This window comes from Sciurus vulgaris (assembly GCF_902686455.1).
Source record: "Sciurus vulgaris genome assembly, chromosome: 7".
NCBI classification, from domain to species: Eukaryota; Metazoa; Chordata; class Mammalia; order Rodentia; family Sciuridae; genus Sciurus; species Sciurus vulgaris.
The window spans coordinates 82111418-82183506 of NC_136467.1; positions in this window are offsets into that span (position 1 = coordinate 82111418).

Below are 72089 nucleotides of genomic sequence, written 5' to 3' on the forward strand. Positions count from 1 at the left end.
TAATATGAAATAGTGGCTTTCCCATACTAGACATTTATTTCACAAATAATTAAGAAGAACTTGTTATATGTAGATGTCACTCTAGAGTTCACACATGTGCACATGGTTCTTACAGTCATGGATCATCTATGGCTCAAACAAGTAGAAATGTACAATAGCCCGAGAGTACAGGTTAAATGGGGAACCCCTGCTCCAAGTGAGAGAGGTTGGGGCAGGATTGTAAGGAGGTGAGATCTGAAGGAGGAGATGGGGTTAGGCCTGCTTCTTTGCTTCTTGGCTTTGGGAAAGTTACTTAGATTAAGTAAGCCTTAATTTTCTCGTCTCAAAATGGAAAACGTTAGTGTGAGAATTAAATCATGTTATGCTTATGAATGACTTAATACAAAACCTTCCATATAGTCAACAACATTTTTAGGAATATTAGCTCCCCAAACTCTCGGAATTTTTCATTATTGCATTAATAGTCAATGTTTTAAATGAGCTCAAATTACTAAGCCCTATTTTCTAACCACTTTACTGATGTCTGCAAAAATTTGTTGTCAGAAATATTCAAAATAATATTTTGAATAATAATATCTGATTGTTTAGAAAATAGTATCAATATTAAGTTGAATTATATAAATTGTATGAAATTGCCATTTTTGTGAGTCAAAAGTTGTTCAAAATTAGCAAATAACATGGTTTAACTTAAATATTAAGCCATAATTACTCTCACTATGAAGACTATTTTATAAATATTTGCACAAACCTTGGGCAAGGGATAATAAATATATTGGCACATCTTAGTTTTTATATAATTTTTATATGAGGTCAGATATTTCCTTTTACTAATTTTTCTTTAGACTTTGGAGGCTAGCATTAGGAATTGTTTCACTTCAAAGTATGACCAAACTAACAAATCCCTTGTGACAAGACAATGTTAAGCAGCCTACAGTTTTCTTACAAATGTGAATTTTACTGGTAAAGCCATGATTTTTGAAAGAAAATTAGAGACAGCCTAAGCATAGAGAAATTGCCTTACAATTTCCCTGTTAGTGAGTATTTAAGAGAAATTATTCCCCCCCCTCTCTATTCTAAGCTGAACAAGTTCATCTATCTTTTTGACTCCAGGTATGAAAAAGGAATTTCCATATAAAAGTCTTCAGGGTTTTACATTCTATTCTTATGAGAATAAGAATGTGGATATATATACATATATATACACACACATATATATATGTAATGACATGATCAATGCCACATCTCTGCAAATGTAAAAGTTAAGGACTTCATAACCATAAGAAAAAATCACTAATGTCATTAGTTCTGCTCACCATCAGTCTGAAACATATGTAAATCTTTCCTATTATAGTTCACTGAAATATTTCAATGCAAATACAATCTACTGAATAATTGAGCAACCATAGGAGAGAAAATATTGCTCCGAAAAGATGCCAGTTGTGATTTAGTCCCTCATGCTGCCAGTTTCAGAAGTGTTTCTATCACTTAACTCATATCAACATGTGTCTTGTATATTTACATGTTTGAGTCTGCTGATTTCCTTGGAGAAAAGGGTTTTATAAAAGCAAAAGCATGTTGGATTATGCAATAAACATTAAATTTACTTATAGCCTTGATTTTAGAAAAACATAAGCACTATCATTTCTCAACTGAAATAATAAAGATGGGTAAGTTAGTTTCCATGTTGTACCTTTATCAAAGTATCACTCTAGAATAAAACCTGGCTCAGATTGGCAGTGCACAAGTCAAACAGAACTAATGACTGAATATAACGTGCAGTGATGTACAGTCCTTCTGTGCACTAATATAAACATTTATCAAATTCTAGCTATCAGATGAGTATAGGCTGGGAACATACAAAGATAATAAACTTTCAGAGAAGTCTTCATGTAGGCATCAACATGTGTCATGGAATAATCAGATCTCACTATGTGCAGTAGTTCTGTGAAGTTACTGGGAACCCAGAATTAGCAAATACTAAATAACCACTCCTAAGCAGAAAATAAAAGCGTTCCTGTGAGCCTCTGGTCATAGCATTTTCACCAACCAACTGCATTTTATGTGTATTTCTGTTTGAAGACATCATATTTAATATATGTTGTTTATTCAGTACATTTAACACACAGGCGACAGTACTGTAACTCATATGTGAAGTATCTAACATAAATACATTCTCTATAGGACCTGTTATAGTCTCCAAAACACATCAAGTTCTTTATTGCTTTGGGGTCTCAGAAAACACAACATATTATTTTTCCTTCCAGAAGGAAGTTTTCCAAGTTCTGCTTGGCTGCCTCTTCCTTATCTATGCTTTTACTAACATAGTATCCTTTCAAAGTGTCCTTCTCTGACTACCCAGTGTGATATGACACTATTACTTATATCCCTTTAATTTTAATTCCCTTATAATACTTATTGTATCAAAGGATTCTTATCTACACTGCTTATACCTATAGCATCACAAACTTAGACATGTGGGAGTCCTTCTTATAAAGACTTCAGACAGGCACACAGTCAAATTAAAAATACTTAAAATATGTTTAAATAACATAATGAAAACCTCAACTATATTTTCCATATATGTCAAAAAGTTGTAACAATCATTTTATCTGATATAAGAATCTATAAAGTTTTTAAATATTTAAAAATCAATGTGGGCAAAATTATGAATTTGTAAATTTGGCAAATTTGTTAATCTGGAAAATTTTTCAATTTCCCAAATTTTGAAATTTTAAACAATAAGAGACAATTCGTCACATACAAGCAATCTTCCTTAAGATCCACAGCTGATTTAATCAGAAACCATGCAAGCCAGAAAGAAATGAGATTGAATATATATTTATAGTGCTACAACCCAAAACAACTATCAAATAAGAAATTTAGACCCAGTAAATCTATCACTCAAAAATGAAAAAGAAATTAAGACATTGCCAGATAAACAAAAATTGAGAGACTCTATAACTAGCATATCTGACCTACAAGAAATTCTAAAGAAAGTTCTTCAGACTGAAATGAAAGAACATTAGGCAATAACTCATCTTCACATGAAAATTAAAGAACACTGGAAAAGGTAACTAACTATATAGCTAAACATAGAACAGTATAAATATATATTCCTTTTTTAACTCTTTCAATCTGATATAGAAGAAAACTACATAAAGCAGCAATTTTAATAGAGGTAGATGGTCCCACCATATAAAAAGACGTAATTTATGGCAATAATAATATAGAGACGTGGCACACTATAATACAAGCAAAGTTTTTATACACATTGAAATTAATTTGGTATTAATCTGAGCCGTACTGATGTAAATTAAGGTATAAATTATAATCTGCAAAGTAACCACTAAGAAAATAATATAGAACTACTGTAAAAGAAATATCAAGCAAATTAGAAATAATATTTAATAAAATAAGACTGAAAAAAGAAAATGAGGAACAAAAAAGACATTGAAAACAAAATCTAGCATGTCACCATGGGGGTGAATGGCAAAGAGTATGGGGAAAAAAGGAATACTGGCAGTTAACAGGCCAAGGAATGCACAAATGATGGTGTTAGATGTTTCCCCCAGTGTTAACACGGCAGAGATGGATCAGAGGCCTCAGGAGGAGGTGAAAGTCCAGCAGCTGAAGTCATTGCTGGGTGGCAGAATGGCAGGAGGAGATGACACCTCAAGAAGGAAGGGAGAATATTGTAGCCCCAACGGTGGGATGGACAGGTACCAACGTTCTGGACTGGAGCACTGAAGGGAGGCAAGGAAGACATCCACTCTGAGTACAGCCTGTGTGCTATGAGAGTGAAATCAGCTTCTGAAACAAGCAACTGGAAAGCAGAGTCCTCCGGGGTGAAGTTGGTGAGGTGAGTTTCAGCTAAAGCTCAAGTCATAGAGATAAATACAAGAAAACCACTGATGGACCTATTTAATTATCTTTCAGCACTATTCCTCCAATGTTTCCTTTTCCACATGCAGCAGTAACATTGAGTTCTCTAAGTAAAAGCCTCTAAGCAGCACATTGTACATAGTTTTACATGAACTTTGAAGAAACACAAACACTGAAATAGTGTGAACTTGACTCACTCGCATAGTGTTCCAGGTAAAAAAACAAAACAAAACAAAAAGCTCTGTTTCTAAACAGATGATGATACTCTGGAGCATGCCTATATTAAGACACTAGCTATTACAGTTAGAACAAAACAGAACTATTTAGCAACAAGTAGATATTAGGTATTTAAAGATAATAGTGCAAAATATAACTGAAAAAGGGAATCAACAGAAAAAAAGTAGTTTGGTACATTGAGAAATCATGCAGAGGAAAGTGTGGTTAAATAAACAAAACTGAAGATGTTAACAATCATATTCTATTATTAACTTTTGAAAGCTAATCTGCTGAAATAAGCTTACAAAGCTAAAATCATGGGGAAAAAAAAAGTAAGGGTATTCAAATGGAAGGTCTCTGCTGCACCTTTTGCTTACTGAGGCATTTAAATGTTGTCTGCTTCAATATTTGTTCTTGGCAATTTCTAACCACAAATAACATCAAATCAGAAATAGTTTTATTATTCTCCTAACGAATTATTCAGATTTCAGAATAATCCTACACCCCGGTATGTTTTATTCTAATGTTAAAACAATTACCTTCTCTTCATTCTGGTGTGATTGCTGCATAATTAAAATCACAGAATAGGAAAATGCCATTTAGTGGGCATGCAAATTTCCTAGTGTTTTAATTTCCTTGGAACTCAGTTTTCTCATGCATAAAATGCAAAAAAGTAATATTATGGTAAAGGATTATGATAAAGTTAAACTATATAATATATATCAAATATTTTGCAAAGTGCTCAGCACATACCAAAAAATCAAATAAATATAGTTGATCTTATTTTAACAAATGTTTTATTTATTTTTTATTCCATTGCACATGGCTAAAAACAGCATTCTTTTTTGTCACTTCAACCTATGTGTAGACCAGTACCCCCAAAGCAACACTTGAGACCAAATATCAAAGCACAAAACTTAAAGCAGTTACATACTAATTTGCAGAATTTTTTTTCTAATAGAGAGTGCCACTAATTTTGGTGGTAGAAAAGATAACCATAATGGATATGATTTATCATCTTGTAGAACATTAAGCAGTTTTCTATCTGAACCAGCAATTTTATTCTAAGGTTTCTTTCTTAAGTTTCTTGGCAATATTTAGTAACTCAAATGCTCATTGAAATGATCATCCTATCTTAATAGTTCCCATTTTAATATATAAGTTGAAAAAATATTTGACACATCTTAATTGTATACTTATGTGAGAGTCATAATTTTGTCTTCTTGAAAATATGCTTCAACATAGCTAGTTTTAATTATTTAAATGTTTCCTCTTGGTTGCCCAATATATGTAAAAAAGTTCTACTTATTACAACAGATTTAGATATTGTCTAAGGACTTCCTGCTGTGATTGACACTGATTCAATATTTGTAGTCACACAGCTTCTAATACTTCTTTTTTTAAATCTTACTTTATGAAATTTAGTTCCTCTCTGACTGACCCTTATAATATTTAAGGAATAAAGTGATTTTATTTCTTGTTTGTTCAAATTAAAACTATCATTTCATCATTTTCCGAAATGAAATTAACACCAGACCCTACCTTTCAGATAATCATGTTTTCATTTGTCTTCTTATTTTCTCATTATCTTTAATATCCTGTAGCTTGAATATGTTCTCTAAGACTTTTTTAATTCCTCTTACTTTGCGTTTTTGAGACCTATAGATCTGTTTTTTTATTAGGTGAGAAATTTTCAGCTATTATATCATCACATATTTCTTCTACTGCATCATGTCCCTGTTCTTATTTCTGAATTCCAATGTGATATATAGTTTGCATCCCACACTCCATGGACTCTCTGTTCTTTTTTTAAAAGTGTACATTCTCTTTATGTTTAAACATCAGCAATTTCTGTTGAGTAAACTCCAGGTGCATTGATTTTTTTTTTCTCTCTGCAGTATAGTTTACTAATAAATCTTTCAGCAGAATCCTTCCTCTTTGACATCAATATTATTTTAAAGAATATTTTACATTTCTATTTGACACTTTTATAGTTTTCATTTCACTCCTGAAATAGAATATCTGTACATGAGTTGTGTTTACCTTTCCTACTACATTATTTAGTACACCATTTATGGTTATTTTTAATTCCTTCTCTGAGAATTCACACATATGGATCATCTCTGTGTCTAGTTGTGTTGATTATCTCTTTAAAATGTTGACTTTTCATCTTTTGGGTGTGTCAATGTTTCTGAATGCATTTCATTATGTTTAATATAGTAGAGATCAAGATAAATGCAAGGGTATGCCTCTTCTGATTTCGGTCTTCTATGGCATCCCCTGTCAATCTACCCAGAAGTTGAACTAGTATATAGTTTTTGTTTCTGTGATTTTCACCTAAGCTACACAGACTTCACGTCTGGGACTCCCAGCTATTTTAAACTGTCAAGCTGGCCCACACTCCATTCTTTAAGTGTTTGTTAAAATATTAACTGTATTCTTTTTATTCACTTTTATGAAGACTAGTTCTTCCTTTTGTGCTCTTCCAACTGTGAAATAAATTTTTTATCTCATTTCTGTTGAAGAATTTGTAAGTTTTGAGAATTAATTTACTTAGTTGCCTTATAACCTCAGTTCTCTAACTGGCTAAAAGTAATTGTAGATTTTGTAGGATATGTGACTCTCCTTGTTAAAGTGAAATGCTCTTGTATTTTTCTACATCTCAAGCAGAGAGGAAGTTCTATAGTTTGGTTTTGTGGAAATATTTTAAAGGTAAATAATAATCTTAGTAAGACAGCTATTTTCATTTGTAAAGTAGACAAATATATCAATTATCCCAATTATCTTAAAAGTTTGTATTTGTTGCTATACATAATATTTCAATTATGATCTACTATCTAACTTTTAAAATATGAATTTACTGAGCCCTACTATTATATCTACAAGTAAAAATCAAGGCTGGGGATGTAGCTCAATGATGTAGAGTGTTCACCTAGCATGTAAGAAGACCTGAGTTTTACTCTGTGGTACTAAAAATTAGAAAATAAGAATTAAATTGTATAAATATATAATAAATAAAAATATGGGAAGACCAGGGAATTTGAGTTTTAAGATAAGGAATGAATAATAGTTAGAAATGTTTAGAGATATAGCAAATACTACTTAGGACATATAGTCACAAGAAAATTAATCCGATATTATTTATCCCAAATTCAAATTTAATAGGAATTTCTATATTTTTATTTAACTAAATAAATGAAATACTTTGTTATCCTTTTGTTGATAACTTGCTTTTTAAACATTTCTCTTAAACCATGGGAGGTACAAGGTTGTTTGATCAGAAAATAAATATTTTTGCCTCATAATTTGTAGAAACTACAGGACAAGTAGTAAAGATTTAAAGTATTTTAGTGTGTTCATCTGAAAAAGAAATTCAAGGACTGGTGCTGCAGCTCAATGACAGAGTGCTTCCTAGCATATATATGGACCTGGGTTCAATTCCCAGCTCTGAAAAAAAAAAAAAAAATCAAATGGGAAAAAAAATTTAAAAGAGAAAAGTGGAGGGGGTTTTTGGAGGTCATTAATTTTAATTTAAAATATCTCATAACAATTACAGATTAGTCATATTTCTTTCAAAATTTGGCTGAGTTTACTTACTAAATTTTTGAAAAGCCAATCAACTATTTTATACTTAAAATTATAAAACAAGGAATTCAAAGAAAGTTGGTAACTGGGTTACTATTTGCCTCTTTCATACTCATCAGACCATTTTCTGTTGATATTTTAAAACTGAAAACTTCAAGAACAGCTTAGACGTTTTACCAGTTTGAGCTGATTTTACTAAGGATACGTTAATTTACTAACAGGATTACTCAAGTTTATAGGACAATGCAAATGCTTCGGTTCAATATACTTTAGGTTTTCTTCTTTGTTCTTCCACATGTTGACTACAAGCCTTGGAATGGACGGTATCAATCAGACATTCACACTTGAGAAAGAGAGAGAGAGAGAAGGAGAGAGAGAGGACTGTTCTTCGTTCTCACCTTTGTATCCCAAATGTCCAACATCATACCTGTACCCACAGAATCTAAATTAATATTTTCAAATTAATAAACTCAATCATTATTCATTCCACAGAACAGGATATCTTACTGGACTTCATGATACATTCTTTCCTATATTTTAACCACGTTTTCTTTTTGTCGCACAATGCTTTTCTATTTTAAAATTAATTTAATAGTATTTCTCTTTAAGAAACACCATCAACCTTTTGTTTAGAATAAATCAGAGTATAAGATTATAAATACTAATATTTAGAAATAGAAAACAAAACCCTGTTGAAAAATAGTTCCCCAATTATTTTGTTATAAAAAATGGATTCTTAGAAAAGAAAATAGAAGATAAAAATTAAGAAATGTTTCATACTTTTTGCACATTTCTACAGATAACAGTTAAGCCTTATTAAAACAAAATATTCCAAGAATTGCTTCTTACTAATATTTTTCCCTCTTTAATCATCAGTATGTTACCTATAGTGTCAATTGGGATCAATGTAGCCCAGATATTTGCATAACCCCACTGAAGCCAAGACTCAGGAGTTATGTCAGAGCAATGTCATAGTAAATAGAAAAGTCCTGTAACAAAAAAATAATTTCAAAATATTGTAAGTTATAATTTATACCTTCTTGAAAACTCTGAGCATGAGCTCAGAATTATCTTTTATCAGGTTTTTATTTGTTCTAATTGGTTATACATGACAGTAGAATGCATTCTGACACATTGCACACAAGTGGAACATAACTTCTCATTCCTCTGGTTGTACATGGTGCAGAGTAACATCAGTAGTATAATAATACAGGTATATATGGTAGAATGCCTGTTTCATTATACCTTCCTTCCCATCCTTACTGCCCCACCCATCCCCTCATTCCCCTCTGCACAATCCAAAATTCCTTCATACTTCCCTACCCACCTTGACTGTGGAAAAGCATCCAATTCAGAGAAAACATTCTGTCTTTATTTTGTAAGTATTGGCTTATTTGGCTTAGCATGATATTCTCTAGTTCCATCCATTTACCTGCAAATGTCATGATGTCATTCTTAAGGCTGAGTAATATTCCATTACATATATATACCACATTTTCTTTATCCATTCATTTGTTGAAGGGCATCTAGGTCAATCCTATAGTTTAGCTATTGTGAATTGAGCTGCTATAAACATTGAAGCATTGATGTGGTTGCATCAGTGTAGTATGCTGATTTTAAGTGTTTTGGATATAAACTGGATATATAGCTGGGTCAAATGGTGAGTCCATTCCAAGTTTTCTGAGATTCATTCATACTTTCTATTTCCTCCATTTTCTCTTTCCTTCACCTTTGTTCAGGGAAAGTGAACCAACAGAACTCCAAACTCAAAAAACACAAAAAAGTTGTACATGAATGCTTATAGCAACCTTATTCATAATCACCCAAACATGGAAAAAGAAAATTTCTTGAAAGGGCAAATAAATAAACAAATTGCAGTAAATTGACACAATTCCATTAATCACAATCAAAAATAAAAATACTGCACTGTTGTTACACTCAACTACTTGGATCAATCTCAAGTGAATTTTCTCAAAAGTTTGCATACTGAATGACTCTATTTATACAACATTCTTCAAAATACAAATCTGTAGTGATGAAGAGTTAATAAGCAATTGCCAAGATTTAGGGGTAAAAGAAGTGTATGAATAAAAAGTGACAGCTTGAGGGAATTTGGGGCGTGAAGGGACCTTCTGTATCATGATTTTGATGTTGGTAAGACACATTTGTAAGAGAATTGAAATTTATGGAACTGTACACCAAAAATGATCAATTTACTAATACTAATTAGTTTTGATCCTCATTAAGGAATAAAAAAAATAGTTTTTTCATTTGAACTCAAGGTATTACATTGTTCTAGCCTCAGAAATTACCCATCTAATTTTAACCCATTCCAAACAGTTACCACATATCAGATATTTTCTAACGCTATTCTCTTTACTAATTAATATTTTCACCAGAAGGACAGTAGTTGTGAGGGACTTTCTATGTTTCCAGAAGTGGCGTGCAAAAACATTAGTAAGAAAGGGATCGATTAAATTGAATCATTCTTATTTCTCTGAGCTATGTTCAAACTTATCAGCCAATGCCCATTCACAAGAGTCATGATAAACTATTTTATCTAACATCAATCTATTAAATAATTTCTTCACTAAAACAGACTCACCAGGCATAACCCAGTGTGATGTCCAAAGAGGAGAGGAAAAGTGACTCAGAAGTAGCTGATAGTTTAAACACAGTCAGACAGCTTGCAGTCCCTTTGCCCTCACGGTCTCAGTGATTAATGAACTAAAAATAACCGCACAACAGATGGTAAGGAGCAGGGCAATTTGCAGAAGCACCTGAACTTCTGCAAGGCTTTTCACAAATGCCAGTCAGGCACTAACGCAGCGTCAAAGAGGCTGTGTTCCTGAAATTCTCAATATTAAAGAGTAATGTAACAAACATGGATGACTTGTCCCTGGCTACTGCCTCAAACTTTAAATTCCAGGAGCTTAGGAAATCCAGCCAAAGAATGTAGTCTTTTTTCAGAGTCTATGACAGGAACATGCAGCTGCTTCAAATACAGTACACCCCACGTGGCCAAAGTGTAGAATCGCATCTTGGCACTACACCATGGTGTGAAGCATTACAGCTTTGACATAGCAGCCAAGAAAAACATGGAATTAAATGAAATGTATAAAAACAAGCTTGTGTGAGCATGAGAACGGCTTTTGAAAAAAATCTAGACTTATATTACATAAACTGCTCAGGCCAAAAAAGAGCATAACCATTGGAAGTTGGTTCCACTATGAGCACAATTTCAATGAAGGACCTAGTCCCGACCCAATTGTCACCTTCTTGCTCCTGCAATACCCTGCTCTTATCAGTCAGACCTGTAGACTGTATTTTCTCCCAACCCAAATAGGTAAGAAGATAAGAGGATTCTTCCCCTAAGAAATAAATTGCGCCAAGTGTTCTCAGTACTCCTTTATTCCATGTAACAAGCAATAAAGAGAAGACTTTAAAGGATCTGAAAGAAGTTCACTGAACATGCATAAAGCAAAAATGCACAAAAAGACTGCATGAGCAAACTTGATATACCAGACTCTGCAATCAAAACACAGTGTTCTGTAAATATACAGTGTACAAATAAAACAGATAACCAAAAAGCACTATTTGAGCCTCAGATCAAAGATGACTATAGAAGTGATCCTTGCATCAAGTTTGTCACACCAAGAGAACTGGGAAAAATGAGGAAGACACTTCTTTTGAATTCCTTTCTAAATTCAATGTCAAGTTTCTACCTATGCAAAGTGATTCTGCTAGTCTCCATCTATGGACAGTGATAGTGCTTTCTTGCATAGCATTCCAGAGGGAACCAAATTCTTTGTCCTACCACATCTGAGCCAATGTGCCCAGAAACACTTAGTATTAGAGATAACCAAGAAAATTTGTTAAAAGAAAAGGAACCTTGTTTGAAATTCAGAAATTGACCCCATAGCTTCAGCTATACTGAACCTTAAAATACCAGACAAAGCAAAATGCTGAAATCTGATAAACAGTTGTGTCAGGACAACTCTGAACAGAGCTTCGTATTTGCCAGTAGAGAGCATAATGAGTTCTACTTGAACTCAGTCCTCTTCACTATCTGATGCACCTTTTCCCTTACTCTGCTCCCCAGGAGAAGCTATCCAAGACCACAGCAACTCTGTGGAAGCTCTTTCCTCATCTGCACAGTGGCTTAGTGGTAGTAAGGAACAGACTCAGGACTACATGTACTTCGAGTCTGTGAATTTTGGCAAGCAGTTCTCCTATCATCCATTACATCTAGAAACAACTTCCTCTGACATTTTAATTCACACTTTAATGGGGAGACTTAGGACACATCTGAAAATAGATATATCAAGTTCCATGTGATGATATTGAATTTGTAATACTATGAAAACTTGATTGTAAACTAAATTCAAGATCATATCATTGTGTTAACAGTGATTTGAATTTTTTTCTAGATGTATTCATAAATTTCTTTTATCTTTTAAAAGATCATTCTGTACAAAATTATAATTTGTTGTACTTGAGTTTATAGTGTTAGTACCATAATTCAAATCATGTATGTGTCTTTTGAGTTGCAATCACAAATTACACTAAGTTTATTGCTTGGGATTCTAATGTGATATATTGTATTTGGTGATGTCAAAGGCTTATAGGATTTTTCTTCATTCATTTTCATTGAAAAATTTAGATTATGCTATAGATGATGTTCTTATTATGTAAACCTATAATAGAAAATAGTAGACAAGATAAATATCTAAGAAAATGCTAAGTCTTGTGTTGCCCAATGTTAAAATCATAGATAGAAGTTACATGAATTAGGTATTCCTAAGCAGACCTATATAATACTAATGCTTAGGAGTCTGAGGCAGGAGAATCTCTTGAGTCCCAAAGTTTGAGACCCTACATGTATTAAAAAAAAAAAAAAAAATCACTGGTAGAATTGTTAAACACTACAGATTGTTTTTAATAACATTTTGTATTAACTTTTACTTTGTATAAAACTATAATGAATTAAATATTTAACAAAATAAAATTTGGAAAAAGCTAGAGCTGTGCTGAATAACTGAGAAGATACAGCATGTTCTTTTTTGTGTTCTTTTATTACCACTGGAAACACATTTTAAGAAAATATCCCCCAAAAAAGATTTTTTTATCTGCTTAACAGAAAATACATTTCTACTATAAATTTTGCTTCTGAATAGGATTATAATTCATGGTTTTATGAAAAGAGAAATTGCCATATAAAAGTATGAGTTGATTGGTTATTTTTTCTGAAAAAGAACTGATTCCATTAAATAGTCACACATACATTTCTAGAAATGCAAATTAAATAAGGTAATCACAAAGTATTGAGAAAAGATAGAAGACTTCATCCATGAAGATGTAAATCATACCAATGTGAATGATTTTTAATGTGAGGAAATCACAGGGCAAATGCGTCTATATTTTCACATAGGGAGTACTTTAGAAGAACATTTAAATAGCAATTTTGCATCATTGACAGGGAGTTTCCACGTTTGTATATGTTTTAATATTCAAAGTCAGAATTAGCACACCCCACCTAGTACAATGTCATTTTTGCACTCAAACAAGTCTAGAAATAAATTGCAATATTTTTGTATTCACTGGATTCTCTTTCTTTTCTTTTCTATTTTTCTTAACTTATCTATCAAGAGTCCTACAGTGTAGCCCAATCAGAACAAATATAAAGGAAATGACCAGAAAGGAAAAGACAATATAAATGAAGTCCATCATTGAGGAGTAGAAGCAGCTTTACCCAGGGTCACGCGTAGGTTATTTCCTCTGCTTAGAGCAACGGTAGTACATGACACCCGCTGCTTGTGCAGCTTCCAGCACACATTCTCTGTGATGATGCCATCCCTGACTGAAGCCTTCTCTGACATTTCACTGTCAAGAGTTCTCACAGCACTCCATTTAACCAACTATTACAGCACTCACCATAAACCCTTGTAGAAAGGGTATCATGTCTCCTACACATCTACCATGAAAACTTGCTAGAAATGAACGGAAGAAGGTAGAGAACAAAGGAAAGGGAAAAAAGGGGAGGAAAGAAAAAGGAAGAAAAAAAGCAGAGGGGGATTCAGTTCTAAAGAGCAAAAGTCACTAAATATAATAATCTCATGAATGCATATGAAGAATTGTCACGTAAGAAAGAAACCTGGTTCCACCTGATTTAGAAAAGAAATGAGTGACCTGGTAAGAAAAGTCAGGCAGTTGTGACTCACTGTATGAATGAACTATACGAGTCACAGTTGTCTAAAATGTAAAAAAATCACTATGTTCTTAGTCTCTGTGAATACACATATAAAGTTTGGAAAATTAAGGGGATGTCAGTGTGGGGTTGATGCAGTAAGCAATAGTTGGAATAAATTGACATTAACAATGCTCTAAAATATGAATTCTTTTCTTTTGCTGAATTCCAGCATCTTCAGGAGGGGCAATACATTGATTCAGATTCTGTTTTTCTCATTCTTCTGTTCTAACCATCTGGCCCTGCACAGAGTAGTATTTTCAACAAATATTTATTTTACAAATCTGCATTGGTCTTCTGAAAGAACTAAAAACAGTTCATGAAATCCTTATGGTAAGTCATCACATTACACAGATTGACATCTGAAAACAGTTTTAAAAAGTACAAGGCAATGAGACATACCACAAACAAATATTTTTATGCCTACTGTACGTAAGAGAAAAAAAAATTCAAGATATATGAATCACATTTCTCAGGGAAGTGTCTATGACATGTAAACAAAAGCTAGCACTAGACTGCATAAAAATAATTACTATAATTTCTAAATATAGTCATTGCGCATTTAGATCATGTTTTTAGTTTTCTCCATGTTGATATATCTAGATTGTTTTGTGTTGATCAAAAGTTGTATGATTTTTTTTGCCAATATTTGGAATTTGGCAAAACTTAAAGTGAATTTTCTCATTATTTATTAGGCCCATATGAATTTCAAGGATTATTTATGAGAATGGTTTGATTCATTTGGAAAGATCCTAGTGATGGATTTGTTTATAAAAGCATGTTAATGCGTAGAAAATGTACTCAATTAAACAAAGGTTGGAGATGAATTTTTCCATCAAAAGGAACATTAATTCTGAACTTATCCTAGAGACTTGAGTTCCAATTCCTCTTTGACCATGTTTTCTTGGAAGAGCAGCTATTTCCTAAGTACCCACTCCATGCCAAGGACTTTATATGTGTACCCAGGAAGCTCTGGCTGAGTTTGTTCCCTAAGAAATTTCTTTTTTGATTGAGAAAAGACTAATAAGCAACTGGACATGGCTTGAGGTAGCCCCATGTGAACCAGACAGCTGATGTCTCACAGATGGTCTTACTTAAAGAGTAAATAACCCAGATTTTAGGAAAATAAATGATGTTTGGCTACTATGAGAACCAGGCACTGCCTGGTTGATGCCATAGGGCCAAACTGGGAGTTTCCCCAAATGAAAACCATGGTGAAAACCTAGTATTTTTCTATAGGTCTTGAAATTGTTCTTGTGATACTAAAAGTGACCTTTTGAAATCATGTGCGATATTACTAAAAAATCAAAGATGTGAAGGTATGCAAAACTACTGACGCTCATAGGCTCCTGAAAATGAAGGAGCTGTGGATATATGCCCTAATTGTAGTCTAGGGAAAACCTTGTACATAATTTTATAGATAAATGCAAACAAATGTTTTGCAGCTTTAGTAAAAGACATTTGCTTTCCATAAACACCGTGTGTATTAAACTGATGATTTAACATTCAATAGAAGCCATCTTAAAATTTTTAAATTTAGAAGCTAATTCAACCATTTTATAATCTGCCTCCCAAGAAAATCTTTTCAAGCAGGACAGTGGTATTTTATTCACATGGGGAGTCTATGAAAGACCCAGTGTTCTGACTACCCATGTGATGAACTCTGTGTACTACTCCATGAGCCACAGACTCAGCAGGCTGACAAAGCAACTTCAAACAACATGGACATGATAACATAGTAGTCACCATGTTATGTGATAAAAAACATGGTAGACTGGGATGAGGAAGGCTGAAGATTTAAAACACCAAAAGGTATTCATGGTTTTGAATCTTTCCACTCTGAAGATTGTTTTCCATTTCTTAACCATTAAGTTACTAGCCTCCATTTCTTTTCTCTATTCCTTTCTCTCATGTTTCTCTTTCTCCATTTCCAAGTGTTAGAGGGTTATTCTGAAATACAACTTTTATAATATGAGGAAGATTTTAAGACAAGATCCAGTCCAGTGATCACAGTATTGGACCCATTCTTCCACTCATCATTTGTATTTATAAGGTAGCAACTACTATGTATCAAAACAAAACCTGGGAAGGTGAGTAAAACACTTTCCCTTCCTTCCATTTATATACAATACATGGGTACGTTGTAAGTTGACATATGTGTACAAAATGTTTTAAAGGCACGATCATTCTTATGGTGCCTTTATTTCTACCCCAGTTTGCTGAGGAGCTAGGTTGATGGCAAAGAATGGAACTGAGGAAGCAGTAAATAGTTTATTGTCACTTTCATTGTCCTTTGAACAACTTCTCACTTCTTAGGGAGAAGGAAGATATTCGAACCAAGATTTGATTTACTTTTTGATTTACTTCTCCAAACCTCCTCATTTTCTTTGAGTGAACAACTTGAGACTGTTTGCTTTGCTCCTCCTTTCTCTATTTTCACTATATGATAAACTTCCTTAGGACATAATGGCATCTTCATTTTCTTCTGAATTTCCCCCAGTTGCCCAGCACGATGACTTGTGTAAGTGCTTAGTGAATGCTTTTTGAATCTTAGTTTGCACTAATGAAAAGGAAAACATAAATTGTTATCAATGGAGTAAAACAAATGGAAAAGGAAGAATATTTTCAGGATACTTGATTTTTAACAGTGTCTCTACTAGAAATCAAATGCTTGTTCTTAATTTCCTATCATGTCATGTGCACAGCAAACCTGCCCAGGACTGACATTTCTACGGGTTAAATGATGCATTAAAACAAATGAGAGAAAGAAGCACTTTAAAGACCTTAATTTTAAAAAATTTTCCTCAGAAAATCTAAAAGAAAAGTTTATTTTTATTTCAGTAAAGGTGGCAAACACTGCAGGTTGCAGAGCAAATGCCATTTTCCTCTACTGCTGTACCAATTGTGTCCCCCACAATCATCTGAAAATGCTGCCTATTCAACTCACCAGCTTCACTTGCCAGTAGAGCAGTCATAAGGGGATTCCACAGAGAGCCTTTGGTAACAATTTTCACTCCCTGGTTGGAGAAATAAGACCCACAGGGATATTTCTCTTGCTCAGCATCCTCTTCCTATCTGTCTTTCCATGGGTCCTGTACTTGAGCATTGGCAGTAATTTTGCAACATGGAAAAAACAGGCTAAGGATGAAAGCCAGCACACACAGTCTGGCAGAGTGAGAACTGAAAGGACCTGGCTTCCAGTTGTGGACTTCTAAAGCCAGACAATTTGAAACTCCATTGATGAAATGACACTTATCTGAATGTCGTGTATGTAAGCACTCTGCCAGCCACTGAATATACTGTACATGCATACACATTGCTTCCTTTTATTCACTTTTTTTGCTTGTTTGGCAGTGCTGGAGATCAAACCCAGGGTTTTTCACACACCAGGCAAGAGCTTTACCACTGAGCTACATCCCCAGTCCCCTCATTTTATACTTTAAACAACCCCATGTGGAGATATCTGCAGTCATTTTAATGACATGAAACTGGAGTTCAGGAGGCTCAGTTCCACCCCAAAGCCATGTGAAGTAGTCTCAAAATTCAAAACCCCAACTGTGTGAGACAAGAAAGTCTTTAGCCTTTAACATGTTTATTGTCTTAATTCTCATTGTTTCAGTTTGTGAAGGAAAACATTGACAGCAACTAGGTCAATGTTGAATACTTTACTTTAAAAAGATAGCATAAGGAAACAATATTGGGGGAAGGTCTTGGGGGATGCATGATAAAGCGTGACTCATCACAGTGAAGAGTTTTCTGACTTCACACACTATAACCTGGTCAGGTAACATAATCCCCCAGGAGACCACCTTCCACCTCACCTGTAGGACTGTGCATTTCTGGCATTCATCAAGGGTAGTTTCACAGGAAATACTCAGTGAATATCCATGTATGAATGAGTAAGTAAAAGAGCTGACTTTTGGGATAAATGAGGAAACACACACATGGAGCAGGTCAGATATATTCTCTGAATACCCAGAGGGAGCTCAAGTTGCAAGGAGTATGTCAAGCATTTGTTGTAGAAAGAAAGGAAAGGAGAGATGGAAGAAAAGGGGAGGAAGAAATGAAGGAAAATAATAGAAGACACTATGATAATTTAATTACAGCCACATCTGGATATTTTAGCACTAGTTTGGATCCCTCATATCACTCTCATTGAGTTTTAGGGTCCTAGTAATCACAGACAAGGACACTTCTTGTACCCACTCCATCAGTGGGTTTACTGATCTGGGCTTCTGATGTCCCATGTTGAAGGCATAACCCCTGCATCTGAACCTCTGTGAGACTTTTTGCTCCATATAAGTTTCAAGGGATGGTTGAATTTTCTTTGGTCATTGACCTGACAGATCAGATGCATGTTAATTTTCTAGATATTGGATCTTTATTCTGGCTTTAGGAGAAAATACTCCTACCCTTTGCACCTTTCTTAGATTACTCACTCCTGAGAGTTGCTTAGAGATCTTAATGTCCCTAAGGAATCTATCCCATTCCCACTTAGATGTTGCTTGAACTTTAATTAAAACATAGTATTGCATTGGTTTTTAGTGTGTGGTCCCTGGACCAACAAAATAGGCATCACCTAGAAACTGGATAAAAAGGTACATCCTTAGACTCTGTCCAAGAACTACTGAGTCAACTCAGTGTAACTCAGTAATCTGTGTTTTTTAACAAACCCTGTTGTTGATTTTCATGAGTGCTGAAATTTGAGAACCATTACACAAATGACATTAATCAATACATTTTTTCAAATATTATCTTGAATTCACAAATTTGTCATTATCTTTTAGTTTAAAAACCAATGAGAAGCACTTCTATGAAAAAGGGGAGATAATAAACTAGGTTATTGTCTTAGTTTGAGTTCTCTTGAAAGCAAAACGTGGTAGAAGAACTAAAATACAAGTCATTTTTGTGGGATGTAATACCAGCAATAATGAGTGAATAGGCAGGAGGAATAATGTAACAAAGAAAAAAGGAAAAATGTCATCAGGGTCACTGTCATTAGTAGCAAAAGTTCAATTCAGTCAAGGTCTTTCAGTTAAGTACAGCCCCCAAAATGTTTGAAACAAAGTCTAGGAGGGATGAACACTTATCCACTGATTTCTTTTTTCCATTGTTTGAGAGTTTGCCCAAGTATTGCTAATTCCCTTGCACTGTGGGCTACACCTGCATGAGGCTGAGGTCTACAGCAGTGGAGGAAGCCCAGAGGCAGAAAGGTAGAATGGTGAATAACAGGAAGCCACTTGAGGCACGTGGCTCCCTGTGCAGAAAACTGGGCCCTAAAACTGGGACTCAAGTTATACTGGCTAAAGTGATGGATCATGGGGTACCAAATGCTTATGTCATAGCTCCTTTAATAAAATCACACTAAAATGTTTTCAGTGTTACAATATAATAGGCCTTAGTGCTAAGAGAGATTGGTAAGTTATTGGGTAGTTCAAACTCACAATAATTTCATTTTTACTTATTTGAAGTGGTTGATGAAAGGAGCACTTAATAAACAGTTACTATTTCCTGCATGAGCCATATTTTGTAATTAACAACAGTTATCTGGCACATGTTTTCCAAATCTTGGCATCCACCAAAACTTAGATGGAAGTCAAGGTTTGAGAATATGACTTGGATAAGTGTGGATAGTTAGAAAACTTGATTAATAAGTCTGCTAATTAAAGTTATTTGTTCACTGCATTAAAAATTCAGTTTATTTATAAACATAGTGTATTAGTCAATTTTCTGGTACTGTGACAAAATGCCTGAGAAAAATAAGCTTGAAAAAAGAAAGATCTATTTTTGTTCATAGTTTTAAAGGTTCCAGTCCATGGTCACTTGGTTCTGTTGCTTCTGGGCTTGTGGTTAGGCAAAACATCATGGAAAAGCACATGTGGTAGAAATTTGGTCACCTTATAGCAGCTGGGAAGCAGGAAAAGGCAAGTAGGGACAAAATATAGTCCCTAAGGTCACATGAATAAAGATCCACTCCCTCTAACTATATCCCTCCTCCTAAGATTCTACTACCTTCCAATTTCCCATTAAATTATAAACTCAATATATTAATCCACTGATGAGGTTAGAGCCCTCACAATCCAATTACCTTCCAAAGTCCCCCACCTCTGAACACTGTTGCACTGAGGACCAAGCCTTCAACACTTGAGATTTGGGTGAAATTTTCAAACCCTAACCGTGACATACAGAGTTGACATTCTTATACAAACAAAGAAGCAAAAGAATCTTTGGTTTATATAATTTATTTTGATTTCTCTTTGATCATAAGTTTCCCATTTATAAAGGAAAATTTGTACTCCTGATTCACGTCTTCCTTTCTCAAAGAGGAAGCATATACCATTTTCAAAGTAAAATTTCACTTTCCTCTAACAAAAAGTTTATCCCATTTAATGGCACATTAATCATATCCAATTATATAGTTAGTTAACTCAAGTCTCCTGCCTCTTCACACTCCTCAAACTCTGCCCACTAGCATCAGAGCTTGCTAGTGGTCCCATTGTGTTTCCTTTAACCCCTCTTCCCCAGCAAGAGAACCCTCAAATTTTAGATAAGAAGCTGATGGCAGAACAGAATAAAAAGGACTTATCCCAGCCTCCCTTTCAGCTAGGTGTGATCATGTGACTTAACTTGGCCAATGAAATACAAGTAGAAATACTAGGTAGTAGCTCTGGGAAGGCTTTCTTTAAAATCCAGCCTGCACATGCCCTTTGTCCCCTGTTTCCTTGTCCCCTTCTCTTTCTGCTGCCTGATGTAGCTGAGATGATTTGATTCTGTAGATGATCTCTGGCAGAGGTCATAAAACTACAACTCTTGGGACAAATTCAGTCAACTGACTGTTTTTACACAGCTGACAGGCAAATAATGGGCTTTACATTTTTTAGATGCTGGAAACAAATCAAAAAAGAATAATATTTCATGACACATGAAAATCATATGAAACGCTAATGTCAGTGTCCATAAAAATGTATTGGAATTAAGCCACATTCATTCATTTCCTTACTGTTTATGGCTCCTTTTGTGCTATATTGGCAGAGCTGAGCATTTGCAACAGAGACCATATGGCCCACAAAACCTAAATTATTTGTCATCTGGCCCTTGACAAAAAATGTTTGATTTCTCATCTTGGCGATAGAGACCAAGCAAGGCAGAGTAATAAGATAGAAAACAGAAGGACCCTGGATCCTTCAAAAGTTCATGGGTAGAGCTGCTGTATAATCCTGAATCAAGTATCTTGGGAACTTCAAATGGAAGTATTAGACTCCTATTCTTTTAAACCACTATTCAATAATGTAATCAACCCTTAATTCCTCATTCTTCCCTGTATCCTACCATGTATCTTTAGAGTTCATCCCACAAAAGGAGGAGCATACTTCCTTATCGCTTGCCTTTAGTTTAAGCAAATTGGATAACAGAATTTCGGCCAGAAGCTTAAAATGTGATTATGCACTAAAAGTGTCTTCCTGAGCCACAAGTATTGCCATGAGAAGAACTTGGCTTGGTAACACACTGATCCCTGAAGAATGATAGATACATAGATTTAAAGCTCACTTTCCAATCCACAATTGAAGCAAGACTACCCCAGATGACACACAGTCCTTTAGTCTTAAACTATCCTACTTGATGTGTCTATATAATAAGTACTTGATTGCTGCATGTTTGGGATTATTTGATCTGCTACAAATATTTACTGATACATGTGGTTATTTTATCTTTGTTACTTGCAGCAAAACTTAATCCTACTAATTGCTATCTGTGGTAATTCTCATATAATGAATAGAGAAAATTCAAAGCTTTCTCCACCAGTATATTACTGTGAAATCCAGCTGAACTAAGATAAAAAAAAGAAAAATCAGTCTAGCTCACCACGTGACATTTATTCAGTGATGAGCATTTTGTTTTAACTCTATGCACCTGAGTTTCCTCACCTAAAATATGACATTTTATCCATATATCCATATCATGTGCTATTTCATAATCTTAAAAGATAATGTAGACAAAATGCAGTAGGCAATAAAATTATAAAACTAACATTTATCAAAGGTTTACTATTACCATCCACTATTCTCAAAGCAATCCTGTGGGAAGCAATCTGATTTTTATTTTTTGTCATTGTTTTTGTTTGTGGGGTTTTTGTTTGTTTGTTTGTGGGCTTTTGCTTGTTTGCTTTTTTTTGGGTTTTTTTTTTTTTTTTTTTTTTTTTTTTTTTTTTTTTTTTTTTTGGTACCAGGGATTGAACCCAGGGGCACTTAATCACTGAACCACATTCCCAACCCCATCCCCATCCCACCCCCCCACCCCCGCTTTTTTTGAGATAGGGTCTTGCTAAGTTCTCAGGGTCTTGCTAAATTGATGAGGCTGGCTTTGAATTTCCAATCCTCCTGACTCAGCCTCCTAAGCTGCTGAGATTACAGGTGTGCACCACCATGACTGGGAAACATTCTGTTTTATTCCCTGTTCTACAAGCAGAAGCCGAGATATATTGGGCCAACTCCCCCAAGGACATACAGTTAGAAAATGACAGAGCTGGGTCCCAACACCTAGAACCTTCAATCCAGGATCTGTAATCTTAATTCTAACATTTAGCATCTTCAATCCATTTGTATTCTTATGTTCTTTGTACCCCAATTGATATTGACTTTCAGGAGAAAATCTTTCTCTTTATTTGTAAGGTAAACACAAATGTTTACTCTGAAAGAAAAGAGTTTATTATCACTTTTTAAAGAGCAGAACTGACAGCACCCAAGCTATCAGTGGTGTCCTGGTGGGTTTTTAGTAACTCACTCCCTGAACCCCTAATCACTTACAGCAGCTGTAGATTTCTGGGATGTGAATGTCAAAAGGGCTACAAACCCTAGGGGTCCCTGATCATAGACTGGAGAGAAAAGTATGCAGTGGCCGCCAGGACTCTGCAGCATGCCACTGCCTCAAACCCACCACACAACAGGACTTGCTTTAAAACATTTATATACAGATACACATACGCACACTCCCACAAAAACTAAAAATCTATAGACTGGATTAAGTCTTGTGCCAACAGTTTTCTGAGACTTGCCCATTTTCTGTGACTCAAAAGTGGAGAAATTAGACTGTGTTTCAGAATTGTGTGGAAAACAATTATTCAGGAACCTTCAGAATAAATTCTGCTCATGTAACTTTTATCATGTCCTGTGAAATGATACTATCTTCTCTGTAACTGAAACAGACTTTTTAGACACAGAATTCTCTTGATGTCTTCATTCCCTCTTATCCTTAATTAACCCAATATAGCCAGCCAAAATGTCTGCTTTGTATTTTGAGCTACAATTTTTTGTAGATTCTATATTCCATGCAAACACAAAGGTGCCCTGCTTGAAAATGTTAATCTCCAAAGCAGTATTAGTTACTAAGCTACCAACTCTATTTCCATGGTTTTAAAAAATACCTCAGACAGAGATTTGGAATGAAGATCTCCAAAATCTGGGATCAATCAAGAAATCACTCCCTAAAAATCTTGTTAGCTCCATTAAGTGTTTCCATCTAAAAAAATGAGTTTTACTTTAGAACAATTCCAAATACTCTGAATTAATTTTCCATTTTCCTTCTCACTGTTCCAGCTCTTCTTTTCATATATGCCTCTGCTTTTTTCCAGCCTGGCAGATGTTTAAATATTTTAACAAGTAAATTCAAGTTGTTAAATTAATTCATAAGAATAGTATTATAGAAATCTATTTTGGCCCATAAATTATCACTTTAAATTAAATCACCAAGCCACCATAGTTGATATTCTTATAAAAATCAGGAATATACACCAGAGACTGTCTAAACATTTCATAATTTTTTTGGAATGTGCTGTTGCCAGTCTTCATAATCTATGTAAATGTGTGGGGTTGTGCCAAGGAATACAACCTTGGTCAGCTGTCCAAATCTTATCAAAGTCTAACCAAAGGAAAGAATATTTGTGGAATATGGTTTGAAGCATATTCAGGACACACATTCTTCTAAATCGGGGACTTCCACAATATGTTCTCGAGTTCTGCAGTTGGGTTTTAAGAACAAGGGTAGGCCAAATTGGCAGATTTCAGAGCCTATCACTCCCACCTAAATCAAGGGATTTTACTTGGGATTCTGTGGGAGATTTCATTTGGAAATAAAGAGGGGATTCTGATGTTTAAAAATATGAAGACTAGTGCTATATAATGCTGAATTTTCTACTTATATTAATTCTGAGCATCAGAAATCATCATGTTTACACCATACCATATTGATTCCAGGCCATACCAATCCTGGTTATTAGTAAGCAGCACACCAAGATACTATACTATGAAACTCTCAATGTGATTGCTCTGAGTAGTAACTAAGATCTCTCTCCACTAAATATCTTAGTGCCTCTCACATGTACAGAACTTAAAAATTTTCTCTTAGAGTTTAGGGACAAACAAAGTTTTGCATGATGATATTGAAGAAAGCATATCTAATCTTATTTCCCTATTTACTTCTACTTCCTAGAAACTTGGAACCAAATGCGTGTCTAATAGATCACCACTGTAAACAACTTTATGACTTAAGATTCTGGTTCCTTTTTTCTTCAGATATCAATTGACATTGTCACCAGGCTACTCTCTTTTAAATTATTTTATTCTTTTATTGTATGTTATAGTATTTAGGAATGTAAGTTCGATAATATGTAACAAAGATCTGAATAGCTAGATAGATGATAGAAATGTATTTTTCTCTCATATAAAATGACTCCATTCTATGAAAATGTTCAGGGACTTACTCCTCCTATCCTGCAGCTTCTTCAGATCTGCCGTTAGGTCTCATTTGCAGTGACCATAAGTGTGAACTCCTGATGTTCACATCACATGATGAGCAGCCCGATATAAACAGGATTAGAAAAATAGTACAGCCTTTCTCCTTAAGATGTCACCAGGAAATTATACACATCACTTCCACACAAATAACATTGAACCTATTGAACCACTCATGCTACCTTTATAACTATGCCTGTGTTTCAACTGTGGGTTCTATTAACATAAAAAGAAAACTGAGAACAAATATGGGAAGAAGAAAAGAACATTCATTTCCCTAATATTATAGCCTAAATCAAACATTAGCATACACTGAATTCACCAGTAGGATACTTATTTTAAACACAAATTACTTGGTAAACAATGCTGACTTTTTCAACTAGAATTTCAAGAAAAAAGATCCAGTAAACTGTAAATGTAATAATCATCCCAGATGATTTTGATAGTCAGGTAAATTTGAGAAGGCACTAGATAATTCTGGTGTTATTATGCCTTTGAATTATGTTAAAAGATAAAAGGTGACAGGATAAATAATATCACCTCCAGGCTTTTCCTTAGCATCCAACACAGACCTCCTAAAGGCATCTTTTCTTCTCCTGTTAATTTCTCTCTTTTTAGTGTATGCCTGCCATTCCCTTCTAAATGGAGACTTTTTCATCACAGTCCTACTTGACTTCACCTCTGTATCCCTAAATGCATCTCCACCATGACTTCAGCATTGCCACTGATGGTACATGGAGCCATGAGAAACTGCCACCTGAGCAAATACTTACACTGCATGACCTTTGCTATGTGAGAAGCATGTGCGAATTGTTCAAGATTATGGATAAAGTGGTTGCATCATAAAAGTATGAAAATGAGCCCCAATATGAAACCTGCTTGGAATAAATGGAAATAAGAAAGGACAAAGAAGCCTGGGCTACGTAGATAGGAGAGTCACAAAAGCCAAGGCTGTGCAAAGGTTTTTGGATGTAGCTCTTAAGGCTACCTTAAAACTCTGATCCGAAACCCACAGAGCCATACTATATGTGCTTCTCCTAACTCCTTCTAATACTCATTGCCTGTAGTATTCAAGGTAGGTCATGGAGATCAATTCTGAAATCCTCCTCATCAGATCCCCATGATGCTGGCCTAGGCATCATCAAAGTGTAACTTCCATGTTTGAGTGACAGAGCAAGACAAAGACAGAGCTTCTCCTTTACTCACCAATCCTCTGGGTTATACACAAGTGGTCACCATGGCCTGCATAAGTGGTGCTTCTTCTCAGTGCTCCATTAACTAATTAGCTGATTTGCTCCAATAAGTTAGTTCTTGATCATACCGATTGTGTTTAAAACTCTTCTGCATTCTAAAATGTGTTTATTTTCAGTGAACAATTATTTCCTATTTCTACCTTTACAAAGAAAGCCTGGGAAATCCAATAATATTGTAGCTTTTTCTTTAATATTACCCTTTTAGGTTCACATATTCCAGATGGATCTTGTGAGCCTTTTATCTTCAGATTGAATTAACATGCACTTTCAAAATTACTTACTAGGAGGTTAATAGTATAGGTAGAGGGACTGAGGTTTTGGTTCAGTGTTAGAGGGCACTGGGTTTAATTCTCAGCACCACATGTAAATAAATAAATAAAATAAAGGTCCATCAACAATTTGAAAAATATTTGAGAAAATAGTATAGTTAGAGATAACTGGTTAGAATGGGGTTCAAACTGTATCAAGAAATAAGTGATCTAAGGAAAAGACCACTGTAGCTCAGAATAAGCAGAAAAAATCCATGGAGAAATAGACCTTTAAAACCAACATAGATAGAAATAGTAAGGAAGATTTGAGAGTTGGTACTCAGGTACATATATTCAAAATAAGCAGGCCTGGCCTTTGGGTGTATAAAGATAACCAATGACATTTGATTTGCACTCTTGCTCTATGCACTACTGTCACCCTAAGAGGATGATAGAACACATGGTATTCATGGTAATTAAAGCCAACCCCTTTCCATTGTAAATCTGGCATACGATCTTTTCACTAGATCTAAATAATTCATAAATATTTTATAATAATATTTCTGCAATTAAATAAAATGAATTTGGAGTAGTAGAAATCAGGAATCAAATATCACTTCTTGAGACAATAGAATCCATTTATGCAAAAAATTCCAGACAATCAACTTAAAAACAGACTTAAGAAGAAAGTTCACTAAGTGTACACCAGAAAATAAAGAACAATGAAGACTTTTCCCATGTATCATTTATCAAGGTCATAGAGATTACTGTTTATAAAATAAATCTGAAGATTAAATAGAAAATATGGTACAATTATACAAAGTGTCTGGAAAGCATTAATTTTAAGGAACCTAAAAAACAAATATCTAGTATTTTATTAGAGATTTAAAAAATGGGTATGGAACCAATTAATGGTCATTATTTGGAACATTCATTGTTGTAAAATTACTGATTCTCAATACACTGATTTATACCATTATCACAAATAATTCCCAAAAAAGTCAAAACATGTTTTTGGAATGTATTGAGTTGATTCTAATTAGTTATAAAAATAAATAAGGTGAATATGAAATTTTGTGATGAAAAGGATCAGGAGAGTATTAATTAATACTTTCACATGTTAAAATATAGCATAAACTCAAATTTTTAAAATTTTACCAATAATATACAATGAAATAAGATAATGAAAATAAAATTAAATGTAAAAATATTCATCCTGGGGCTGGGGAGATAGCTCAGTCGGTAGAGTGCTTGCCTTGTAAGCACAAGGCCCTGGGTTCGATCCCCAGCACCAAAAAAAAAAAAAAAAAAATTATCCTTAGAAATCAATAAGACTATTGAAGAAATGGTCTAAAATAACCAGTTTGTAATTTAGGGAAAAATGATCTTCACATTATTTTCCAAAACATTAATAGGTTAATGTGCTAGTTTTAAAATCTAAAACCATAGTTCAATAAAGGAAGAAAATGTGGGTAAATAGTTACATAGTTTTGGAGTGAGAAAAGTCTTTAGAGGCAAAATTGAAATTTGTAAAATTTTATGAAATTATAAAAATTTTGGAGTATCTATTTAAAAATATAATAAAAATTATAAGGAATATAATAAGCTGGGGATAAAAGATTCATAAATTATACAAAAAGTCTGGTGTTGATTTTCCTCTTTTGTACCTAGATGCAGTCATATGGTCAGTGGTGTTTGGACTTGTTCTGAACCTGCAGATCAGCAGCTGGTACTTGCCTTGCCATCCTTCTGTACCCCAAAGATAAATCATTTCACCCCAAATCAAGGTGTCAGCCATACTCAGAAATCCTCTGCTAACACTGGGGAAGACAAAGGAGGCACTGACTCAGTGACCCACTTACCATCAAACTGGAAAGTAAGAAATTGAATCACTGAATTGAAGAAAGAGTGGAACAGTAACATGCAGCTTAGAATCAACTCAAAAGTTCATATTCAATCAATTATGGAGCTGCTATAGATAATACCTTTTGTAATATTGCTACTTATTGTCTCCTCCATGTTAGCTGAAGTTTATGTTGTTGTGTGATAAATTCTAAGAATTCTATTTTCCAAATGACTCCATTTCCCCCATCCCAGTTCAAGATGTACTTGTTTTATATTTGCTTATGGACCTCATAACTACCTCCTTCCGTTACCCCATCACATCTGAGGATCCCCAAAGTAGGGCTCGAAGACCCCAGGGACTATGAAGTCAATCTCCTAAAGCACTGGAAGAAAAAGTAAGTCTTCTATTTATATTTGTATTTACTCCCAAAATTCAATGAATATCAGATGAAAAATAATTCAGTTCTTCATGTATATAGTATTACATGTATAAGAAAGCTTTTTACATGGAGACTTTATGAGAATTAGTTAATCTAGAACAGTTTTGGGAAGAAGTGACTTCTAGATGAGAATTGGCTATAATTCTGAATGTGTAAATCATTCTGGCACCCTCCCTGGGTAGTGTGCCAGTCATTTCCTCTGGCATGGTGATTATCCTAAGAGCAAAGAGTGCTTTCCTCACTTCGTGGTTGACACTTCTGTTCCTTTCAGCATATTGCCTTACAAAGCAGTTAGAGTAGGGCTTTGATATTCCATAGTAATTGAACTGGTCAGCATAGAATTGTGAAAAAAATAATCGCTGCTCCAAAAAATGGAAACTCAAAGAGTAAAATGAAGACAACATTAACAAGAAAGTCACTCACTGATCTATTTAATCAGTCACATTCTAAGGTAGAAACATAACAAAGTAGTCAAATTCAATGTGGTTATGCAATTTTGCCCCACATTAACACTGTTAAATATGAAAATTCTTATCTACATATTTAAAAACATGGGAATATATTTGACTCACCTATTAAGAATTTTGCCAATAGTATCAGCAGAAATAAAGCTGATTTATTAAAAATTAAAAATCTAGCAACTTCCAATTAGTTTGTTACAACTGCCCAACATCAAAGAAGATGGAAATGTCCTAAGTTTCAATACAAAACACTATACAATTAGAGGATAAGATTTACAATTAAATAAATATCCTAAAAACTGATTAAAATCAGAAAAAAATTTTAATGTTATATCAACCATGGAAGAAATGAAATTAAACTTTAAAACATGCTGAACTTAAAACAACACATCATATACAGTTCTATTACAAAGGGTTAACTACAAGTTGAGGTTTGGGGTATTTTTTTTTTGAGAAATATAATCAATCACATCATTCTGATCATAAATATACATAAATTATAATAGTAGTAAAACTTTATTCTAATTTTATATAAGATGCAAAAGTATTTATTAATAATAAAATAAAATGTAAAAGAATTAAAAATTAAATATTTTATTTATCTTTTATGTAATTCATAATATATGAAATATAGTACTACATAATTGATACACAATAAATATATGGTGGGTTCACAGGCAAGCAAAATAACTATGGAAATAAGTGCTGCTCTAGTCTTTGATTCTCACAGCTGTTAAAGTTATTCTTTTAATACACACTTGAATCATGCCTTATGCTTCTTTAAAAAAATCTGTTAATGGCTCCCTATGGCCTAATGAACAAAATGCAAACTCCTTAACAAAATATATGAGTGACCTGGTCAAATGTTTTCAGCCTAATTTCTAAGGGACCTTTTCCACTCCCCCTACATGAATAATTCTCATATTTCCATAGCACTTGACCTATAACTCCATCACAGTACTCATTTTACTCTGTCAGTATTATTAGGAGTTTCTGTGCAATGGTGAATAGAACATTAAAGTCGGGAGACTTCTGGCTCACCCAGCTTTACTATGGGACCCTTATTTGTCACTTTGTCAATTCTTTAATTTTAAAATGAAAATATAAGGGAAGATCACTAGTAGTAATATACATAAATAATTTAGACAAGTTGTCTATCTCTAACAGTCACTCAAATACTGAATGAATAAATTTCTCCCAGGAAATGGATGTATATGTGGAATTAGACCAAACATGAATTATTACCATATTCTTTCTTATATGATCTCTTAGGGAATCAGATTTTGACCAATGAAAAATACATGTCAAAAAGGGTACTCTGTGTCATACAAGAAAATTAGTAATTTTCAAAGAAAGTAAATATAATAAAATTAACCACACCCATAGCTACATCTAATATTCTTTAATTTTTTTCTAAGACACATTCAAATTTTGTCACCACTTAACATCTAAAACATTTCATTATTTCCCTGTTTCTGATTATTTTATTTCAGGATTATCAGAAGTTCTCTGTATTTCATTTTCAAAAATATTCACCACTTCTACCATTTACCCAAATAAAGTGGAATTTGAACATTAAATGGCCACAGACATCCCAATCTAGAGTACGATTTCTTTCTAAATCTGTTCAACAAATAGCAGAAATCACTGTGGGTAAAATTTATTTTAGAACCATCCTAGGCAATTTAGTGAGCCAAGCAGTTAAAATAAGTACAATTTAATGTTTTCAAAATATGTGATCACATAGCCTGGTGGTTGGTGTTAAGGATATAGGACTTGATTCAGTTCTTCTATAGGTCACAAGAGATCCCACCTGTGGACCAAGTTTAAGTTTTGTGGCAACCACAGGAAGCAATTAAAATGAGTGGGCGCTGAGATCAATGGGCATAACTTTTCTCTCCACTGTATATTCAGAATGGAAAACAATTATTAACCACATAATTCTCCCCAAATTCACACTTACATAGAAAAAAGGAAAAATGCCCAATGAGCATGAGTTATATAAAAGATTCATAAAACTTCAAACTCCCGACTGGGCTCATGTCAACAACCGAAAGTATAGTTTAAGTCAAATCAAGAGGGTTGGGGTGTAGGTCAGTGGTAGAATGCATGCCTAGCATGTGTGAGCTCTGGATTTCATCCCACCCAAAAACAGACATTTCAGGAAGGTATTTATTTATATACTGAATAAATACAATGTGGTCCATATTTTGAGTGAAATCAAATATAAACATATGTCTATGAATATTCTGCAGGCATGTCTCCAATTGTGTAACAGGGATGTGCTTCACATAGCTTCAAAGAAATTCGTGAGTAGGAGGGGGATCCATACAAAGGCAAAGGCAATTAGTTACTCAGTTCCTATAGAATATTAAATGGTTTTAATCACAGGGCTTGAATCCCAGCCAGAAATTTACTGAAATCATCTCATTGAAAACATTATTGATGAAATTCTTATTTCTAAAAATACTGTAAGGCCCTGGAGAGCCTACCACTGCACTTTACTAGCATGCTTCAGATTTGAGAGCATATACAATTGTTATTCATCCAGCAGAACAAAGAGAAATCCTGTCATGAACCCTGAAACCAAAAAAGAGGGAACTTTACAGTGAAGCTATAATATCTTTTGTAAATTCTCAACTCTCAACTGTTCTTTCATTGGGTGAAAAGAAGCATAGTTCCTCCAACTTCAAATCTTTCTCTGAATGATCCTCCTGCCTCTCTCTTATAAGAACTCTTGTGATTGCACTGGGTCCATCTGGATAAACCAGGATCACCCCACCATCTCAAAATTACATCTGCCAAGTACCTTTTGCCATATAAGTTAAAATATTCTTAGAGTTCAAGGATTAAATTATAAACATCTTTGGCATGGGTGCACTATTCTACCTATCGCTGATATATAGATATATTTCTTTCTAGAGATTCTTTAAAACTACTAATGCTGAATAAATCTGGGAAGGAAGGCTCTAAGACTTATGGTCAAGGAATGAAAAGAGATTTTCCACTTACCATATATCAAGTCACATTTTGAATTTTTCTCATATGTCTGCATTGTTTTAAAATATTGTGTTAAAAAGTTCAGCAAAATGGTTGATTGTTTAGAGAATGTTTTTAGAAAGATAAAATTGAACCTTCCAATGAGACTCAAGAGTAAAAAATACCATTTAAAAAATGACTGTAATATAAAGAGACTTTTGTGGTTGGACATCAATTTTTAATATTCCTTAAATTCTGAATTTTTGGTAACCTTTGTTTCCATTCATTTTATGATGACTACAGTCGACTTTAAGCATGAATGTGCATTTAGAAACTCAGTCCATAAATTTTAAAATGGTCTTCATAAAGCTAGGATATTATTTTATCATTAGATTCTTTATGTTTAGTTAATTTAAATGAGTTACTTCTCGGAAATGTGAGAAAAGGAAAAGTATGTAACAAAAGAAAGGAGCTTATTATGGTCTATCCCAGATATCATCCTCATTCTCTGATACTACATGATGAAGGAATACAGTAGTACAAGAGAGCAGAAATGTGCTCTCACTTATGGTTAAGAGAACAGAAGTGGCACTAACAGGTACTCTGTTCCATGAAGATGGATGCAACGGATGGAAAAACTCAGGGCAGTCATAGTGAACTCTTTAATAGCCCAGAATTACAGAGAGAAGGGTCTGAGCCAAACCTACCTGGGCTTGGCAATAGTGGATGGACCAGTAGCCACTGGACTGAGGTGTGGCATGTGAGCAAGCTTGCCTTGCTGAATCCTAATAGAAAAATAACCAGAAGTCATAAAATCTATTTCTATTTCTTTAGTGTTCAAGAAATTGCAACAACCAAGTTTTTTTTTCCCCCTTTATTTTGCTCCCACATCGCTAGATTCTAAATGTTGTGATGGAAACATCACTTTTAAAGGTTGCTCTATTTCTGGTTTTGATCATTAACATTTTGCACAGCATGCCTCAGGAAGCATAAAATGAGATGTTCAGATTCTAATTCTTATGGATAAACTAATGAGGGAGCTAAAAAAGGTGGTAGCCTAGATACGAGATTTACGAGTGGACAAGCATGTATCATTGGGAGGTCGACATCTCAGTTGTGATTCTTTCTACTAACTTCGTTCTTAAATCTTACTAAAATATTTCCCATGTTTTACCAAAAGATAAAAGTCCATTCATGGATTACAGTTAAGTTTGTATTGATGGTAAACTTGTGTTTTATTCCAAACCTGAGGGTAAGCAATTGTGTTTACATTTTTTAAAATTCTGAGATTTTATAATATGGCATATACATAAATCTCAGTAATCAATTGAAAATATTTTATAGTAAAACATTAAATGTTCTATTATACAAAATATACTACAAAAGACATATGGGGCATTTCTCAATGGCATACATTTATTTTTATTTGCAACATCTTTCCCCACCCCTCATTAGCAAATTAAGAATATGAGAGCGTTAGTCCTAGAGAAGGAAATGGAAAATCACATTTTGAGTTTTCCTGTTTTCCAATACTATATTTTTCTATGAATGTCATTTAATCCTCATGATTAAATGCAAGGATGGTGTCATCCTCAATTTATAGATGAGAAATACAAAGCAGAGGAGTTAAGTAATTTGTTTGAGAGTGCTCAGCTGGTGATTTAAACCCCAATCTAATAAATGTTTTCCAAATTTACACGTTGAGTTTGCTACACAACGTTATTGTGCCCATGGTTCTTTGATGCAGAGCTAGGGATATGGCTACTAGGAATTTTAATTTTGTTCATTCACGATTAAAACACACACACACACACACACACACACACACACACACACCAGTACAGATATAGGAAGTTGGCAAGAACATTCTGCTTATTAAATGTTTAAATTTGAATCATTTATAAAACCTTTAATAATAAAATGAACAGCAAAATAGTAATAATTATTCAATCCTAATATCACTTTAATCCATTATAACAAATTACATTTAGAACAAGGATTATAATACATGAAAAATTAACCATAGATTATAATTTGTTGTTTGGCTGCTAAGATTGAAAAGTTCAATAAAGTTCAATAAACTCCTTTTCTCTGAAGGATGCCTTGGGTTAAGGGGACAGAAACTGCTGACTCCCACCAGGTTGATCATGTGATGTCTTCAGTCTTACCTGTATAGATACTATTGTGCTTATTCTTGTATAGGTATGGGAGCCTCTCAGCCAACCTAGAGCTACACACACCATGCCACTTCCCTTAAGAAGTGAGTAATATCATCATAAGATGATTCACAGCCTACTAAAAAAAAAAAAATGTTTCAATTAACACTTCATTGCTATTTCCATTTTGTTTCAACTACTAGGTTTCACTGATGCCTTTCCTATTGGTTTCTTATAGCCTTTGAGACTACTTGCACTCAAAGCCTGCTGAGAGAGGCAGGCTGGGAAAACCACAGGCATTTCCCACAACCAATACGCCCAGAGTGCAACGAATTTTACAGCTGAGATCTGAGCTGTAGGGCCTAATGTGTCTGCTGGCAAACAATGTGCAGTATTCTACCCTTTTTCATCCCTTCCCTCCTGGCCCCAGCCATGCTGTGGAATTCCAAAAGTGTCTCATAACACTATTCAATTCTAAATCAGTCTTCATAAATCTTTTTCATAGCTTCATCTACTTTCATCAGCAATTTGTGATTGCCCCTTCAAACCCTTTTGACAAATTTCTTTCTCATAGCAGTCCTTGAAGAGCAATTTTCACTGACAATGAGATGAAGGCTATTGAAATGCTGAATACCAGCACTTCCATCAAGTTCTTCTGTCATTATGGTTACACACTCATCTTCCCAGCACACATTCTCTGTGGGCAGGCAAAGGAAGCTAAGATTTCCAAGTGGTATTTATGAGTTGTATGTGAAAGTGATATGCATGCCATTATTTGGGCTAAGATTTCCATAAAAACTATGGTCTGCTTTGTATTTGGAAGAGATAATGAACATTTAATTAACTATGCTAACTGGTTTGTGATCAATAGGTAAACCAGAGCAGAAACCTGAAAGAACTCACCTTCCAATCATCATCCAGTAATTATATAGGGCTGGTTAGCACAAATTGGCTTTACCTAGTCAGGGTAGAAGCTCTTGCTGAGGGGATCCAAGGAGAGGGAGATAAAGTGAGAGGAGGTTCCTCATCCATCTTCCCACCAGCCTGGCCCCAAAGCTACACTCTCCTCCTTATCAGTCCTCACCAGCTATGTCATTCACTCTGTCCTCACACTGAGCATGAAGTTAAATAGTCCAGGATAACATGATGTTTGTTTGGTTTCCGAGCCTATTTTAAATTATCCCTTGTTTTCCCCCTTCATACTATCTTGATTTCACTGTTACCTTGTTTCATCAAGATGCAGGATACTTTAACCTTTTGGGTGGATATAATGGTAAAAAATGTTAATGTTAAACTTCCCATAATTTTTTTTCTTATTTATTTCTTCTTTATTTGATCCTCACAATCCAACTAGAATTTTAGTTGTCATCATTTTATAGATGATAAACCCTAACTTATATAAAGGTAGGTGTCTAAATTAAAGGCCCTCAGCTAATAAGGATGGAGCCAGTTCAAGTCCAATTTGTTATGCAGTTTTTTGTTTTTGTTTTTGTTTTTAACTGATCACCTCAGGCAGATGTTTTATTCCAAAGTTCTCTTGTTTCTACTCTGTCAGTCTGGATCTTTTTGATAGAAGAAGGTGACCTAGTCAAGGAGACTCTCATTGGCCACAGAATCAGTTTCAATCACAGAATGTGAATCTGTATTTAAAATATGCCTAGTTCAGTAGTTCTTAAATATGGCAATAATGTTTTACCATAGACTATTGTCCCTAATGGAGGTTGCTTTTATCAATTCTGCTCAAAATATTTAAATGATCTGCCTGTCAGAGAGCTAAGTTTTCCTATGCCTGTAGTTTCTACAGTATAGTCTTCTCATTTTGTTCTAATGTAGAAGAGTTCTTCTCAAATTACTTAGACCTATCACCCTTAAATTTTTCCCCCAAACATCTGAAAACCTTCCCAAAGGAACAAAAATAAATAAATAAAATTGTAACCTAACCATGACACTTTTATAAACTCTTGATGACTAAAAAACATTTTAAAAATGTTATATTCTAGAACACAAAACAAGGATTCATGACACCACTGTATGATTCAAGAAGTAAACGTTTATTGAAACACATCTTACATGTGGACACAAAAAATTACTACAAATTCTCACAACATGCAGCCCTAATAGATAGGGTTGTCCCAATTTCAAAGGAATTAGAGAACTTGCCAGTGGTCTTAAGTTATTATGGGAAATTCCTACTTGATAGATAGTTCAACGAGATTAAAAATTTTGTGTTCTTTCACTATGTCCCTTTATCCATCATGCCAATAAGGTTTCTTCAAAGATTAAGTGTTGTGCACCCTGCAAGTGAAAATAAATTCTCTCCTCAGATGATTATTAGAGTTTCACTTTCAATAAAATTTATCTTTGTAACACCTTAGCCCATTAAACGTTTTGTCAAGCCAGGGGACAGTTGACTGGAGGATATTTTATGTTACACAATAATCTAAGAGGAAAATTTATTTTCTCCAAACTGAGTTATAACCAGACATTCTCCTAGAGAAGGAACAGCACTAATTCAGCCTCTTTACAAACACAGGCCTCCTGAGTGTAAAGTTGTGAAAGCAGGACCTGAGTCAGTGGTTTTCTAGAATACCAAAGACGTTACTGGGTCCCTGGCACCACACAATGTGAACAACTTTTTCAGTTTTTCTGTTTTCTCCCTAGACAAGCAAGATGGAGTTACATACATTTGGGTTTCAAGACTAGCGTTAGCTCTTACCAGCCGGAAGATTGGAAACTGGCACTTTCTCACCTTCTGTCTGAAATCTGCTTTTGCTTTCTCCCATAGAATGATGATAAAAGCCATCTTGGGGCTGACAGTTAAGCAAGATTATGAATAGAAATCTTCTAGAACAATACCTGGCCACTAAAAGAGGCTCAGAAAATGTCTAACCTTCATATCAGTATTTAAAAATATTCTGACCACCTACTCATAAACTGTGGCATTTTAACCTGTTCGTATGATGCCTATCCAACACATTGCAGGATACTCATCTCAAATAATTAGTTTAACATTAGGAATATGAAATGATAGGTTTTTTTCCACTGACCAAAATGATTTCAGCTAGGCTGCAGAAGTGGAAAGTGAAAAAGACAAAGGTCTGGAAGAGATGTCAATGTAGGACTGAGAACAAGGAAGGGAAATGATGTGATTAATAGTATTGGCAATCAAACTGACTTAGAGAGTTACAGAATCAATAAAGGAAGAGTGCCTGCCTGAGTAAATATCATGTAAGTGCAAGATATTTGTGTGTTTGACGATCATATTAAACTGCCATGAATCTCAAAACTGATTGGATAATTGGCTCTTTGACCTAAAACAGAGTAATCATTCAAATTCTATTCTTTTATTGTAATATTTTATACTATAATGAGAAAAGCCACATTTTACTAAATTATAACTAAAATATGGTACAAAGGACATCTGTGCTTTTTTATATAAGATTCAGCAAGAATATTTAATGTAATTATTAGCACATATACATAAGCATGGATATAGCAAATGAAGCATAATTTTCAATGAACTATAAATATTGTCCCTGCAAACATACATTTGTTAGTTTTCTGGTCTCCCAAAAAGGAAATAAGTAAAGTAATTAAAGTCTATAGTTTTTTGTTTTTTTTTTTCCAGGTGAGTTTTATATATGTGGGAGGTGGAAAAAAATATCCCTCTTGTGTAACTACCAAATGGATCTACCTATAAACAATGGTACTGATTGTCCAAGACCTGGAAAGTATATTCACAGAAGTGAGAAGAGATAAGAAAAAGTGGAACTCTTTGCATTCACTGCTCAAGCCCACAGAAGGGGCTTCAGGAGACTTTCCCTGATGTCTGGGTCACATGGAAGTCCATGAAATACCTACAAATGAAAAGGTATCATGAAACCCCACATCATGAATGTGATGAAGTCAATCACAGCTGAATGCTAGAAGCTAAAACAATGTCCTAATAAGTGGCAACATTCTGGTTGTCAGAAACTTTCCCCTTCATAATCCAAGAATAGATTAGGTGAACTAACCCAGAGCTCTTTTGGATATACCCAGATCAAGGGAAGATAAATTAAGCCTTTAATCTAAAAGCTAGGGATCTGCCAGTACCTCTGAAAATTGTACTGTGATTTCCTCCACAACAGAGAGAACACTACTGCCAGAAACATAAGCCAAGACAATGGTGTCAGAGTCTGGTTTAAACTTCAGTTACTTCATTCACCCACCCTTTACAAACTTTCACCTTGGCAAATTTGGGTAAGCAGAGTTGGCATCAAGAGTTAGCTTTAGGCAAATCTGTAAAGCTCAAGAAGTTTGACTGCAAATACTCTCAACTCTCTTTCCGTCATTGTCTCTTACTTCTATTTTCCATAACCCCCTGTAAAGCTTTAATGAGCCTTCTGATTCTATGTACCCAGGAAAAATATGACTCTCCTGGATTTCATTCTGTAGGCAAATGGAGTAAATTGACTTAAACAACAACTTGTTTCTAAGCACCTAATATGTTCCAAGCTCATTAGAAGCAGTAGGAATGCAGTGCTGTTAATACATCACATCTACCCTAAAGGACTTTAACAGTCTAGCTTGGAGGAAAAGGTAGACATATGAAATAATTGCCAAACAACAGTATACAATAAAATGTTAATGTGAGTAATGTCCCGTGTGCAAAAGGATTTAGAGACACAAGAAATCAGTATGAGATTGCAAAGTGGAATGATTTTTGAAGGAGGTAAGACCAGAAGTAAACTTGGAAGCAAGAGAATAGTGTGATATAAGAGAAAGCAAAGCCCATGGAAAACAATTCAGTCATCATCAGACCAAATAGTGGATTTAACACAATCCTACTTTAACAAAAATGCAACTTTTTTTTTTTAAGGTTTTATTCCTTCCACTCAAACAATAGTGACATATTTTCCAATACTAAATGGCTACTATATTTGGGGAATGAAAGGAGTTTGAAATCTATAAAGCCATGCTTCCTTGTATGTGTCTAATCCTTCTGTACACAGGTACAAACCTTAGACAGCTTTGAACTCAGTATCCACTTTAAAATACTAGCCTGGACCTCACAGAAGGAAATGTTCCTCTTTATGATCCGACATGCATTTAATCCTATTTGGTTTTTGTTTCTTTACCAGAACAAGGTGCTTTCTCACTTAAAACAAACTAACACACATTTACATAGGAATTTCTTTTTTGGTATGCTTTTCTAAGGATTATGTCCTAAGTGTTGGGATAGGGGGAATATATCTTTTGAATAACATATTTTCACCTCATATTACTACCCTGCTATGTACTAGCCACATTTATATCATACTAAAATGATGAATTGAAAAGTGAAAATTTGGTTAAAATATGTTTGGGCATCAGGTAGAGAAAAACAATTAAAATCTAGTTGCTTTTCTGAATTTAGAAATAATACAGAGGTTGGCTTATTTTCAAAATTGATTTGATCAAACCCTTGGGTGTGTGGAAAAACCTTTTTCTATCTGGAACTACTTTGCAGAACTGAAGGGAAAGCTTATCATGGGGAACTCAGTAAAGTGCAGATTCCAGTTCAGTGGATCTGGGGGTACTTATAAGAGTCTGCATTTTTCATAAGCTCCCAAGAGGTGTAGTTGCTGCTGATGTGTGGTCATCCTTGGAGTAGCAAAGTAGGAGGATGGAGCATGCGTGGGCTTAAATCTTCCAGAGCCACATTCTTCTCACCTGCTACTGTGTTCCCTGTATGTCAAAATAGATAGATAGATGATAGATAGATAGATAGATAGATAGATAGATAGATAGATAGATAGATAGATAGGTAGCTATAGATACACACACACATATAATTCAATAAAATAGATCTACTTAATATGAAATTGTGCAGTGGTACAAAAAAAACTGCAACTGCTTCATAACAAGTACTAACATTTTAAAGAATTGTTTTTGTGTCATTTGTTCAAGATGAGCACAGGATGTTTTAAAAACTCTGTCATTCCATTTAATATCTTTCTCCTTGTTTATCCTCCCATTAGGAGGAGCAGAAATGAAAAAAGAGAGGGGCTCCTGCTTGGACTGTGGTAAACAGTCTCTTTTCCTTTCTGATGTCTTGCAAAGGACTGATTCCCCCTTTCCTTCTTCGCTGCCACTTGCAGACTGATAGGAAAGCACAGGTGCTTCCCTCACTTGGTGCTGGCTCACTCAGCTCAATCAGGATTATTCTCCTGAGATTTTCTATCAGGAATGAAAGGAAGATAGCTCAATTCTAGGGTAAAAGATAAAAGGTATGAAACTCAAGAGCTAGAGACTTGTCATGTTCTTCATCCTGGAGGGAAGCCAGTCTTCAGTGAGAGAAGGTAAAATTGGCACAGGAAGAAAGGAACTTTGATAGATTGCATCAGTAACCCTATTTTCTACCCACCCCTGTTTCTGTACTAACTTTAAGCTTGTGAGTTTTCAGTTTTCACAAAAGAAACTAGATCTACTTAACCCTTGAATCTGAACTATGTCACCAATAGCAGACAGTCCACAGAATAAAGGAGTTGTATTGTGTTAGTACTCAAACCTTGTGTTTTCTTTTAAATTTCTTTACTAGTGCATTATAGTTATACATAATATTGAGGTTTATTTGGACTCAACTGTACATATATGGAATATAATTTTCTCCAATTCATTATCCAGTACTTCTCCTTTCCCTCCCCTTTTCCCTTTATTCTACCAGTCTTTCTTCTATTTATTTATAGTTTTTTAATTAGCACATTATAAATATGCATAAAAGTGAAATTCACTGTAAAATTCACATATACATAAATATATGCACATAGTATACTTTGGTCAGCTTCATTCTACTGTTCTTCACTTTTCCTGTTCCTCCTCCTTCCTCAATTCCCTTCCTCTACTTCACTAATATCTCCTCTATTTTCATGGGATTTCTGCTCCCCTTTCCCCCCTGTTTTAGTCTAGCTTCCACAAATGAGAGCATTCAATCCTTGATAGGCATCTAGGCTGGTCCATAACTTAACAATTGTGATTGCATTGCTATAAGAATTGGAACATAGGTATCACTATAGTATATGCTGATTTCAGCTCTTTTGGATAAATGCCAAGGAGTAGAATAGTTGAGTAAAATGATGGTTCCATTCCTAATCTTTTGAGGAATCTCCATACTGCTTTCCAAAGTGGATGAACTAATTTTCCATCCCATCAACAATGTATAAAAGTTTCTTTCTCCCCACATCTTCTTCAGCATTTATTGTTTGCCATTTTATCTGGGGTGATATGAAATCTCAGTGTAGTTTTGACTTCCAGTTCCATGACAGTTAAGGATGTTGAATTCTTTAAATGTATTTGTTAGCCATTGCTTTTCTTCTTTTAATAAATGTCTATTGGAATGCACATACTTTTAAAGTCAATAGTCATATTTCTAAGGTTTACTCTCTTGATACACTCCCTATCTTCACCAACATTTGTGTAAGAATGTTCATCGTATGGGTTCAACACATAGAGCTACTGATAAATTCAAACATTATTTTCAGGCCTACAGAAGGCCCACATTAGTGGGCCTGAAAGTAATGGTTGAATCCATCTTCCACGTTACTTAAATCATGAACTGTAAAGTGGCAAGAAAAAAGTTAAATGGATAGCTAAATTAAATTAAATGAAGTTTAAAAACTAATATTTAAATAGCAACTTTTACATGCTCAACTGTTCTTTGATAAAATTTAGGCCTATAATGATTCTTAACCAAAAAACAGCTTTGGACTGTATAAATGACCTACATTTTAAGGACCATATGTTGCCATGGTCCTTAATCTGTTTCAAGTTTATGACAGAATCAACTCCCAGAAATAAAACATGTCACAAATAGGTAGCCCCTTTCCATTTAACGAGGAAGTTAGGTAAGAAAGCAGAGTGTTTTGTAAAGAGAGCTGTGGTTCCTACTTTGTTCTTCTTCCTCTGAGTATCTAGTTACAACCTCCAGGAGGTTTCATAATAATAAAAGACCTACCAATCTTTATACTATTACATATCTTTTTACTACTGCCCTGAAATTGATATGCTACTTTACAACCATAAGAGTAGGAGGTTCCTTTCCATGAATTTGAATGATCATTTTAAGTATTTTCTGAAGAAAATGGAGACTAACAAAACCCTCAGCGAAAAAGGGAGCTCAGGAATCTGATTGTCAAAATCTCTCTTATCTGCCAAAATACCCCTGCCCTCTAAAAGTAACTGACCAACTCCTCCCATGACCTGGCCATGCTAAACCCTATAAAAACTCAGACCCTCCTTGTAGCCTGCCGCCATTTTCCCTCTTGAAAATGTGCCCCTCCAATGATTAATAAAGCATCACTAATCCATTGAGATTGTCTCCCTTTCTTTTTCTTTTTATATTCTCTTTCATTTTGCTTTCATTTTCCATTTAGATTTACTTGTTTTGTTTTGGTTTGGGTAGGAATTTCAGTCCTTACTTTTAGAACTTTTAATAGTATAATGTTAGTAGTTACATTTCTTTAAATATAATGCCCTTTGAGAAATTAATGGAAGGTGATGTCCATTAAATTCAAATACTTATTTTTTGTGAATGTTTTCTCACCTTTTCAGTCAATTTTTTTTTTCTCACTTCTCAGTACAATAGCAGTGCTTTCCTTGACCAACTGTTTGTTTTCACTCTAGGGTCACTGCATCAATAATTCTTTATCTTATTTACCTTAAAACTCAAAGCCAAATCTATAGCCCTCCTCTAGTTGCCACAAGGGAAGATTCAATCTTTCAAACTGTAAAATAGTTTCATCTCATGTTTGTTATTTTTCCTTATTTATTTTCTCTTTTGCTCAATTTGCTCACTTACTGTATTGTGTATTGTATATTCTTTCATAGAGTGACTGAAACAATTTGTGGGACCAAGCAGAATATAAATAAATAAATTTGACTCTAACATTGAAATAGTTCCCACTGGACCAAAAGTTTTCTCTCATGATATTCACCTCCTACTGGTTGACAAGTCATTCTTAAAAATAAGAGCATCCCTTAGTGAGTATTTAGCCATACATCCAGGTATCAGCCTCATTTGTTCAGTTACATAAGCTCAAAATTACCATTTGTTCCCTTTAGTGTCCTGTGCATACAAAACTACATCGCCTCCTTCCCAGGGGCTAATCAGAAATCTTTCCTTCTTCCATCTGCTGTTTATTGAATATTCGAGGTTATGAAGCATTCCTAGGAAAGCCCTAAAGCCACAAATTTCTCCTTTCTCCCACTTGCAACATTAGCCATTTAGGCACAAAACAAAGTAGCAGCAGAATCTGGTGGACCAAAGTTCCTGGAGGGGCAGCACTTAACTGTCTCCCTACCTGCAGCCCCTCTAGGGATGTTCATTCATAGTATTTCCACAGAAAGGGCAAGCACTTTCCCTGATCCTATTTATTTGATTTTCTGTTCTCTATGAAACAATGTATCTTAAAAGGATACTCTTAACTTAATAGTATCCATTTAAGAGCATTTCAACCTGGATGCAAATCCCAAACAAGTGAGATTTCACCAGTACAAATCAGTGCATCCTTTTCAGGGGGCTCCACCAGATCAGCAGCTCTCTCAGCAGTGTGCAATTGTGTGACCGTGACTGTTACCCTGGCTGCTAAGGAACAAGTGTCTTTGCAGTGACGCAGGAAGCCGAGCCGGAAGTGCCCGCTAAGTGTATTTATGTGACTCATATCCATTTGCTCTCCAGCTCACTGGCAGCTTGCTCATTAGCATCAGTGCTGGGGGCTAATGGATACTCAGTAGGAAGTCATTTTTCTTTGTAAATGTCCAGTGGAAAAAAATGGAAATGAAAACCCAGGGAGGACTCTGTGCCTAACAAAGCTTTCCAAGGTTGACAGGGATTGTTTGGGGAGATCTGGTTACAGGATTCCATAGTCCATTTCGTGTTCCTATCTGGACGGATGACCATTCTTCTGAGATAAACCTTCAATCACACACACACACACACACACACACACACACACACACACACACACAGTGTGAGACAATCAAAGCTTAAGCAGAGGTAGCCTTTATCTTGATGGTCCGTTTATTTTTAAATTATTAGAGGGAACTTTTTAAATACCGTGTATTCATTCAGTATCCAAGCACCCTATGGGGTGTTGATAAATATTCAGCAACTGTCCCTGGGGAAGAAGAAAGGCCCTGATTTCCACTCTTTGCTGATTTCTGTGGGGAAAATACACCCACCACAACCCATTTCAAATGACAGCACATCACTAAATGCAGAACTGGGGAAAAATTGAAATAATTGGTTTTCTCATAAACTGATAAATATCCAGTTGCCACATAATTTCACTGCCTGCTAAAAACAAATGGGGAGCTTCATACAGAATGAACAATCAACAACCTTTCTATAAGGGTCCCCCTAAGTAATCAGAGGGTGATTCTGTTTGGCCAAAGGCCATATATACTGACATTTATACAATTTTTTCAATTTTTTTTTTTTTCATTCTCACTACTGACTCCTTCTACAGTCCTGGGTCTCTCTAGGAGTAATGTTTGCCCTAGGAGTAATATTTGAAAGGTTATGGAAATGACTAACTCACTTCAAATAAAAACTGGAGTGCTTTCTGATTTTTTAATTACTTTGTAATTAAAGAAACAGATTAGCTATAGCAAAAGTACTATCAAAATATTTTACATGAAAAGACCAGTATGCTTAAGATTTTAAAACAAAAGACAACTAAAAATGAAGATTGTCCTGCAGTCTGGCTGCTTGTTCCACAAGGCTTAGAACAGTGAATTAAGCTTGAGTTCTGGAGCCAGACAGCTTTGTCTGTATGCCAGCTTTACTACTCGCTAGCTGTGTGATCTCAGGCAAGTTGCATCCTCTCTGGGCCACAGTTTCCTGCATTGTTAAGTGGGGATAATAATAATGCAGAATCTAAAATGGATTAAATCTATCAAAGTATGAAATGCCTTTGTAGAATATTTTATAGATAATGCATAAGTGTTTGCTAAATAAACTTAAGGGAGAATTTTCAAAGAGTAAGAAAAACAGATGGAATAGAAGGAAACTGATTTACAGAAGTGTAATTTAATCTAATAATTTACATGACTATCCAATATTGCTCCTACTCCTCTGATCGTGTAAATAACTGCTAATGCAGCAATTGAATTGCAGGTAAAAATTTAACAGTCTAAGTAAAAACAAACTAAATCAATCTATTATAATTGGCCTGTGAAAAATTTCTTACACAAGAACATTTAAAGAGTCCAAAGGGCACATTTTGGTTATCAATAGACATTCATGGAACCATGCAACATTCCAATAACCATTTCTCCACTGTCAATGCCAGTAGAGGGCAGGGGAATGAGACCCTAAGGAATGCTAAAGTACAATAAGACCTACATGAAGTGTCACTGAAAGTATTCCTTGGAGCTGTGAGTCATAGCTCCTGCCAAAAACTAGAGTCCTCTCAAAACTCAGAGCTGGACTGAAGTCATGCCTTCCTAGGTGATGCTAATGAAGTGCTTCAGTGTTGGTACTGAAGAGACAGACTTAAGTTCTCTCTCACATTTGCCCTCCCTGGTTCTAACTGACCCTCTTTGGGTTCCCCTAAATTCCTTTTACTGCCAACCCCACCTGAAAATCAAATCTTCCCTCCTCAAGCAACAAAACAGACCCTGCCTCCATTTAGTTTCACAACAATTTGTTCATAAGATTTCTAGTACTATGATTATTTTTTTTTAATTTGTTTTTTTTTTTTTTTTTGGTTGTAGATGGGCATAATGCCTTTTTTTATTTATTTACGTGGTGCTGAGGATGGAGCTCAGCTCCTCATGCAGTCAAGGCAATTGCTCTACCACTGAGCACAAGCCCAACTCTGTACTATTATTAAGGTAAGTTTTTTTTCTTAATTATTACTAATGTCTTAGTCAAAATCTTCTTCCAGATAACACATTTTAGATCCCTGTGGAAATGTATGCTCTTAATGATTCTAACAGTGATGATTTTAAGAATTTTGCAGAGTAATAAGAAGATGGGGAACTCACTTGGGGTAAAAAGGCATTTCCAGAGAAAATTTCCTCTTGAACCATACTCACACTATGTAAGTGGTTATTTTGCATACCTGATAGGATTTCCTCCCATGTTAAGACCCCCCAAGAGTATTCAACATTTCTCCAAGTTAATCTAGTTTTACTCTTCATTCAGAATTTTTTATCTTTACAAAGATTAAGTACATATTTGCAATTTATTAGCATCATTTTATTCTTAATATTCAATAAGTCAAATGAAAATGAGAAATCTGATTCTCAAACAACATTAGACAACAAAATAAAATCTATAAATATCAGCTGGGAGACATTTCTTACCTTGTTTAATCATATTCATTTTTAGTGTAACAATAATTAAATAATAAAAGCATTATTATCAATGATCATTATAAAATGTCTCTTTAGTTTAAAATAGTAATAACCGCAAAACAGCATAGTCATAATTAAAATACTCAGAATCTGTCTGTCTCATATATGTTGTCTCAAGCCCTTTCCAAACAGCAAAAGCTAGATTTTCCCAGGCATTAGTGGTCTATCTGTTATCACCCCTACCTTCTTTGTTACTAGGAACTTTGCTAGAAATAATTTTATTCATGATGTCAACATGTTCAGCAAAAATTAGACCTCCCAAATTCCACATGGCTGGGATAATGCTGTGTCAGAGTTCTGGTCAAGGATGTGGAAATAGAAGTACATAAGACCTAGCCAAGTTCAGTGGCACACACCTGTAATCCCAGCAGCTCAGGAGGCTGAGGCAGGAGGATAGCAAGTTCAAGAACAACCACAGCAATTTAGCAAGGCCTAAGCAACTTAGCAAGACCCTGTCTCAAAATAAAAATTAAAAAAGGATGAGGTGGGTTTAGTGGTTAAGTGTCTCTGAGTTCAACCCCTGGTACCCCCCCCCCAAAATATGAGACTTGATTTACTCATAAAAATTCTACTGGCATGCCCCTTCTCAACTCTACCCTTCACTTTTTGCCCAGAGTATGAATAATATGGTTGGTGGTAGAATCATAAAGATGAAAAATATACAGTAAGGATGTTGGAAAAATCAAGAAGCAGCCCAGAATTGTGACAGCATGAAGGAACATATAAGCCTGATCTGGGCTGTCTAGCTCCAGACTCCTCTATAAATGAGCAAAATAAACTCCTTGTTTATTCAAGCCAGAGTAGTCGGATTTGTGTTGCATCTAATCAAATACAATATTATCTTCTATACTTCCTTTTTACACAGAGGAAGATACACCAAGAAGCATGCCCAGAGTCACAGAGTTCCAAGATTTGCACTCAACTTTTTCTTTGATGCAGAGCCCATGCTTTTTTCACTCTTCCACACTGCTTTCACAGACAGACAGACTTTCCACATTAGATCTGGAAAAGATCTCTAAAAGCATGCAACCAAAATCCTAACTTTAATCATGAGGAAGCTAAGGCCCAGCACAGTAAAACCACCTGTCAATCTAAAGTATGGTGCGGTATGAAATAAAACAACCCAGTGTTCTCATCACCAAGTATACAAAGAAATCATGGGATAAAGAAGATGGAAAATTACTTGATGCCAAAATTAAGTGCCTTCAATTCAGGAAAAAGAAGGTGAGTTTAAGAATCCCAAAGAACACAAGAAAAAAATAACACAAGCTCACGACAACCGATCATTTTGGCAATAGTGGGGTGAAGTTTTGCAAGAAGTAGATATTTCCATGTCACAGAGGACAATCTGAGGATTTCCAGGAACCAGAAAAGACATGTCAGGAATGACCTAGAGTGACTCTTGCCAAGAAGGTCCTGAGTTGAATTTTACTTGTGTATTCTTATACCAGACAAGGCCAATTGAAAATAGCTTCTAAAATTTAAAAAGTCAGCATTTGCAATATGTCTTTTTAATATGTCCACAGTTCAAGGTCCCTTTCTTGCTTCACAGCCATATTACTATACAAATTCAGTTAAAAGGGCAAATCAATAATTCATACAGTAACACACATGCATACAGAACATATGCATGTAGACATAGGTAATAGAAAAGAACTGAAAATCAATACAACAAATGTCGATAGTGGTTATTTCTAGAAATGAGGATCATGACTGATTTATGTATTCTCATTGCTGTTCTATATTTTCTAAGTATGTACACTAAATAGATTCTAAATTTATAATAGGAAAGTAAATTAGAACATATTTAAAAATTCATTGGATGACTAAATGCTACTGCATTTAAAATACAAATAAACAAGTACAACTTAAGACTTTTAAATGTTTTCACAAAGTCAATTTAATTCTTACAACCAATTCACAAGATGCTCCAATAAAACTATTCAATGATAAGTTATTTTATATTTGTTCACCACCATTTTTGATTACAGGAGTGAACATTTTTATCAGACATTTAAAAGGAAACCAAGTTACAATTATTTTGTCTAATTTATAGAAACCCAGATTATAAATATGTTTTCCAATTTTTCAATTTATGAGCTAAATTACAACCTTGTGTTATATTTTAACATATAAATGCCACAGAGAAAAGTTGGAGATAAAGTCAGATGGAAAGAATGGAGAATTCCACCATTCAAAGATGTACACCAAAAACGTCTAATTTTAAATGTCCTAGTAGCCCCATTTTTTAAAAGTAAAAATGTAATATTATATTAAACTGTTATTTAATGCAATACATACAAGACATTATGATTGCGACCTGTAACAACTATTTGAAATTTTATTTGAATATTTACTTTTTTAAAATACATTTTTATTTTTAAAATTTGAAGATTTTATTTTTTAAAAACTTATTTTTAACTGATACATAAAAAATAAAAATTATATATGTTAATGGAGTACCATGTAATATTTTAGTCAGGTCAATCATGTTTGTCTCCTCAAACATTCATCACTTCTTTATGATGAAAACTTTCAAAAAAAATTTTTAGCTTTTTGAAATATTTAATACATTATTGTTATCTATAATCACCCTACTGAGCAATAGTACACCAAACCTTTCTCCTCCTACTTGTAATTCGGTATCCATCTAACAAACTTTCCCCACCCTCACACACATACTCTTCCTGGTGAAAAATTATTAATGGCATATTTTCATTCCATTCATCTTCCCTTGCTGAACATTGAACTCTGTTGTATATTTTGCTTACATACCTCGTTTTGGACTAGGCTTATGCCAAATGCACAATATCCATATATGGCTAGCGGTACTGTGCTGGGTAGCACGGTCACAGATTATATTGACTTTGTACATCATTGTGAGGTTTACAATGCATAGAGTAAAAAATGTAGTAGATGGTTTTTAAAAAGTGAATAATAAAACACAAATTATCTACTGGTAATTTTAGTATATTTTCCCTAAGAAAACATGTTACTATTTTATGTGACCTTAAGATTTTGACCCCTATATAAAATCATTTATGCTGTACCACTTATTAAGAATATATAATAGACTATACATAGAAACCAATCTACTATTACCACAGCCACCCCCCATGGCCACCCTGGGCCAATTCACCATCACTTCTAGTCTGGATCAGAGAATCCCTCCTTGTTCCTCTCTTGTCCCTCTGACACCTACTCTTAACACAACAGGCAGAATGATCTTATTAAAATTCAAACCAGAAAATAAAAACCACTGAAGACTCTGCACCCACCCACCCCCACATGTCCTCCTGAGGCCCTCCTGCTCTGATCTTCTCTTGCATCCCCGATTTCATCTCACATGTGTTGCTTCCTTGTTTCCTCTTTAATAGTCTCTCTGGCCTTGATGTTCTAAGAATACACCACATACCCTCCTGTCTCAAAACTTTGCTCTTGTTCTCTTTCCTCTAGATGTGAATATGACTTTTTCCCTCACCTCCCTATGTCTTCTACTCACATTTTCTGTAGATCCTTACTGGCCTCCTTACTGAAAAATGCACTTGTATGTATCACCACTCTCCATAGCATCTTCCTGTTTTATTTTCCCCCATAGCATTTATTATCATTTGACATATTATGTGGTTTTACTGTTTGTTTGTTTAACACTGTCATAAGAAGATCTATGAGGCCAGCAATTTTTGCAGGTTATTTTCATTTCTGTGCCTTCATTATCCGCGAAACTGCCTAGCACATAGAGGTGACCAATAATTATTTGTTTAATAAAGTATTAGTTGACCAATGACTATCATCCCCACTAAACATTAAACCTCCATAAGGAAAGGATCATGTCCTGAATACAATTGCTCACAACTGTATTCTCAGGGATTAGTACTTAATAATATAAATAAGTATTATAAATATGTATATTATAAATAAGTAATTGCCTTATATAAACTCAATATATATATATAAAATTACATAAATAAATAGATTCATTTCCCTACATCAGATTATGCAAAGCATAATTTTATCATGGCAATTGGGCAGAATGGCAATATAAGAACAAGAGTATTATAAACAGGAATTATATAGGCTTTAGGTTACAGAAGGTCAAAGATGGTGGTTCATTTATGTGGGCTCTTCATTTTGTTGGTTAGAAAGGAAGAAAAGCAATTTCAGAACTATTAACTTGGGTTTCCTTTATTTTTCTCCAATTATGACAGCCCCCTTTCAGCATATCATAATCACCCATTGTTTACCTCAGATTAAAAGCATCTACTGTAAACAGAAAAAAAAGTATGAATAAGCCAAAGAAAAAATAAAAATTTTCAAATAACTGACTACCATTCCTCCCAAGATGAGTGTATTTTCTTTAAATCTGATGATATCTATATAGTTTCTTCTATTTTTATCTATATCTGTCATGTATCTTATGATCAATTTGTTTAAAATGCAGTTCAAGTGATTTCATAAAGGAGGTTCAAATTTGTGTATAGTTCATGACATTTTGTCATGTAACAAATTTTTCAGGAGGACTGAAAACAATCAAAGATTTATTAGTGTGCCCTGCTTCCCTGCCAGTGTCAATAGGACATGGATGTTGGGTAATTTTTTCCAAGTGTGAGGAGGGAATTACACTTTTCCACTCACACTGTACTTTGCTTTCAGCTAATAGTATGCATTAGCAAGGAGGTTGGCAGAGGTTAAGGGGACAAGCATGAGTCAACAAACTGGCACACAGAGGCACTGAATTCATGAATGTGACTTCATTCATATGGTGCTTTAATCAACTGAGTTGAACAACCACTCCTAATTAAAGATCTAAACTTCTCTAACACTCGCACACTTTCAACCTACAAATAAATCCATTCATTGTCTGTCTGCATCATTGACAAACTTTTGGTTTGAGAATAGGCTTAATTAGCAGTCAATGCTCTAAAATAGCCACATACAAAAAAAAAAAAATATATATATATATATACACACACACACATATATATAAAGTCATATGGATTTTTCTTATTGCTTTACTTGTCAGAATGCTTAAGAAACTGCAAAGAAAATTGTTTCCTTCCAAAATTGACAATATCATGAATGATAAGAAGAGCAAAATTAACACAAAGGACAACATGATCTATTTGGCTTGAAGAAGTAGCATGGTGTAACACTTTAAAAGGCAAAGACAAGTTGTGGTTCATACCCTTGAGGGTTTGACCTTTGGCTCTCTCTTACTTTTAGTGTGACCCTTGGACCACTTAACTTCTCTCAGTCATAATTTCCATATCTGAAAAGATGAAATAATAATATTACCATAATAATTAAATGACCTGATATATGTTTAATGTCTGATAGATGGTAAACACCCAATGCATTTTATTGTTATAGACATCTTAACTACAGAGTGGAAGACACCAAAAATAGTGGAAGAGGAACTAGCAAGAGGTTATAGTAATTATGGTCCCTAGAGATGAGAGGGCTCCCCAAACAGATTTGAGAAGCACTGAGGAGGCAGAATTAGAGGTGTCTGACCTGTGGTATCAGAGAGTTCTGGGAGTTATAGAATGCAGGGAAGGGATTTTATGGTACAGATATTAGGTGACCCCCAAAAGCTCATGTGTGAAATAATGCAAGGAAGTTTAGTGGTTAAATGATTGGGTTATGAGAGCCATAACCTAATCAGTGCATTAATCCCCTGAGAGGGATTAAATGAGTAGAAACAATAGGCAGGTGGAGTATGACTAAAAAAGGTGAGTCCTGAGGATGTGCCCTTGGGGCATATATTTTGTCCTTGTTAAGCAGAGTGCCTCACCTCCTTCCTGGTTTCAAGTCCTGAGTTGCTTTCCTCTGACTCACACTCTGTCATGATATTCTGCCTCACCTCAGGCCCCAAGGAATGGAGTTGGCCATCTATGGACTGAGATACCTGAAACCATGAGCCCTTAAATAACCTTTTCCTCCTAGTTGTTCTTGTCAGTTATTTTGGTCACAGCAGGAAAAAGCTGACTAAAACAAAAATTGGTACCAGGAGTGGGATCATTGCTATGACTAACCTGACATGTGGTTTAGAAGATTTTAGAGCTTTGTGGAATTTGTGAGAGGAATTTTGAAAAGTTACGAGACATACTGGAAAAGTTTTAGATTGTTATGAGCAGAACTGAATGGGCAATTTTGGTGGGAGTGCAGAAGACCAGAATGCTGATCTGACTATGAAGAATAAAGCGTGGGCTTATAGGATTTTGGAGGAATAAAAATGGACTCTCTTAGAAATTGGACTAAAGGCCATTCATGTTACATTCTAGCTAAGAAGTTTCTGCATTTTGCCCATGTCCTGAGACATTCTGTGAAGCTGAATTTAAAGGTGATGGACTAATTACTCTGGTGGAGGAAATTTCAAGACAGCACAAACTTCAGAGCACAGCATGGATATTGCTGGTAGTTTTTAGCTAAGGTTATTGTGATAATCAGAAGCAGAAGGCAAAGCAGAGAGATTTGAAAAACTTGCTTTTTGGCCCAAAAGCTGTGAGTAAAACTGGAACTAAGGAAAGTGTGGTTGAGAGCATCTCAGGAACTGGCAAGACCACACTCATCTTGGGTTCAAGGTTATAAATATAAAAATCCCTTTCAGAAGAAACAAGTGGGGCACCCCACCTGCACAGAGGGGCTCAATCCGTTATTTTGCCATGCTTATCTGGCCAGACACACAGAGGATGCTGCAGCCATGGTTACTGAAGGCTAGCTACTGCTTGAGATGGTGGCAGACTTTGGCAGCCAACAGGTTGTGCTAGTTCTGCAGGAATGCAGGGTGCTGGAGTTCTTGGGTCATGGAGGCTTTCACCAAGATTTCAAAGGAAGGCCTAGGAGGCCATGCAAAGTGCCCCAGGGTTGCTTCTGCGAGGGTGATGCATGGATATATGAGAAGGAAGCCAAAGTTGCAGTGAAGACCCCTGAGGTTAAGAAATCCCAGTACCATGGAATGTCTGCTGAGGAAAGTTTCAGGAATCAAGCAGGAACAAGTCAACAGAGAGGCCATGTGGGTTGCAACCAGCAAAGCCATAGGGGTGAAACTACACAAACCCTTTGGAGAGAGCATCAGGATGCCATGTGCCCCAAATTCTGGATGTGAAGTCACAGGACCTGCTTTCCCAACTGGATTTTATTCTTGCTTTGGTCCCTTTCCTTCTTTCTATGCCCCTGTTTCTCCCTTGTGGAATAGAAATGTTTACTCTGTGCCTTTATTTATTGGACATATTTAACTTTTTTTTATTTTTACAGGAGCTCATGCTGAGACATTGCCTTGAGTCTCAGAGGAGACTTTGGGGACTTGGTTTATTGGCAATGATGGAACTGTTAATATTATGGGGACTCTTGAAAATGGACTAAATGTATTTTGCATTGTTAGATGAGAATGAGCTTTTGGGGACCAGGGGAAGAATGCTATGTTTAGATATTAGGTGTCCCCAAAAAACCCATGTGTGAAACAATGAAAGTTTGGAGGTAAAATGATCGAGTTATGAGAGCCATAACTTAATCAGTGTATGAATTCCCTGATAGGGATTAAACTGATAGTAACCATAGGCAGGTGGAGTTTGTCTAGCAGAGGTGGGTTCCTGGAGATGTGCTTTTGGCATATATATTTTGTCCTTGTTGAGCAGAGCTCTCTCTCTCTCTCTCTCTCTCTCTCTCTCTCTCTCTCTCTCTCTCTCTCTCTCTCTCTCTCTCTCTCTCTCACTTTCTGCTTCCTGATTTCAAGTCCTGAGCTTCTTCCTCTGACACACACTTCTGTCAAGACGTTCTGCCTCACCTCAGGTCCCAAGGAATGGAGTTGGTTATCCGTGAACTGATACATCTGAAACTGTGAGCCCCAACCCCATATAAACTTTTTCTCCTTAAAATTGTTATTGTCAGGTCTCTTGGTCACAGCTAAGAAAAGCCAACTAAAACAAGGGGTGATTAAGAAAAATGAGTTTAAAGTGACATTCAAGATGGTAATATTCTATAGGGTTCTGAAGAGGGAGAAGTGATAAAGGAAGTGAAGATTACATGAAGGTTATATGCCAAAACCCAGTGTTCCCAGACTGTGGGCTCTGAATTTCAGAGAAACAATTTATTATAAGACATGTGTAAATCTGTATGAACTATGGCCTATTCTTATAAATTAAATAAATACTATGCCACTAATGTATTTTACTACTTTCTAATTTATGACAATAATATAGTTATTAATAAATTACAAATTCTAACACAGATATTCCTAAAAACCTTTTGTTATTATTTACAGTTTTTAATTATCAAATATCATGTTATGTTTCAGTAGATGGACCAGAATACAACTTCCTTTTAACTTTCTTAAAAAAGAGAACTTGTTCTTAAATATAATGGTAACTCTGCATACCTAGTTCTTGACAACCATTTTCCAACTTCTGAATTTTTTTGTGTGATTTTTTGAGATATAATGTATATAGTCATGGGGAGAAGAATCAAGAAGAAAACAATGAAATATTATGGCACATCTAAACAATATCTTGTATGGTAATTGCTTTTTTTGGCATCATTTATTTCTGTTGCTCTGACTGTTCTAGTAAACATTTGTACACAGCTGGACATAATTCCTCAGTGCTTAGTTCCTTGTTAAAACCTCTACTCAACCCAAAAGATTTCAACAAATATTGAGTGGAGATTCTTCCAGGTGACTGTAATAGAATCTGCATTCCCCTGTGAAACGACTTAGTTTGATGAGTTTAGAAGGGACTAATATTAATCTGGAAACAGAGGGAACTGTTAAATAGAGAGATGAGTTGTAAATACCACCTTCCTGCCATTTTGACACACCCAGGACATTAGTCATTGGATCTGCGTTTTCAGTTAGATTATACTAGCAAAGAAAAGTTAGTAGTATCCAAGTCAGTAAGGATATGGGGAAATAATTACTACCAGCTCATCTTTCACCACCAACCCATTTCACAGCCTATTTAATAGCTCTCCAAAAAAAGAAATTGAGCAATAACAACAACAATAATAATAGCAGCAATAGTCAACCATTACTTGAATAAGATGACAGTTTTATTTATTTTATTTTTCCTGGAAACCCAAAACAATAGTGTGTTCTAGCCAAGTTAGGTCAAACAGAGTTCCCTCTCCTCCCTCCCACCACCACTACCCTACACATCCACATACAGGCACCACACACACGATTTTGTTTAGAAGTATTTTGGTGCAGTTTAATATTTGGAAAGAGTTTTGACCACATGGTATGCATTGTCAGTTCTACATCAGTGCTAAAGTCAGAACTTGTAGATTTTGTACTTGGTGAAAATAGAAATGAATTTCAGACAAGATCTGACTATTCCATCAGAGGGGTAAGAAACCCCAAGAATAGCACAAAACTTAGAGCACCAAAAGTCACAAGAACAGGCTTAAATTCAGCTGTGCAGCAAATGCCTCCTAATCAGAGGTTGTCACTGATCATCTGAGTCTTGAATTACTGGCACAAAATAAAAGCTAATACTAAAAGACACCTACCATCTCTAAAGTCAGTTGAATTCATTGCTTCTCTGAGCTGCCTGCTTCTTCACTGAAGGTCCTACCTCTTTGGTATTTTCCAAACAAAAGACAGGCTCACAACAATTCTGGTCCTCAGAAACTGCCTGCCTAGACCTCGCTTTAAAAAAGAATGTTTAGATCCTTTCTGTGTTTGCCTTGCCCTACAATGAAAAGCTAGTTCAAATTTTTATTTGGCCAAAAAAGTATGTGAGAAAAATGCTTATGAAAATATGAGTAGAATGGGGCTATGTAATGTACTCCATATCAAAATGCCTGGTTGACTTAATCTAACCAGTGAAATACCTGAAATATTTACTGAAGGGAAAATTGGAATAAATGACAAAGTCAGTCAAATGTTAGGGAGTTTTAACAGTCATAATTCCTGAAGAGTATTCTATAGTGTTGAATAAGTCTCTGTGGAAAAAACATTGTACCCCATAACTATGTAAAATAATTATGAGTAAATTGATTTTTTAAATTTTTACATTTCTTTTTTTATCTTTTAATTTTTTACAGATGACATTTTAAACATTGTACACAAATGGGGTACATCATTTCTTTTCTATGGTTGTATTCGATGTAGATTCATAACATTTGTGTAATCATACATGTACATAGGGTAAGGATGTCTGTCTCATTCCACCATTTTTATACCCTGCTCCCTTTCATTTTCTTCTACATAATCTAAAGTTCCCCCATTCTTCTTTCCTTCTCTACCCCTCCAACCCCATTATATAGCATCCTCCACTTATCAGGGAAAACATTTGGCCTTTGGTTTTTTGGGATTGACTTATTTTATGTAGCATGATATTCCCCAATTTCATCCATTTATTTGCAAATGCCATAATATTATTCTTCTTTATGGCTGAATAATAGTCCATTGTGTATATATATACCACAGTTTCTTTATCCATTCATCTGTTGGAGGGCTTCTAGATTGGTTCCACATCTACCTATCGTGAACAGAGCTGCTATAAACATTGATGTAACTGTATTACTGTAGTATGATGATTTTAAGTCCTTTGGCTATAAACCCAGGAGTGGGATAACTGGGTCAAAATGTGGGTCCATTCCAAGTTTTCTGAGGATTCTCCACACTGCTTTCCAGAGTGGCTGAAGCAATTTGCAACTAAACCAGCAATGTAAAAGTATGCCTTTTTCCCTACATCCACGCCAACATGTATTATTGTTTGTGTTCTTGATAATAGTCATTCTAATTGGAGTAAGATGAAATCTTAGAGTTATTTTAATTTGCATTTCTCTAATTACTAGAGATGTTGAACACCTTTTCATATATTTATTAATCACCTGTATATCTTCTTTGTAAAGTGTCTGTCCAGTTTTTTGGCTTATTTATTGATTGGATTCTTTGTATTTTTGGTGTAAAGTTTTGTAAGTTCTTTATAAATTTTGGAGATAAGTGCTCTATCTGAAGTTCGTGTGCAAAAGATGGTCTCCCACTCTGTAGGCTCTCTCTTCACATTCTTGATTGTATACTTTGCTGAGAAAAAGCTTTTTAGTTTGAGTCCATCCCATTTATTGATTCTTGCTTTGATTTCTTGTGCTTTGGGGGTCTTGTTGAGGAAGTCTGATCCTAAGCCAACATGATGAAGATTTCGGCCTAACTTTGTCTTCTATTAGGTGCAGGGTCTCCGGTCTAATTCCTATGTCGTTGATCCATTTTGAGTTGAGTTTTGTGCAGAGTAAGAGATTGAGGTTTAATTTCATTTTACTGCATATGGATTTCCAGTTTTGGCAGCACCATTTGTTAAACAGGGTATCTTTTCTCCATTGTATGTTTTTGGCTCCTTTGTCTAGTATGAGGTGACTGTATTTATGTGGCTTTGTCTCTGTGTCTTCTATTCTGTACCATTTGTCTGCTCGTCTATTTTGGTGCCAATACTATGCTGTTTTTGTTACTGTGGCTCAGTAGTATAGTTTAATGTCTGATATTGTGATACCTCCTGTTTTACTTTTTCTACACAAGATTGTTTTGGCTATTCAAGGTCTCTTGTTCTTCCAGATGAAGTTCATGATTGCTTTTTCTATTTCTATTAGGAATGTCATTGGGATTTTAATTGAAATTGCATTGAATCTGTATAGCGCCTTTAGTAGAATGGTCATTTTGACAATGGAAATTCTGCCTATCCAAGAGCATGGGAGATCTTTCCATCTTCAATGGTTTTCTTCAATTTCTTTCTTTAATGTTCTGTAGTTTTCATTGTAGAGGTCTTTCACCTCTTTCGTTGGATTAATTCCCAAGTTTTGTTTGTTTGTTTTTGTTTTTGTTTTGTTTTGTTTTTTTGAGGCTATTGTGAATGGAGTGGTTTTCCTAATTTCTCTTTCAGAGGATTCATCACTTATGAGTAGAAATGCATTAGACTTATGTGTATTGATTTTATATCCTGCTACTTTGCTGAATTCATTTATTAGTTCTAGAAGTTTCTAGTGGAGTTTTTTGGATCCTCTAAATATAGATCATGTCATCAGCAAATAGTGACAGCTTAAGTTCTTCTTTTCCTATTTGTATCCCTTTAATTTATTTGTTCTATCTAATTGCTCTGGCAAGTGTTTCAAGGACAATGTTGAATAGAGGTGGTGAAAGAGGGCATCCCTGCCTTGTTTCAGTTTTGAAAGGGAATACTTGCAGTTTTTCTCCATTTAGAAGATGTTGGCTGTGGGCTTAGCATAGATAGCCTTTACAAAGTTGAGGTATGTTCCTACTATCCCTATTTTTTCTAGTGTTTTAAGCATGAAGGGGTGCTATATTTTATCAAACAGTTTCTCAGCATCTATTGAAATAATCATGTGATTCTTAACTTTAAGCCTATTGATGCGATGAATTACATTTATTGATTTTCAGATGTTGAACCAAACTTGCATCCCTGGGATAAACCCCACTTGATCATGCTGCACTGTCTTTTAAATATATTTTTGTATGCTATTTGCCAGTATTTTGTTAAGCATTTTTGCATTTATGTTCATCAGGGATATTGGTCTAAAGTTTTCTTTCCTTGATGTGTTTTTGACTAGTTTTGGTATCAGAGTGATACTAACCTCATAGAATAAATTTGGAAGGGTTCCCTCCTTTTCCATTTTCTGGAATACTATGAGGAGTATTGGTATCAGTTCTTCTTTAAAGATCTTGTAGAACTCAGCTGAGAATCCATCTGGTCCTGGGCTTTTCTTGGTTGGTAGCATTTTGATGGCTTCTTCTATTTCAGTGGTTGAAATTGATCTGTTTAGATTGTGTACATCTTCCTGATTCAGTTTTGGAGGATCCTGTGTCTCTAAAATTTTGTCATTGTCTTTGGTATTTTCTATTTTGTTGGAACATAGATTTTCAAAGTAGCTTCTAACTATGTTATGTATTTCAATGGTGTCCGTTGTGATCTTTCCTTTTTCATCATGAATTCTAGTAATTTGAGTTTTCTCTCTACTTCTCTTCTTTAGTGTGGCTAGGGGTTTATCAATTTTGTTTACTTTTTCAAAGAACCAACTTTTTGTTTTGTCAATTTTTTTAATTGCTTCTCTTGTTTCAATTTCATTGATTTCAGCTCTGATTTTAATTATTTCCTGTCTTCTACTATTTTTGGTGTTGATCTGTTCTTCTTCTTCTAGAGCTTTGAGATGTAATGTTAGGTCATTTAATTGTTGACTTTTCATTTTTTTAATGTATGGGCTCAATGCAACAAACTTTTCCCTTAGTACTGCTTTCAGAGAGTTCCAGAGATTTTGATATGTTGTGTCATTATTCTCACTTACCTCTAGGAATTTTTTTTTTTATTTCTTCCCTGATGTCTTCTGTTATCATTGCATCATTCAATAGTACATTATTTAGTTTTCAGGTGTATGAGTAGTTTTTGTTATTTTATCATTCATTTCTAATTGCATTCCATTACAGTTTGATAAGATACGGGGTAGGATCTCTATTTTTTTTAATTTACTAATGACTTCTATGTGGCATAGCATATGGTGTATTTTGGAGAAGGATCCATGAGCTGCTGAGAAGAAAGTGTATTCACTCAATGATGCATGAAATACTCTGTAAATATCCATTAAGTCTATATCATTGATCATATTATTTAGTTCTATAGTTTATTTGTTCAGTTTTTGTTTGGAGGATCTATTCAGTGGTGAGAGCACTGTGTTAACGTACCCCATTATTAATGTGTTTTGATCTATTTGATTCTTAAAATTGAGAAGGGTTTGTTTGCTATGCATAGATGCTCCATTGTTTGGGGCATAAACACTTTAAATTGTTATATCTTGCTGTTTTATGCTTCCCTTAAGCAATATGAAATGTACTTCTATCTCTTCTGACTAACTTAGGTTTGAAGTCCACTTTATCTGATAAGAGGAGGGAGACCCCTGCTTTTCTACTGGGTCCATGTGCATAGTATGCTTTCCCCCACCCTTTCACCTTTAGTCCATGAATGTCTTTTTCTATGAAATGAGTCTCTTAAAGGCAGTGTATTGTTGGGTCCTTCTTTTTAATCCAATCTGCCTGTCTATGTCTCTCAATTATTGAGTTTAGGCCATTGGCATTCAAGGTTATTATTGTGATATAATTTGTATTCCTGGTCATTTTGGCTTATTTTTGGTTTTTAACTTGATTTGGTTTCTCCTTTGATTGGCTTTTCCTTTAGGGTAGTTCCTCCCTTTGCTAAATTTTATTGTTGCTTTTCACTTCCTCCTCATGAAATATTTTGCTGAGAATGTTCCGTAGGGCAGGCTTTCTATTTGTAAATTATTTTAACTTTTGTTTATCGTGGAAATATTTTATTTCATTGTCAAATCTGAAGGTTAGTTTTGCTGGGTATAGGATTCTTGGTTGGCATCTGTGTTCTTTCAGAGCTTGAAATATCTTTTTCCAGGCCCTTCTTGCTTTTAGAGTCTGGACTGAGAAATCTGCTGATATCCATATTGGTATCTCCTTATATGTAATCTGATGCTTTTCTCTCGCAACTTTTAAAATCCTATCTTTATTTTGTATGTGAGGTATTTTCATTATAATGTGTCTTGGTGTGGATCTGTTGTAATTCTGTGCACCTAGTATTCTGTAATCCTCTTGTATTTGATTTTCCATATCATTTTTTTAATTTATTTTTATTGTAAACAAATGGGATACATGTTGTTTCAGTTTGTAGATGGAGTAACAGCATACCATTTGCATATTCATATATTTACATAGAGTAATGATATTTGATTCATTCTGTTATTTTTTTCCTTCCACCCCACCCCTCCCACCTCTCTTCTCCCTCTATACAGTCCCTCCTTCCTCCATTCTTGTCCCCCTCCCAACCCCCCATTAAGTGTCATCATCCACTTATCAGTGAGATCATTTCTCTTTTGGATTTTTGAGATTGGCTTATCTCACTTAACATGATATTCTCCAATTTCATCCATTTTCCTGCAAATGCCATAATTTTATTATTTTTTATAGTTGAGTAATATTCTATTGTATATATATACCACAGTTTCTTTATCCATTCATCAACTGAAGGGCATCTAGGTTGGTTCCATAGTCTGGCTATGGTGAATTGAGCCACTATGAACATTGATATGGCTGTACCTCTGTAGTGTGCTGATTTTAAGTCCTTTGGGTATAGGCCAAGGAGTGGGATAGCTGGGTCAAGTGGTAGGTCCATTCCAAGTTTTCTAAGGAATCTCCACACTGCTTTCCAGAGTGGCTGCACTAATTTGCAGTCCCACCAGCAATGTATGAGTGTACCTTTTTCCCCACATCCTCTGCAACACCTATTGTTACTTGTATTCTTGATAATCGCCATTCTAATTGGGGTGAGATGGAATCTTAGGGTAGTTTTGATTTGCATTTCTCTTATTACTAAAGATGTTGAACATTTTTTCATATATCTGTTGATTGCTTGTACATCTTCTTCTGTGAAGTGTCTGTTCATTTCCTTAGCCCATTTGTTGATTAGGTTATTTGTATTCTTGGTGTAGAGTTTTTTGAGTTCTTTATAGATTCTGGAAATTAGTGCTCTATCTGAAGTATGATTGGCAAAGATTTTCTCCCACTCTGTAGGCACTCTCTTCGCATTGCTGATAGTATCCTTTGCTGAGAGAAAGCTATTTAGTTTGAATCTATCCCAGTTATTGATTCTTGCTTTTATTTCTTGTGCTATGGGAGTCCTGTTAAGGAAGTCTGATCCTAAGCCAACAAGGTGAAGATGTGGACCTACTTTTTCTTCTATAGGATGCAGGGTCTCTGGTCTGATTCCAAAGGTCCTTGATCCATTGTGAGTTGAGTTTTGTGCAGGGTGAGAGATAGGGGTTTAGTTTCATTCTGTTGCATATGGATTTCCAGTTTCCCCAGCACCATTTGTTGAAGAGGCTATCTTTTCTCCATTGCATATTTTTGGCCCCTTTGTCTAGTATGAGAAAATTGTATTTATTTGGGTTTGTGTCCCTGTCCTCTATTATGTACCATTGATCTATCTGTCTATTTTGGTGCCAATACCATGCTGTTTTTGTTACTAGTGCTTTGTAGTAAGGTTGAAGTTCTGGTATTGCAATACCCCCTGTTTCATTCTTCCTGCTAAGGATTGCTTTAGCTATTCTGGGATTCTTATTCTTCCAGATGAATTTCATGATTGCTTGCTCTATTTCTGTGAGGTATGTCATTGGGATTTTAATTGGAATTGCACTGAATCTGTATAGCATTTTTGGTAGTATGACCATTTTGACAATACTAATTCTTCCTATCCATGAACATGGAAGATCTTTTCATCTTCTAAGGTCTTCCTTAATTTCTTTCTTCAGTGTTTTGTAGTTTTCATTGTAGAGATCTTTTACCTCTTTGGTTAGATAGATACCCAAGTATTTTATTTTTTTTTGAGGCTATTGCAAATGGAGTTGTTTTCCTCATTTCCCTTTCAGCTGTTTCATCGCTTGTGTATAAAAATGTTGTAGATTTATGGGTGTTGAGTTTATAGCCTGCTATTTTGCTGAATTCATTGATGAGGTCTAGAAGTTTTCTGGAGAAGGTTTTTGGATCCTCTAAATATAGAATCATGTCATCCGCAAATAGTGACAGCTTAAGTTCCTCTTTTCCTATTCGAATCCCTTTAATTTCTTTAGTCTGCCTAATTGCTCTGGCTTGAGTTTCGAGGACAATGTTGAATAGAAGTGGTGAAAGAAGACATCCCTGTCTTGTTCCCATTTTTAAAGGGAATGGTTTCAGTTTTTCTCCATTAAGAATGATGTTGGCCATGGGCTTAGCATAAATAGCCTTTACAATGTTCAGGTATGTTCCTACTATCCCTATTTTTTCTAGTGTTTTCAGCATGAAGTGGTGTTGTATATTGTCAAATGCTTTTTCTGCATCAATTGAAATAACCATATGATTCTTATCCTTAAGTCTATTGATATGATGGATTACGTTTATTGATTTACGAATGTTGAACCATCCTTGCATTCCAAGAATGAACCCCACTTGATCGTGGTGCACAATTTTCTTAATATGTTTTTGGATACAGTTTGCCAATATTTTGTTAAGGATCTTTGCATCTATATTCATCAAGGATATTGGTCTAAAATTTTCTTTCCTTGATGTGTCTTTTCCTGGTTTGGGTATGAGGGTGATATTAGCTTCATAGAATGAGTTTGGTAGGGTACCCTCCTTTTCTATTTCCTGAAATACTTTGAGAAGTATTGGAATGATTCTTCTTTGAAGGTCTTGTAGAACTCGGCTGAGAATCCCTCTGGTCCTGGGCTTTTCTTGGATGGTAGATTTTTAATGGTTTCTTCTATTTCATTGCTTGATATTGATCTGTTTAAATTGTGTATGTCCTCCTGGTTCAGTTTGGGAGGAGCATATGTCTCTAGAAATTTGTCAATGTTTTCAGTACTTTCTATTTTGTTGGAATACAGATTTTCAAAGTAGCTTCTCATTATGTTCTGTATCTCAGTGGTGTCTGTTGTGATATTTCTTTTGCATCATGTATTTTAGTAATTTGAGTCTTCTCTCTCCTCTTTGTTAGTGTGGCTAAGAGTTTATCTATTTTGTTTACTTTCTCAAAGAACCAACTTTTTGTTATCAATTTTTTGAATAGTTTCCTTTGTTTCAATTTCATTGATTTCTTATTTAATTTCATTGAGCTCTTATTTTAATGATTTCCTGTCTTCTACTTCATTTGCTGTTATTCTGTTCTCCTTTTTCTAGGGCTTTGAGCTGTAATGTTAGGTCATTTAATTGTTGACTTTTCATTCTTTTCTTGAGTGCACTCCATGCAATGAATTTTCCTCTTAGTACCGCTTTCATAGTGTCCCAGAGATTTTGATATGTTGTATCATCATTCTCATTGACCTCTAAGAATTTTTTAATCTCCTCCCTGATGTTTTTTGTTATCCATGTTTCATTCAATAGCATATTATTTAATCTCCAAGTGTGGGAGTAATTTCCCTTTTTTACTTTGTCATTGATTTCTACTCTCAGTCCATTATGATCTGGTAGAACACAAGGCAGTATCTCTATTTTTTTGCATTTCCTAAGGGCTGTTTTGTGGCATAACATATGGTCTATTTTTGAGAAGGTTCCATGTGCTGCTGAGAAGAAAGTGTATCCGCTCGTTGATGGATGGAATATTCTATGTATGTCTATTAAGTCTAGGTTATTGATTGTGTTATTGAGTTCTATGATTTCTTTGGTTGGATTTTGTTTGGAAGATCTATCTAGTGGTGGCAGCGGTATGTTAACGTCGCCCAGAATTATTGTGTTGTGGTCTATGTGATTCTTGAAATTGAGAAGGATTTGTTTGATGTACAGGGATGCACCATTGTTTGGGGCATAAATATTGACTATCGTTATGTCTTCCTGATTTATGGTTCCCTTAAGCAGTATGAAATGTCCTTCTTTATCCCTTCTGACTAACTTTGGCTTGAAGTCCACTTTATCTGATATAAGGATGGAAACCCCCGCTTTTTTACTGAGTTCATGTGCATGGTCGGTTTTTTCCCATCCTTTCACCTTTAGTCTGTGGATGTCTTTTTCTATGAGATGAGTCTCTTGCAGGCAGCATATTGTTGGGTCTTCCTTTTTAATCCATTCTGCCAGTCTATGTCTTTTGGTTGATGAGTTTAGGCCATTAACGTTCAGGGTTATTATTGAGAAACGATTTGTATTCCCAGTCATTTGGCTTATTTTTGGTTTTTAAGTTGGCTTGGTTTCTCCTTTGAGTGGTTTTTCTCTAAGGTAGTTACTCCCTTTGCTGACCTACATTGTTGTTTTTAATTTCCTCCTCATGGAATATTTTGTTGAGAACATTCTGTAGTGCAGGCTTTCTATTTGCAAATTCTTTTAACTTTTGTTTATCATGGAAGGATTTTATTTCATCTTCAAATCTGAAGGTTAGTTTTGCTGGGTATAGGATTCTTGGTTGGCAACCATGTTCTTTCAGAGCTTGAAATATGTTGGTCCAGGCCCTTCTAGCTTTTAGAGTCTGGGTTGAGACGTCGGCTGCTATCTGTATTGGTCTACCCCTATATGTAATCTGATGCTTTTCTCTCGCGGCCTTCAAAATCCTATCTTTATTTTGAATGTTAGGTATTTTGATTATAATGTGCCTTGGTGTGAATCTGTTGTGATTTTGTGCATTTGGTGTTCTGTAAGCCCCTAGTATTTGATTTTCCATTTTTTTCTTCAGGTTTGGGAAATTTTCTGATATTATTTCATTGAATAGGTTGTTCATTCCTTTGGTTTGTATCTCTGTGCCTTCCTCAATCCCAATAATTCTTAAATTTGGTCTTTTCATGATGTCCCATAGTTCTTGAAGATTCTGTTCATGATTTCTTACCATCTTCTCTGTTTGTTCAACTTTATTTTCAAGATTAAATATTTTGTCTTCATTGTCTGAGGTTCTGTCTTCCAAGTGGTCTAGTCTTTTGGTGATGCTTTCCATTGAGTTTTTTATTTGGTTTATTGTCTTCTTCATTTCAAGGATTTCCGTTTGTTTGTTTTTTGAGAATCTCTATCTCTTTGTTGAAATGATCTTTTGCTTCCTGCAGGTGCTCTTTCAGCTTATTGGTATTATCATTCATTGCCTGCATTTGCTCTCTTATCTCATCCTTTGCTTCGTGAATCATCTTAATCATGTATAATCTGAAGTCCTTTTCTGACATTTCTTCTAACATACTGTCATTGGATTCTATTACTCTAGAATCTAGATTTGTTTGGATCATTTTCTTCCCTTGTTTTTTCATGTTGTTCATGTATCTTCCCCTCTAGCAGTGCAGATCTGGGGTATTGCAGATTTCCCCCTATAGACTTATAGTGGCCCTATAGATTTCCAAAACCTTGTCTTTAAGGGGAGATCAATATTAGCAGTGCCCAAATCAGACACTATGCAATCCTAGACCAAATAGCCCCTATGGGGACAATAACAAAATTGTCATAATAAACAAAATGTGTTCAAATGTTATCTTTGGTAAAACAAACAGGTTTACAATAATGTCTGCAGTTTCTAATGGAGGACAAAAAGGATGCAGAGGGATGAAGAATATGGCTGTTAATGGGATAATAAAAGAATATACAGAAGTTCTAGAAAATAGAAAGGGTGAGAGTGTAATCAAAAGAAATCGGATGTTAGCATGTAAATAAGGGAGAAAGTGACTCTGAGGGAACAGGTAAACAATAGGAAAAGAAAGCAAGAAACGTAAAGAAATAAAAACTTAATTTCTTTTTTTAAAAAGGAGAAAAAAGAAAATCTACTGTATAACAGTCATATACTAATGAAACCTCCCAGTGTTCAGTAGCCTGATGTATGAGAGGTACCTGACAATGAGCTTCAAGCCTCCAGCAGGCATCTCAGGATGGGATTTGCCCCACCCAAAGATCGGAGCTACAGCTTCCAGGATTATCCAAGATGGCTGCTCTGGCTTCCATATGTGTTGGCAATGGCGAGCTGCAGCTCAGGGGTGGACATGGTCAGCTGGAAGTCCTGAAGACAGGATGCAGTTGGTCGGGCAGGGGTCCTGGAGGTCCGGTGTGTGTGGTGTGGTTGTGGGATCCAGGGGGCCGGGTGCAATCAGTCAGTCTGGGTTCCCGGTGATAGGGCACAGTCAGTTGGTCTGGGGGTCCTGGGGGCAGGGAGCAGTCAGTTGATGTGAGGGCCCCAGAGGCAGGGAGTGATCGGTCGAGCTGAGGGATCCTGGAGACGGGACTCAGTCAGTCTGGCCAGGGGTCCTACAGGGCCTGGCTGTTGTCTCAAAATGGCGGCAGCCACGTGTAATCAAACCTGCAGGTACCATAACAGTGAACTTCCAGGCAGCAGCAGGCAGCTGGTTCTCCCCTGGCAGTCCGTGGTCCATCTGCTGGCAGCTGTCGGACGATCAGGAGGTGAACCTTGAGCGTTGGGTGATGGATAGGGGTAAGGCAGGCTATGGACAGGCGAGAGGCAGGCAAATGGCGAATTATAGACGCCTAACAGTGAGCAATCTGCTCTCAAAAAAGGCGTAGATATGCTGGCAGATTGCAGGTGATCGCAGGTGATCACAGCAGACAAATGGGGTAAAGAGCAGGGGATCGATAAGCAGCAAAAACTGCCTCACCAAGAAACAGATATCCTCTGCTTGAATCCGGCGTTGCGGAGCGACAAAGAACGCAGCCTCCCTCTGGACTGCCATCTTGGATCACTCCATATCATTTTTCAGGTTTGGGAAATTTTCTGATAGTATTTCTTTAAACAGGTTGTTCATGCCTTTGGTTTGTATCTCTGTGTGTTCCTCAATCTCAATAATTCTTAAATTTGGTCTTTTCATGATAGCCCATAATTCTTGGAGGTTCCATTCATGACTTCTTAACATCTTCTCAGTTTGTTCGACTTTATTTTCAAGGTTAACTACTTTGTCTTCATTGTCTGATAGTCTGTCTTCCATGAGATCTATTCTGTTGGTTATGTTTTCTATTGAGTTTTTAATTTGGCTTATCATTTCTTTCATTTCAAGTATTTGTTTGTTTGTTTTTTCAGAATCTCTATCTCTTTATTGAAGTGTTCTTTTGCTTCCTGCATTTGCTCTTTCAACTGTTTACTGGAATGGTCATACATTGCCTGCATTTGCTCTATTATCTTCTGCTTCATGGATCATTTTAATTATGGAGTTTCTAAACTCTTTGTCACTTCTACTGCTGTGCTATCATTGGATTCTTCAAAATGGCATCTTGGTTTGTTAGGGACACTTTCTTCCCTGTTTTTTCATATCATTTCTATATATATTCCCCTCTATCAGTGAAGATCAGAGATACTGAAGTTCCCCCTTTGTAGGCTTATTATGACCCTGCAGTTTTCCACCACCTCTCCTTTGAAGGGGAGATCAATACCAGTAGCACCCAATACAGAGAAAATGCAACCCTGAACCAGATAGCCCCTATAAAGACTTTAACATTATTGTAATGAACAGGATCCATTTGATTACTATTTACAGTATTTCTAGTTGTGAACAAGAGGTTGGGGATGGGTGTAGGATGTAAGTGAGTAAATAGAGATACATGTCAAAGGGCCTCCAGTCTCCTGTAGGTGTTTCAGGAAGAGAGCCGCCCTTCCAATGATGATGGCCAAGTTCTCAGGAATAATTCAAAATGCCTACACCAGCCTCCAAAGAAGCTGGGGAGCTTCAGCGTGGGTGTACTGACTGAGCATGGAGGCAGGTGCAGTGTCCCTCAGCAGTAGGGGGACAGGCAGGCAGGCTCAGCTACTGGCCTCTGTCCTCCGTGTGTCGGGGGGGCAGGGTGGAGGGCTCAGTGCTGGTGTCCAACCTCTGGGTGGGGGGGCAGGCTCAGGGACAGCATCCATCCGCAGAGTGGGGGGGCAGGGGGCCGGTGGGCAGACTCAGCAATGGTGTCTGACCTAAGGGGGGGTGGGGGCGGGCTCAGCACCAGGGTCCCACCATAAATTGATTTTTATATGGAGGAGTGGTTATTGTTTCAAACTAGTTTGTTAATTGATAAGTTACATGAGTGAATATTTTTTATTTTTCTTCAGAACCTCTGGGTATATGATATGTAGACTTTCCCAGACTCACTGACTGTGGAAACATTCTTTCCCAGAACATCTCATGGAACCACTATAAAAGGAAAACCTGTATGGTATCCTGCATATTAGAAATTAGGGAACAAATACATTAAGAAACATGCCCATCTACTCTCTGATTTCTACCAAAGAATGTAAGTACCATCTTTAAGAAACAATCAAATCTGATGACTGCTTGAGATTTTTATTCAGCTAGGAATAGAATCATTTATTTCAAAATGACACATGTCAAATGTCTAAATGGTTTTCAAAATCTCTGCTATTATATTCCAATACAAATATACATACCTTTTGAAAGTGAACTTTGATATTTATGGACTGATGAGCTGAAAAGAAGTGGAAGAAAAATGATTTTTAAAAAGTGATCAATGTCTTTCTTCCATGGAATTTTTTCCTTCTTTTTAAAAAGAAGCTCCTTGGCCAATTCTGGCATCTCTCAGGAAACTACAAGCCAGGGTAAACCAGGAGCCTGCTATAACACTTCATTCTTATGCATCACTTAAGAGGCATGCACGCTTGGTGTGATTCCAATAACTCTAGGCACACTGAGAATGGGTGTTACATTAGGACCCCATAAATAATGCTTCATCTCATCATTTAGGATTGAACAAAGGAAACTGTGGAAGAGAGAACTTGTGTTTTAGAATTAGATGTTCTATTTTATGAATATATTCAAGAAGATTTCAAGCCTCCAATCAAAAAGACAAGAGCTTATTTTTTTCAAAATATTACTTGTTCAAAAAAAATTGCCATCATTTTTTTTTCAGAAGTGATGATTCAGAAAACTGTCTATGATCTGTAAGTATAGAAAGTACTATTATAAAAATGAAAGAGTCCTCTCTCTAAGATCCAAACTACAGGAAAAGGCTCCAAGTTAGTATGATAGGGAAATTTTATGGGGGTATTTTTGAGTGAAGTGTAAGCTTAAGCAATATTCACCTGTCTGGTAGGGCTATAAGATGTACCTACTGGAAAGGAGAGAGGACACTGAAATTTCCCTTGAGTAAAGCTCTAGGAAAAAAATGAGGAACACATTTGGTTCAAGGATGATGTGCAAAAATCAAAAGGAAGAAAAAAATTACTGGGTTAGTATGATGTCAGTTAATCATTCTTCCAGTAACTTAAAGCATATTGATGTGGCCAAATGTAGAACATGAAGGCACCCACTAAAGACTATGAAAAACACAGAACAGCTGGGACACGTACATGGAACAAAGACAACTACAGGACTGGGGTAGGAGATATCACTGGCTAATCTGAAGACAGGTTCATCAAAATAGCAATAGGTATCAGCAGCCTAGGCACAGACACAGTTACTTCTGGAATAAATTACATAGGTGATATTGGCATTAAAACTGCTGCTTTTGATACCAGAAGGTAGAAGTAAGGGCAAGAAAGAAAGAAAATAGAGCATGGAATGCCACTGGATAATTAAATAAATTTTTTGATCATAGATGACATGCATCCTAAGAATGCTATTTATTTATTTAGTAGTAACATAACAGGGTCCAGCTTTATCACACAGTGAATAGGAGCAGGGTCAGAGAAATATTTATTTATAATAATCATTATATTCTATTTTTATCCCCATGCTGTGGTGCCCTGAGAATCAACAATTGCATAAGAAAAGATTGCACAAAGTTAAAATCACTTATATTGGAATAGAATACTGGCAGGCAGTGGTAGTCTTTATAAACAATGGAAAATCATATTTAATCAAAAGGGCTTAAGTTTGGATCACTGTAAGACAATGTGGGTTCAATAACCTATTAAGGCTATATCTATAATCACCACAAATGACCAAATGAATATCGCATGTATTTTTCAACTGATATCCAAAGGACAGAACACTTAAGCTTATTATGAATTAAGTTTTGCTACTTCCAAGTGATATTACTCTAGAGTATAATAAAAAAATTCCAAACAGTCACCATGATCATCTACTGGAGTATTTTTAATATCAACAAATAATTTTAATAAAGGCTGTCCATATTTTTATAGCATGCTATATTCTTTTTGAAAGTTCTTGCATTTGATCATGTTATCCTATAAGAAGCATTGAGATATTTAGCAGATGAGAAAATGTGTTTGTTGAACTAACCAAGGATAAGCAATTATTGAAGTTGGGTCTAGAACTGACATCTCTGGATGCCAGCTGAAGCTAACCCACTGAGCCATACCAAACCACCTCCTCTGTAGTCCTTTCCCCCGATCTTTGAGTCATTTCAGCAAGAGCAAATATCCATACCCACTCTGCCAAAATCCCTAAAGCTATAATGGACTTCTTAAGCTGCATTATCAAGAAGCACTAGGCAGTTAAATTCTCCCTAGACATTTAACTTCTTTTAAAGTAAAAGGTGTTTTTTCACTTTGCGTTTTCAAACTTTGCTTAATAGTGTCTTAAATGAAATGAATGCCAACATTGGTTTATTTGTTTCCCTCCTGGATGTTCTTACAAAACACTCAGTGAAGTGCTCCTCTCCAAGCTGTAATGCTGTTCTTTCCATGAATTGCACAACCCAGCCACCCAGCCAGAGGACAGAAAAGGTATCCCCCAAAGAGCTCAAGCACTCTGTGAATTTATGTGTCCAACACAAGGAATGACCACATTCTAATAAAAACTAATTTGCCCAGGATAGAAATAGACAATTGTGGAAGGAGAAGACTTTCACAACAGTTTAGTTTCACAATATTTGAGGAGGCAAATATTAAAGTTATTTCTTCTGTGGATCAGTCATATAGACTCAAACACATGTGCACATACACAAATGTATCCAATTTATTTCCTCATAAAAATAATCTCATTAGGCTCAGCTGGGACTTGCCATATGACTCATTTTTCAAGATCAACTCAAATAACTAAATCTGATATAATTCTACCTGATGTCAGAAATTATAGGAGCAATAAAGAGGCCAATATGCTATGTCATCTGCAAACTCCCAAACTTAGTGTTACCTTTCATTGGTGTAAGAGTTTCCACCTCTCCAACACAAAAGAAGCTACATGGTGCTATTATTTATACTTATCTTCTCTT